Source organism: Prionailurus bengalensis, chromosome C1, assembly GCF_016509475.1.
Source record: "Prionailurus bengalensis isolate Pbe53 chromosome C1, Fcat_Pben_1.1_paternal_pri, whole genome shotgun sequence".
Lineage (NCBI taxonomy): Eukaryota > Metazoa > Chordata > Mammalia > Carnivora > Felidae > Prionailurus > Prionailurus bengalensis.
In genome coordinates, this window is record NC_057345.1 from 67,675,837 (window position 1) to 67,747,925 (window position 72,089).

The window sequence follows — 72,089 nt, forward strand, 5'->3', positions numbered from 1 at the left end:
ATCAATGGATGAACGGATAAAGAATATGTGGTATATATATACAATGGAGTATTACTCGGCTTTCAAAAAGAATGAAATTTTGCCATTTGCAACTACGTGGATGGAACTGGAGGGTATTATGCTATGTGAAATTAGTCAGAGACAGACAAATATCATATGACTTCACTCATATGAGGACTTTAAGAGATAAAACAGATGAATATAAGGGAAGGGAAACAAAAATAATATAAAAACAGGGAGGGGGACAAAACAGAAGAGACTCATAAATATGGAGAACAAACTGAGGGTTACTGGAGTGTTTGTGGGAGGGGGCGTGGGCTAAATGGGTAAGGGCCACTAAGGAATCTGCTCCTGAAATCATTTTGTACTATATGCTAACTAATTTGGATGTAAATTTTAAAAAATACAAAATAAAATTAAAAGAAAATAATCCATAATGCTGTCCAATCATAAAGATAGATTTTGTTTTTTAAAGATAGGTCAAAAGTAGTTACATTTTGCTTAATTGTTGGCTGGTCTTTTTTAATTACTCATTTTTCTACCCTAACTTTCATGACAGTATATAAATACTAATAACAAAAGAAGCAAAAAACAAATGCCCCATTTAAAAGGAAATGAAAGACATTTCAAACTTTTTATTTAGAGATCAAGTATACTCAGTTTTCAATACGAATTTGCTTTATCATGAAGATAGGCTACATTTCTAGTTTTTCTACCCTTCAAATAACCAGAATCTGGAACACTGCAAGATCAGAAATTTTAATGAGAATGGGAACAGAATGAAGATTAGCAATTGTATGCACTTGAATTGTATTTGTATCTTGGTTGAATATGAGAAAAATAAATGATATTTCTGTAGAACCATACCAGAGAGATGGTGGACTAAAGGAAGAGTCATCTCAAGGTTCTCTTTGATTACCGTCTCAGAGAAAATTCTATGTAGCAGGCAGGCGTTCTTGACTAAAACAAGACTCCAACTGACTTTGCTGTGGATAATGGTGAGAAAGTCCAAAGGGAAGGAATTTAGTGCAAAATAAAGAAACATGTGAAATACATGTTTGGTGTTAGATTATTCCTGAAAATGGATTTTTACATTATAGTAAGATCCCTGTATTATTCTGGCAATTCAGCATGACAGAAAGAAAACAGGCTCTGAAGTGAGAAGACCTGTAATCTATACCCTTCTGGATAATTTATTCTGCAAGTGACTCCACCTCATATATTAACTGAGTTTCAGTACATCACTTATAAAGTATGCCCTACGACTTAGAATCTACTTTCTAAGTTTCTGGAAAGGGATCACAAATTATAAAACAAGCTGAAATATTATTTCCTGTATATGTAATGTCAGTGAGATTCTGTACCTGAAATAAATTTCATATCATAAAAGCACCAATACTTTTTATTTGCTTTTATTGCCTTCTTTTCATACCACTGGTGAGGAGAGATTTCTACCCTATGGCTACAGAGGTGGCCCAAACACATGACACCTGACACTGGACAGATGTTACTGATAGCAGTTTATTATTCACATATACTCACAGTCCAAGAGGACACCGAAAGCTGTGAAGGGCAATGCAGAAGTTGTATCTGGAAACAGGGTGAATAACCAGGGACTTGTTGGAGGCAGGCTCTGGAGGATCAAGAAGGTCAGGTGACACATTGGTTCCTGGGGGAGGATGTGATTTGCCTGTCTGAATAACTCAGTGGTCCCCAATAAGTGATCTTTTTTAGAAAAATTTTCTCCTTTGGATGAAATAGAGGATGCTTCTTTTCATGGTAAATCTTTTGCAACAATAACCAGCGTATTTAATTTTCTAAATACTTCTGAAATCCATTCAAAATTAGGCTCAGCTGTCTTGAAAACTTTTATTATTGATTTAATACGCAAGAATTCCCTCAAAAAGTCTTTTAATGTTAGATCTTGGCAGTTTAAATGGGAAATGTTTTCCCTTCAATGATCCCTACTCCCTATTTCATAGATAACTAAATATCCATTATGATAACTAAATATTCCTCATCGATGGATTTGCCATTAGTTTTTTGTGTTTGTTTGTTTTGCAAAACATTTTAAAACATTTTTAAGGAGATGGGCATTGTTAATCCTCTACTTACTTTTATGCTATTCAGTTATACTTCTGAATCAATTATACCATACTTTTATCTCACTAGAAATGTTTTTCATGGATATACTACCAGTTCAAAACAATGTTTGGCAGAACCGTAGTCATTGCTTCTAATCATGAAACGATTAAATCTAAAGTTTTCAGACTTATGGATCACTCATCATACTTTCTTATTGCTGCTGCTTTTTTTATAGCATTGTCCTAAAACAAATCAATTTGGCACGGCATTCTGTTCATTATTAGAGATGTCACATGTCCACGTTGTCCATTACGTTGAGATTTACAGCAAGAAAGGATTTAAAATGTGGGTTCACAAATCACATCCCTTACAACTGGAGTTCATTTCTAATTTATTTGTTATTACCTAATGTTTGTGAAAATGTGTTTTTCTTCCACTATAAAGCACTATACAGAGTTCTTCACTATACAGCCTTGATTTTACTGTTCTCTTCCTCAATTCCATTTTTTTTTCTAAAAAGTTCCACTGTATTATTTTTCTATATTGATCCTTTATGCTATGAACTCAACTAGCCATTTTATCCATCTCTTAATCAATCATTTCTGAACCTAATGAATTAGTCATTGGAACTTCCCAGACATAGTTAAAAGGAACCCTATGCCCCTTAATTTCCAAAGTATAATTGTGTACTTTTTTTGTTAACATTAGGAAAACATGATATTTGGAAGAGAATAACATTTGTGTTTGCAGTATTTGTCAGTATTTTCCTTCTAAAATTACAGAAAAATATATTCATACAAAAGAAAGCTGTCAAATGCACTAAAATTAATGAAAACAAATATTTTTTCTTTCATGTTTTACAGGTAAACAATGCATATGCATGTGTGATTATACTTAAGCATTAGAGTACCCAGTTTTATTCTTCCCTATTTTTACAGTTGTCTAAAATTCTAGATTAAACCAGATATTTAAATTATATCCCTAATTATTCATGTGTACTCAGAGACACCATTTGAGAGGGAAAAGAAGTGTCAAATTGTACCCCAATATTTACTGTCACTGGGTATGGCATGCTCTATGATGAATGGGAGGCAAATTATGCTTACAGTGCTAATTCTCACAAACCCAGGTATAATAGAGGGTGTCTGGTCAATACATTATCTATAATAAAAGAAGTCAATGAAAAAAAAGTAGCAAATTTTTAAGAATGCAGAGTCTTACAAGTGGAAAGGATGATACAAAATATGGAGGCCTATTGCCACCCAAGAAGAGAAAGATTAAAGTTTCTGTTGAGCCCAAAATGTTGATATTTGAAGAATCATGTTAAGAAAAATAATATAAAACTAGAATTACAAAATTAACCTCAGGTCCTTTGAACCCACTGGTGAGGTTAAGATGAGTAAAGCATAAGCTTCATTAGCTTCACAATGAATCTACCACTGTATGCAAAAATATCACATATAAAATCCCAACATTCATGACTGGATACATTTAATTAAAAGCTGGGACTTATGTTGACTCCAAATCTGCCTTGTTTAGAATGTTTATGCATCATCCTGTGGAAGTACTAAGAACATTTATTGCTTCCTCATGATAATCCTTTAAATGTTTGAATTAAACTGCAAACAAAAGCTTTGTTTTCTTTTTCACTCAGAGCCAAATACTCTGATTCCCTCCATTATTATTTATGTTATATACATTCACAATTTCTCTAAATTCTTCTAATTTGACATCTCGATATATAGGATACACACCATATACAACTCAACAAATGTTAACACAGTAACAGTTCTGCTTTCCACTCCTATGTTATGGGGATTCAGACTTCCACCCTCAACGCCACTACCATGGACAATAATGACATCATCTTAAGGTAATTCTAGAGCAAACTAACATCTGAGAATTTGTCCTAGTGTTAGGAGATTTTATAATGCTTTAGTGTTAAGCTCTTTAACTGTTTAATGCATACACTGATCCTTAAAGAAAAAAACCCATTTCTAGATCCAATCCTGTGGCTGAACAGTGCTACCTTTTTGAAATACTCTTCAGTGCTTCTGTTTAGGCATTTAAAGATCCCTTTAATGCAAATGACTTGAATGCAAATGCCAATTCCTCTTCTTAGAGTAAGTTTAAAGCGATGTTTTCACAGTTTGCAATGAGTGCAGTTTATTAACATAGAATTGTACTGAATTTATAAATGTACTTTAAAAGTAAATACTATTTTTTGTGGTATTCACTTTAGCCTGAGGCATATTTGAGCTATTATAGATGGCATGCCACGATCTTTCAATCATTGGTGGGAATGAACAATGTAATTTAAAAATCATGACTATTTCTCCGTTTAATATATGGAAATGATAGAACAGGACAATCAAAATAAGAATGGAGGTCTATTTTGAAATATGCTTGTCTAGAAATCAACCTAAAGACTGAAAGAATAGACTCTACAACTAAATGGTGAGATCATACTAAAGAAAGTAGGAATACAGAGATATGTGTCAGGGGAGTAATGGATCACAGGTGCTGAGGAAAGGGACCCAGGGTCCTGGAAAAGGGGGACAGGAGGAGGGAGGGGGAGGGAGAGAGACAGAAAGACAGAGAGAGAAAGACAGAGAGAGACAGAAAAAGAAAAGAGCATACAGGGGAAACAAAAGGAGAACATTTCCCCAAAAGCCACTGGCTTGGAAAACGAAAGGGGCTGAATTTCATGAGTTCTTGCAAACCGTGTGGCTTAAAGCCTGGAGTTTTAAAGGTCAGCAAGCTTGGCTGGGATAGATCCTGAAGGACACTGTGCTGCTCCTGAAGAAGAGCCAGGCAGACAACCCAGGGGAAGCATGGTCTAGCATGGGAACAGTGACCTCCGAAACACCTGGAGCAAATGGGAAGAGATTATTTGGTCTTCTGGGAGCACATCCTTGAGAGGCAGCATTCACAGAGACACCTCTCTGGGAACAAAGGAGCTGACTGGTGCCACTTCTATCCCCCACCCTACAGCATAAACACAGAGCCACCTGTAGGAAGGAGCATGGGATTGACACTGGCAGCCTAACTTGCTTACACTAAGCCCTATCCTCCTACACTCTGGCAGCATTGTCCTTCTCAGTCAAGCCTGTCTCAGTCTCCGCATGGTAGGCCCCTCCCTCAGAAGATCAGCACACACTTATGTCACACCATGTCTTGATCAGAGAGTTCTGCAGGGCCTCAGCTCTGGTGCAAGTAGTGTCAGGTCTCATTTTATAAGTAGACCAGAGCACACCTGGTTATAACTCACCACATTCAGGCCAGGGACCAAATATTGCCCACAGCAGACAAGGAGAGCTTCTGCAGACAACTGGTCTAAAAACAGAAGAGCCAAAACACAACAGCAAAGAGCAAGCAGCACACACATGAGACACTCCCTGAAGTTCCAGGCTCTGGGCAATACATGACCTCTTTTTGATAAGGCCATTACTTTCAGGAACAGGAGACATAACTGGCTTTGCTAACACAGAGAAGAAAGCAAGGACAGAGATACATGACAAAACAGTATATTTTAACCCAAATGAAAGAACAAGATAAGGCTATGGCCAGAATCTAAGCAAAACAGATATAAGTAACATGTCTGATGGAGAATTTAAAGCAACAATTATAAAGATACTCACTAGGCTTGAGAAAAGAAGATGTAAGTGAGATCCTTACCACAGGTATAAAAGAATTAAAAAAAAAAATCAATCAGAGATGAAGAATACAATAAGCGAGATTGGAAATAGGCTTGATGCAATGAAAAGCAGGCTGGAAAAGCAGAGGAAATAATTCATGGCCTAGAAGACAAAATAATGGAAAATAATGGAGCTGAAAAAAAAGGAGAAAGAAGAATTATGCAACACGAGAATAGACTTAGGAAACTCAGTGACTCCATCAAAAGAAGTTAACATTTATATTATAGGAGTCTCAGAAGAAGAAGAGAAGAAGGGATAGAAAATTTATTTATTTAAATAGGTAATAGCAGAAAACTTCCCTAATCTGAGGACAGACATCCAGATTCAAGAGGCACAAGGAACTCTCATGAAAATCAGCAAAAGCAGCAGGCAACACCAAGACATATTGTAATTAAATTTGCAAAATATAGGGATAAAGAAAAAAATCTTAAAACCAGCAAGACAAAAGAAGTCCTTAATTTATGAAGGGAAACCCATAAGGTTAGCTGGAGATTTCTCAACAGAACCTTGGCAAACTGGAAGGGAGTGGCATGATATATTCAAAGTGATGAATGGGAAAACTCTGCAGCCAAGATTCCTCTATCAAGCAAGGCTATCATTCAGAAGATAAGGAGAGATAAAGAGTTTCCCAAATGAACAAAAACTAAAAGGAGTTTGTGACCATTAAACCAGCCCTGCAAGAAATATTAAAGGGGATTCTGAGTGCAAAGGAGTAATCAACAGTGACAAAGACAAAAAAGGATCAGAGAAAATCGCCAGAACAATGACAAAACAAGTAATAAAATGGCAATAAATACACATCTGTCAATAATTACTTTGAATGTAAATGGACTAAATGCTCAATCAAAAGATATTGGATATCAGAATGGATAAAAAGGGGCGCCTGGGTGGCGCAGTCGGTTAAGCATCCGACTTCAGCCAGGTCACGATCTCGTGGTCCGTGAGTTCGAGCCCCACGTCAGGCTCTGGGCTGATGGCTCAGAGCCTGGAGCCTGTTTCCGATTCTGTGTCTCCCTCTCTCTCTGCCCCTCCCCCATTCATGCTCTGTCTCTCTCTGTCCCAAAAATAAATAAACGTTGAAAAAAAAAAAAAGAATGGATAAAAAAACAAAAACAAAGTCCATCTATATGTTCCCTTCAAGAGATTCATTTTAGACCTAAAGATACTTGCAGATTGAAAGAGAGGGGGTGGAGAAACACTTTTCATGCAAATGAGTGTCAAAAGAAAGCTAGAATAGCAATACTTATATAGGACAAGCTAGACTTTAAGACTGTAAAAAGAGACAAAGGGCATTATATAATCATAAAGGAGGCAATCCACAAAAACATATAACAATTTTAAATATTTATGCACCCAACAGGAGAGCAACCAAATATACAAAACAATTAGTAACACACATAAAAGAACTAATTGATAATAACACAGTAATAGTGGGGACTGTAACACCCCACTGACATCAATGGAGAGATTATCTAAACAGAAAATAAACAAGAAAATAATGTCTTTAAATGACACACTGGACTGGATGGACTTAACAGATATATTTAGAGCATTCCACCTTAAAACAACAGAATACACATTCTTTTTTAGAGTACATGGAACATTCTTCAGAATAGATCACATGTTAGGTCACAACAGGCCTCAACAAATAACAAAAGGATTGAAATCATACCAAGTACCTTTTCTGACCACAACGCTATGAAACTAGAAGTCAACCACAAGAAAAAAAAATTTGGAAAGACCAAAAATACATGCTCCCAAACAATGAATGGGTCAAGCAGGAAATCAAAAAAGAAATTTTAAAAAAACACATGAAAACAAATGAAAATGAAAACACAAAGGTCCAAAACCAATGGAATGCAGCAAAAGTGGTCCTAAGAGAGAAGTATATGGCAATATGGGCCCACATAAAAGGAAAGAAAAATCTCAAATAAACACCCTAACCTTATACCTAAAGAAGCTAGAAAAAAGACAACAAAAGATGCTTACTGCCAGCAGAAGGAAGGAAATAATAAAGATTACAGCAGAAGTAGATTATATAAAAACTAAAAGTACAATAGAACAGATCAATGAAACCAGGAGCTGGTTCTTTGAAAAAATTAATAAAATTGATAAGCCTCTAGGCAGACTTATCAAAAAGAAAACAGAAAGTACCCAAATAAATAAAATCACAGATGAGAAAAGATAAATAACTACCAATGCTATAGAAATACATTTATAAGAGAATATAATGAAAAATCATATGCCAACAAATTGGACAACTGGGAAAAAATGGATAAATTCCTACAAACATATAACTACCAAAACTGAAACAAGAAGACATAGAAAACTTGAAGAGACTGATAATTAGCAATGAAACTGAATCAGTAATCAAAAAACATCCCACAACAGGAGTCCAGGGCTGGGTGGCTTCACAGGTGAACTCTACCAAACATAGAGTTTGGTAGACCAAACAAAGAGTCAATATTATTCTTCTCAAACAAATCTAAAAGGAAAAAAAGAAAAGGAAGAAAAACTTCCAAATTCATTCTATGATGCCAGAATACCTTGATACCAAACCCAGATGAGACTCCACTGAAAAAGAGAACCACAGGCCAATATTCCTGATGAACATGTATGCAAAAGTTCTCAGTAAAATACTAGCAAACTGAATCCAACAACACATTAAAAAAATTATTCACTACAAGCAAGTGGGAGTTATTCTTGGGTGCAAGAGTGGTTACATAGTTGCAAATCAATCAACATGATATATCACATTAATAAAAGAAAGGATAAGAACCATATGATCCTCTCAATAGATGAAGAAAAAGAACTTGATAAAGGACAACATCCATTCTTGATAAATACTCTCAACATGGTAGGGACAGATAGAACATACCTCAACATCAAAAAGGCCATATATGAAAAAAACACAGCTAATATCATCCTCAATGGGGAAAACAGAGAGCTTTTTCTTTATGGTCAGGAACAAGACAGGGATGTCCATTCTCACTACTGTTATTTAACATAGTACTAGAAGTCCTACTCTCAGGAACCAGAAAACAAAAAGAAATAAAAGGCATCGAAATCATCAAGGAAGAAGTCAAACTTTCACTATTTGCAGATGACATGATACTCTACGTAGAAAACCTGAAAGACTCCACCAAAAACTTGCCAGAACTGATACACAAGTTCAGTAAAATCACAGGATACAAGATCAACATACAGAAGATTTGTTGCATTTCTATGCACAAATAATGAATCAGCAGAAAGAGAAATCAAGGAAGGTATCCCATATACAATTGCATTAAAATCCATAGGTTACCTAGGAATAAACCTAACCAAAGACATAAAGGATCTGTACTCTGAAAACGACAGAACGCTTATGAAAGAAATTGAAGATGACACACAAAGAAATGGAAAAACAGGGGCGAGTGGGTGGCTCAGTCAGTTGAGCATCCAACTCTTGATTTTGGCCCAGATCATGATCTCACAGTAGTGAGACTGAGCCCCCATGTAGGGCTCCACACTAAGCATGGGGACTGTTTAAGATCTTAAGATTCTCTCTCTTCTTCTCCGTCCACCTCTCCCCTGTTCTCTCTCAGGAAACAAAACAAAAGAAATAAATGGAAAAGCATCCCATGTTCATGGATTGGAAGAATAAATATTGGCTTTTTTTTAAGTTTATTTATTTATTTTCAGAGCGAGCACAAGCACAAGGGAAGAAAAGAAGGAGAGACAGAATCAAGCAGGACGTGCACCATTAGCACAGAGCCCTATACAGGGCCCAAACTCACAAACCGTGAGATTAAGACCTGAGTTGAGATCAAGAGTTGGACACTTAACCAACTGAGCCACCCAAGCTCCCCAGAAGAACAAATATTGTTAAAGCATCTATACTACACAAAGCAATCTACACATTTAATACAATCAAAATACCATCATTTTTTTGACAGAGCTAGAAGAAGCAATCCTACAATCTGTATAGAACCTCAAAAGACCCCAAATAGCCAAAAAAATCTTGAAAAAGAAAAGCAAAGCTGAAGGCATTACAATTCCAAAACTTCAGGCTATATTACAAGGCTGTAGTCATCAAGACGGTATAGTACTGGCACAAAAACAGGTACATAGATCAATGGAACAGAACAGAAAATCCAGAAATGGACCCACAACTACATGGTCAACTAATCTTTGACAAAGCAGGAAATGTCCAATGGAAAAAAGACAGTCTCTTCAACAAATGGTTCTGGGAAAACAAGAGAGCAACATGCAAAAGAATGAAATTGGACCACTTTCTTAAATCATACACAAAAATAAATTCAAAATAGATGAAAGACCTAAATGTGAGACAGGAAGCCATCAAAATCCTAGAGGAAAACACAGGCAGCAACTTCTTTGATTTCAGCTGCACCAACTTCTTGATAGATCTATCTCCTGATGCGAGGGAAGCAAAAGCAAAATGAACTATTGGGATTTCATCAAGATAAAAAGCTCTTGCACAGCAAAGGAAACGATAAACAAAACTAAAAGGCTACCTTCAGAATGGGAGAATATATTTGCAAATGACATATATGATAAATAGTATCCAAAATATATAAAGAATTTATCAAGCTCAACGCCCAAAAATAAATAATCCAATTAAAAATGAGATGAATACACATTTTCCCAAAGAAGACATAGAAATGGCTAACAGACACATGAAAAGATGCTCGGCATCATTCATCATCCGGGAAATACAAATCAAAAATACAATGAGATATTGCCTCACACCTGTCAGAATGGCTACAATTAACAACACAGGAAACAACAGATGTTGGCAAGAAGGCAGAGAAAGGGGAACCTCTTACACTATTGGTGAAAACCACCAAGCTGATGCAACCACTCTGGAAAATAGTATGGAGGGTTCTCAAAAAGTTAAAAATAGAACTACCCTATGATCCAGCCATTGCACTAAAGCAGATATTACCTGCTATTTACCCAAAGGATACAAAATTACCAGGTATTTACCCAAAGGACACAAAAATACTGATTTGAAGGGACATATGCACCCCAATGTCTATAGCAGCATTCTCAACAATAGCCAAATTATGGAAAGAGTCCAAATGTCCATTGACTGATGAAGGGATAAAGAAGATGTGGTATACAATAGAATATTACTCGGCCAACAAAAAGAATGAAATCTTGCCATTTTCAATGATGGAGCTAGGGTGTACTATGCTAAGTGAAACAAGTCAGAGAAAGACAAATATATTATTTCACTCATATGTGGAATTTAAGAAACAAAACAAAGGAGCAAAAAGAAAAAAGAGAGAGAGAGAAATTAGGGAACAGACTCTTAAATTATAGAGAACTAAGGGTTACCAGAAGGGGAGGTTGGCAGGGGGATGGGCTAAATGGGTGATGGGTATTAAGGAGGGCACTTGTGATAAGCGCTGAGTCTGTATGTAAGTTATAAATCACTAAATTCTACACCTGAAACTAATATTACAATGTATATTAACTGGAATTTAAATAAAAACTTTAAACACAAAACAAAAGGACTATGTAGCAAAAATCAGGACTCTAATTCTAAAGTTGTTCAACACCTATATTCCCCACCATTTTCTGAACTGGTTATTTGTGAAATTGAATTGAATTGAATCATTTATAGCTTTCATCACTCTCCAAGTTTTGCTACTTTTAAATATTGAGATCATTCGTTCAAGGATGATTGAACACATGTTTAATTGCTTAATTTACTTATATCATCTGAATAAATGTGAATTATAACTCAGTCAATTTAGTCTTTGTGATTGACACCGGTGATAAAATTAGACCTCAAACAAAGCAAGTTAGTTCTTTTTTTATTTGTTAATAAGAGTCATAGCCTCTGTGTGAAAGAACATATCCTTCAACCATGGAGCAAACCAGGAAGTTTGCATCTTTATGAATCCCATTGGTACTGTCAAAAAGGTTTCACCTGAATTAATTCCAATCGTTATCTGCTATTTTGTTACTAGCTGGAAAGTAATCATGTCTGGGACTCTGCTAGGTACTTGGAGACAGTGCTAATAAAATGTGAGACATCAACACTATTATCAAGAAACCCATAGTCTACTTGGAAGGAGGAAAATAAACAAGTAAACACACACACACACACGCGCGCGTGCACACACACACACACACTGGTAAAGATGACAGTTATTTCTAAAACAAGCTCATGAAAAAAAGTGTTTTCTAGTGCCTCCAGTATGAGTGGACCTGGGATTTGTTCATTCCACCTATGATATCTCATTCAAACTTCAGACACCCTGGCAGGAGATACATTAAATGAACATGAAAAACAAGGAAATACACTCTGAAAGAATAAAACAATAGATTTAATAATCTCTAGGACTGGGCTATGTACTCCAGCAGTTCTGTGTGATTTTGAAGTCAAAGTCCGAGTTCTTTCTGCAATATTAAAAGACTATTCTTCATTGACTTACTGTACTACAATCTGGTCCTTTTGCTGTACTACTTTAGTAGATTTTTCAAATTCTCATGTGAAATCAAAAAAGGTTTAAATAGCTTTTTAAAGAAATGTCATAGCAAAGATTTGTTTTATCTGTCTTTTCCCCAACGAATTGACACTTTTGCTGTTATATAAAGAGAGGCATTATGATAAACATAGGCCACATAAAAATTTCTGCAACAGAAAACACTCTTAGCATTTGAACTAAACTTTAAAAAGAAGATAATAAATTGTAATCATAATTTTTGCCAGAAGTGTATTATTCTTTGCATTAAAATGCAATCATCTTCAAATAAATCTATATAAACAATCTTTGAACGAACACAAAGAGTTATTTCTGCCTCTGTAAGGTCTATTAGATAATTTCCGCACCATTTCTGTAGACTGGGAGAGTTAAGGTGACACTAAAATAAGACACAGCAGGTGATGGATATTTGAAATGAGTCTACTCAGCATCACAATCCTATGTAGAACTCCTGATTTGAAAACTCCTGCTGGAAAAGTCAGAGAGCTCCACGTTCCCCGATAAGAGGGGCCATGCCACAACAAATAGCACATGTGATCAGTTACATTTGTTTTTCTGGAGATGTCTGTGGTGACAGGGGAGAAAAATCAACATGTTTAAAACTAGAGGCAATGGGGCAAACATTAAAGACAGATTAGGGGTAGAATGGTGTCTGACAGATGGCAGGGATTCAAAAATATTTGTTAAATGAATGAATGATAGAATGGGATGCAATAAACTACGAACTCGAATTTACACTCTATTGAGCCTTTTCATTTCTTAACGCCTGACCCCAGAACAGAAATTATTTCAAGCCAAGGAAGCAAGGAATAGGAAAAAAAAATCTTTATATTCAATATAATGGACTTGATGCTCTTTCCGATTTTGAAAAAAATAGGCAGGGTTGAGTGGGTGGGTCCTCTGAGAATCGTCAAAGATTTTTCACCCTCTGCCTGTGGCAGACAGACAGCTTTTTCTGTGGAGCACTTGATCAACAACGTGTGTGAGCTGTGAATGCCTGGGTTGCCCTGCTGGGAGCAGGGTACTCTGTCTGTTAAGGATGTACATTGCTGTCTGCAGGCTTTGTCAGCAGGAGCCTGAGAAAAAGCAAAAGAAAATTCAACAGAGGTAATTCACAGGGGGGCGAAATGCACACATCAGTAAAGTGGAGGTGGCAGAGTGTTTCAGCATCCGCTGGGAGCACTATCAGAAAAAGGAAAGTGCTACTTTGGATTGTAAGGAGCAGCGTGGGGTGAACTCCACAAAGAGAAAATAACACAAATTGTCTACCTGTGATAAACTAGTCAAGTTCCTGGAGTACTGGTTTCACAACAGCCTGCTTCTTCCTTCTGGTCAATTGAATGCCTTTTAGGTGGGGGTGATACTGAATACAGGGGTTATATTTAGAGTAATCAAGTGTCTGAAGATAAAACATTTGGAAATGTATAATGTCTAAGTGGTTATGGCCAGGAAACACTCACTTGGGCAAAAGAAGAGAGTGGAAAAGAAATTGCCTCTATATACATAGAAAGCATGTGTTTACTCTCCAGACTTTTAGAACATATGACAAGCCATTTTGGGCAAATAAAAGGAATTTTTTCAGAGTCTTATACAATGTGGCATTATGAAAGGTTGACATTCACCCCAAAGACATTATAATAGACTATAATAAAATGCAACCCTTCGTCCTACTTTTTTACATACTGATATCTGGCAGTGCTTTCCAAATGAACAAGGAATTTGCTATTACTTGAGTAATTACCATGCTTAAAAGACAAGAATAGGAGCAAGTAAGTCGAAGGTGGGGTTTCTGTCTCATCTAATGAGTAGAACCTTGGTGTTATTTAGCCTACGTGGCTTTGGAACAAGCCATAGCAAATATATATATACTGTTCCTTTTTATTTTTAAAAAGCAAGGGCTTCATTATTCATGCATTCATTTAGCATATACTATTGTGGATTTTGGTATTCTATGTTTTGCATGCCTCTAATACAAAATCAAGTAAGAATGTCATTAAAATTTAAAAAAAGTATTATGAAACCTATCAACCACCTGACATTTAATTTAAATCAGACCTGCCATTCATTTTTAATAACATTTATGAATCTCTGAGGTGGAAGAAATCAATACACATTTTTAGAAAAACAAAATCAGCAGGAAGTAGAAGACCCTCAGCAATACTTTGATTTTCTTCTGGAAAAGCAGCAAACAATGTAGTTTTGTTGTTCCTCTTGTCTAAATGCTCCTGAATTCCTTTAGTCATATGGCACTGGGTTGGTAGAGAAACCTATTTACTAAAAAGCTAAAGCCTTCAAAGTGATTGTTTACTCTGATCCTTTCACATCTATTCCTTCCCCTCTTTCTCTTTGTACCTTCGATTACCTGAAAAGACAAACAAAAGTATATGAAAAAAGACTCTTCTATGTTTTTCCAAGACTAACAACAATCACGAAAGTGGAATATCACAGAGTTCAGGGAGCATCTGCAGTAGGGAGAAAGGTAAGTGAAAGAGCCCACTAAAAATATGCAGAAAACAATTGTGAAGGAAGGAAACAGTGAATGGACACTATGGTTTTGATACACATTTTAAGCAAGGCCTGAGAGGGAGATGGATTGGCACTTCTGAGGACAGACAGCATTTTTACCTTAAATGATGTTAAGGCTGGTTTCAATGACTAAGAAGAGCAGAAGGCTGAAGAAAATGTGGAATTTACTTGCCTAAAGTGAAGACACTCTAAATAAAGCTGACAGGAGACGGACTGTTAACATATCAATTATCAGATGGCAAATGTTCTGGAACCTCAGGGAGTTAACAGATCAGAGTTCAGGCGGCCATTATAAGGCAGCGTCTTTCTAATTGCACAGAAGGCTCTTTTAAAGTGAATCCCAACAAATTCCTACCTGTAGTCCACTCCTCTCTGCCTGCCCAACTCTTTAGTCCAGGGCTTCTTGCCTTTAGCACAACTGATACCTCAGGCCACAGAAGTCTTGTTCTGGGAGCTGTTTAGCAGCAGGCCTGGTTTTTAAATGCTCAATGACATCAGTGCCTCCCTGTTGTGAGAATAAAGACACTGCCATACACTTCCTGGAAGAAACAAAACCGCTACCTGTTGAGAATCAAGACTCTAATTTCAATGAACGATGAACCATTTTTGAATTAATGAATTACTTTTTATTTCCTGAACATGTTCACCATGTTTCACTCCTGGTGCTTTGCCCATTCTGTTTTCTGTTCTTTCAATGGTTTCCTACCTTTCTCTAGCACACTTCTTTAAGTTTAAACCAAATGTAACTCCCTGTAAAATTTCTGACATCCCAAAATAGCTAGTCGCTTCCTTTTCCAAAATCTTAAAGCACTTTATATGCACCTATATCACATTCTATAATTATTTATGTGTACATACGTTTTCTCCACTGCAATCCAAAGCATTTAAGGGCAGGGGTTTATCTCTTTTCCCATCCACATTACCCATTTTAATGCACTATACCACAGTAACCACAAAAAAAAAAAATCAGCAAGCATTAGCGTCTATTAAGGGACTGTTCTAAGCACACAGCATACACTTACTCATATTACCTCCACAATACGATTCTGAGGTATGCATCATTACTATTGCCATTTTATAGATAAAGGAGCTGAGGCCCAGAGAGGCTAAGTAGTTTGTCCAAGGTTACAAAAGTAGAACATGGTTGATTTTAACCCAGCCAATCTGACTTCGTACTACGCTTTGCCTTACTGTTATGCAATACCAGCCCCCCCCAAGTAAAGGTATTAATATGTATAAAATTAACACCGTTAAAACATCAATTTACATAGTGGAAAGATGAATTGGTATCATGATTTCTGATAAAATGGAAATGTGCAGACCATAGAGATACAACTTAATACAATTCTGTAGACCTAATGGATAAAGAAAATACAATGTCAGAGATAACATGAATGAAATCCACTATTTGGCATTTGATAGAATATTGGGTTTAGAGTTGACAAGGACAATAAAGAGATAAAGACTGGTCACTAAATTTGAAGATAACTGCAAAATTAAAAAAAATTACCTGGATTTATATAAAAGTCTCCTTTTATCTAAAACACACAAAGCAAAGCAAATAACTTTATTCCATCAGTTGACATCAGTTCTCATGCAAGCATTGGTAGTCTAAGTGTGAGGCAAAATTATGGCTTCCTCGTCTCTATTAAGCCTCTACGATGTTTTATTTTTACAATAAAATATATGGGCACCTACATATACTTCCTAAATTACTCATTTTCTTTAGCTGACTGTCCTACAGTTCAGCAACTGGAATGAATAAAATAAATTTGAAAGTAGATTGCTTTTTTCAACAAGGAGAAATCACATAACATTTAATAGATGCTTTTAGAAATTTATTAAGATTCCTATATTCTTCAAAGATCACCTCTGCAGATAATTTTACGAAGAAGCACAAAGCTCTCAGGACATGCCCATATCTGTTTAAGTATAACCTTGAAATTCTCAGCAGCTCTCACATAGTCATCGATGGCTGAAACTATCAAACGGTATCTATCCCTTAGGTACCTTTGTTTGCCAATAACATGATGTATGAGAATCAATGGAATCATGTTACAAATGTGAAGTATATCCAGAAATTCCTTGCAGATATGGAAATATTTCAGGCTTAAAATTAAATTTTTCTACAACCAGTTGAGTATAGGCTATTCTTTATGGTCTAATGAGGCTGAGCAAATTGAAGCAGGGATGGAAACATAATCTCACATACGCTATCCATTGTCACCCTCTTGCTAATGGGTAGGATCCAGTCATTCAGCCATTGCTAGCCTTAACAGTATCCTGTTTCATCCTTTGTTAAAACACTATGTACAAATAAATTATTTCAAAATAACTGAACACCACTGTATTCTATAAGCCACCACTGTATTCTATAAGCCACCACTGGCTTCCGGAGCAGATAACCCATCCTGTCCTAAATCAAGTGCCCCTAGGTGTATTTTTATCCCACATTCTAGTCCAAGCACTTGTTCCCACTTAGGCAGCCTTCCATGTGGCCCCTGGTGTCCCAGGCTCTTTTGTATCATGGTTCTCCTCTCCTCCATCACCAAACTCCTCTGTACAGTTGGGAAAAGAAAATGTGAGTCACTTTAGTGAGGCTTCTTTTTTTGTTTTGTTTTGTTTTTTAATGTTTTTATTTTATTTTTGAGAAACAGTGCAAGCAGGGGAGGGGTAGAGAGAGAGGGAGACAGAGGCTCCAGAGCAGGCTCTGTGCTGACAGCAGCAACCCCGATGCAGGACTCAAACTCACGAACTCTCGAACTCAAGAACCCTCAAACTCACGAACCATGAGATCATAACCTAAACTGAAGTCCAACACTCAACTGACTGAGCCACCCAGGCACCCCACTTTAGGGAGGTTTCTAAGGTCCAGGCTTCTAATCTGCACACATCACAAGGAACACATTCCACAGGTCAGAACTCGATCCTATGACAAATGCAAACTGCAAGAAGGACTTGAAAAGGTTGCATAGTGATGAGACTGGACGACAAAGGAAACAGAGTTTGGTAAGCAAATAATAACATTCTCAGCCACAGCTTTCCAAACAACAGGTTTATTAAACACTTTTGATACACTTATCATATATGCATTCTTATTTCTCTCCATATATGATCCAAACTAAAATGTCTCTTCAGATTTCTCATTTTGGCCACCAAACTTTCTCATTCACTTATCAATCATATTAGCCTAGGTGTGCTGTTTCTGTATTTCATTATTGTTTTCGTGTGTCTTAGTCTGTTGATCTTTGCTCCTGTTTTCACGTGTCCTACAATGTCTTCTCTTTTACGACCATCCCTGTTGGTAGTACTGTCCATAACTTTATTAGTCAAATAATAGTATCTCTTCTCACACTTGAAACTTAGAAAGAGATTTGTTGGCTCTCAGAACCCAAAAAGGATTAGATGCCAAAACTTTGGGAAGGGCAGAGATACAGCTGGGCCTCAGGAAGAAATGGCTCCAAATCCACCAGAACTGTCTCTAATTCTCATCTTTGCTTCTTGCTACAGAACAGCTGCCCAAATAGGTCGGGAAGCATTGTTTTTACATCTTAGAAATCCATCACAGGAGAGTAACCCTTTCTCAGTTTCAATTAAAAAATTCCACTTGGTTTAGTCATACACCCAACTCAAGATGAATCAAGGGTTTCTTGGGGAAGGTCACACAGGATAACGACTGCTTCCCTGGGAGTGAAATATTTGTAGAAATATGAGGAACAGTTCCCAGAAGAGGTGGGGCAGGAGCAGAAAGGTGAATTTGGGGAGGTGAGGAGTGAACTCCTGGTGCTAGGAAGCAAAATAATACATTTGCTTCTGCAGGCACTCCGATTTTTTCTCTGCATTTTTCAGTCCAGTTATGACCGTGAAAATTTGCAAACCTCGCCACAAATCTTTTGTTTGTTTTTAGACTAAAGAGGTGACTTTATTTTTCCCTTTACTTTTTCCTTCTTTTCTATCATAATTTATTTCCAATTTTCTTTTTATTTTCAATCCTAAATTATCATTTTAATCTCTCTGAACCTCCGTGCAGCATACAGTACTGTGCTACCCTTAAATACTGTCTACTTTCTTAGCACAATCATCTGAGGCCTGCATTCACTCACTTATTAACCACATATTTCCTAAAAATACAGTTTGGGACATGAAATCCTCAACGATAAGCCTTCAGACTTTTTTTTATTTTTGATGTGAGCCAAATTAAAAATATTTTAGGCATCATAATTTAGTAAGACTCAAGCATGTGCACACATACATGTTTATGTAATGAAAAGTTTTGTGAAAAGGGTTTACCTTTGTGTCATGTGTTCTAATTGTTTTAACATATTTCATTTGTAAAATGCTGGTCACGAATAACTGATTTCACAACCGTTAGCTCTAAGGTAACTCACTCTGGCCATCTGACCTCTTAGAATATACACTGTATAGGGTACACTGGCCAATGCCATCTGTCCTGCTGGCCTCCTGCTAAACATGCATAGCTGAAACCACTCCTCTTGGATGTTTATAAAGTGACTACAGCATCACCAACTCTCGGACAAAGTAGGGTATTCCATCTTTAAGAATTAGAATGTCAAATTTCTGGATTATATTCTACCTACCAGGGGCTAATAATGATAGCCAAAGTATTAATAGTTCTGCAATGAAAAATTCTCTAAGCCTGCATATCCTTGTTTGTAAAATAGGAGTAAAAACTATACAGAAGTTAACCATCTAAAAATCCTAAATACTAGATCTTAAACAGCATGGAAGAAAGAAAACAGCATGGAAAGAACAAAGTACCATAAAGTAGCATGTAGGCACTACCCTCTTCTACTCTGAAAAAGGATTACGCTTTCCTGTATGGTTTTCAGATAAACCTGTAGTGTAAGTGATCTTCATAAAGACTTGATGAAATAAATAATTTTTCACTAGGGAAAAGAGACAGAAGGTAATGGACATTCAGGCTGAATGGATATCAAAACAAGTAACATCATTGTAACATGCTATTTCCTATATACACAAATCATTTAAGACGACTTCAGATTGGAAAATAATAGTACAACAACAACAATTACAATCATATGCTGCACACTGACAGAATGCCAGGCACTATACCTGCTTTATTCTAATTCTCATGACCTTATGATATGAATATAGATATTTTTATCTATGCATCATGGTTGAGTTTGATCTTGTCATTCTGCCTAAAGTTTCACTGCTCTAAGTTTTAAAATCAGAATTTAAACCCAGGTCTGTCTCATTCCTTAGTTGGAGCTTTTAGACACAGGCTGTGCTACTCTCTGCTCTTTGCCTTCCCAACTCCCAACTGCTAAGGGACAACCTGTCACCAGGTTATGGTTACTACCATAATCTGATGCATGTGCTCCAACTGTTACATCGAAATTTTATTTTTTTCTGTTCATCATAAACTTCATATATTGAAAAAAAAAGAAATTTTAGCAAAAACAGTTCTTATCACCATGACTCTTCTGTTGTTGCTGTTGCTGTTGTTGCTGTCCCCCTCCCCCTCCTCCTCCTCCTCCTCCTCCTCCTCCTCCTCCTCCTTCTTCTAGAGCTCCCCTATCCAAAATGGCAGGGACATGTGGCTATTTAAACTTAAATTAATTTTAAAATTCAGCTTTTCATTTGCAGTAGCTACATTTTAAGTGCTCAGTAGCTACCTATGGCTTGCGGCTACCATATTGCAGATATACATAACATTGCCATCGTTGTAGACAATTTTATTGGGTAGCATTGTTCTGGACTTTAACTAAACCTCAAAAATCAGATATAGTTTCTACAACACTGACCTAAAGAGCAATTTGAGTCATAGATACTGTGATTATTGTCTGTACTCTTTGAACGTATAAAATGTGGTTTGATGCTACTTTATTCCCACTCTTCTTCTTTCGTTGCCAGTTTTGCAAATTAATGTCCTGGATCCTCAGAAAAACTCAGTTAGGCTCATCAACCCATATTTACGTGTCCAGAATTTATTCCATTAATGAAAGCACCTTACTCGTAAAAACAACAACTACGTTGTAAAATTAAATATTTAATTCTTATTGGCCCATATATGGTTCAGTGCCAACAAGTCCCCAGAAATTAGTTAATGCAAATGTTCTTGGCTGTCTCTACACAACTGTGGTGTGCTTGATTGTTCACCCATCCATGCATTCTTTCCTCGAACTTGCACTGACTACTTGTGACAGATAATATCATAGGCTCATGGAATATATAAAAATATAGTCAGATCATCCTGTGTCTTGTAGGTGCTATAACAAAGTGTCCTCCATGGGGGCAGGATTTTCATTGTTTTTGTCACCCTTCTATCCCTAGCACCATTTTGCACACAATACCATACCTCTAAGACATATGTTTGAATGAGTGAATTTTTTTTTCATTTGAATTCATTTTTTCATGTCTTAGCCATGATACAATATATATAGAAAAATACGGTGAAAGTAGCTGGCCAAAATTCTAATCCCATTCTGTTTGCCTACTCCCCATAGACAAGGTTTTAATGTAATTTAATTTAAAGCAAAATTTTCTTCCATAAAAACCTCAAATAAATCTCAAATGTATTACTTAGATACTGCTTTTCCTAATAGGTTTAAAATGTAAGCTAAATTATAAATTGAAACAGCAGGTCTAAAATTAGATATGAATTCCTTTGTGGTGCTGGTCATCACACTTCACATACCTGATTCCATAGAAGCATTATTGGAATTATGCCGAGGTGAACCCCAGATGTTCAAGGAACGTTCACTTTTCTAGGCAAAATTAAAATAGAAACCCCTCATTCTGGCAGCTGAAATGCTAACAGTTGGCATGAAGCCTCTTAGAGACTAATGAGAAAGACGAGAGTGATAATACTACTTTGAGAGTCTATTTCATTATTCATCCTCTGGTCTCTGTGGAGGCTTTACAAACATTAACTAATGCTCAAAAACATCCCTGGGAAGTAGTTTATCATTGATGTCTTTGTCTTGTAACATGGAAACCAAGGTAAAGGGAAAAATGAAATTATATGGTCAAGTTATTCTAAAACTGCATCAACTGCAAAATGTAGAAACTATATTTTTATGAATTTCAAACTCTTGACACATCCTTACTACAGTAGTAAGTATACTCAGAATACAATAGTAGCCAAACTATTTTTAGGCAAAAACAAAACACTACGTTATTTTAAAGACCCTTTCTGATCTGATGCATCCAGATTTTCTGAAAGGGAGAAAATATATGTATATATTTTAATTACGCTTCCTTTGATTAAAGTCCAGCAATATGAATTAGAAACCCCATCTTCTGTGTAAAACGATAGTGAATTGTTGGCATTGTAAAAAGAGCTCCCAAATTAACTGTAAGACCCTGGTTTGCTCTTTAATTCACTGAGCCACATTTCGCATGTTATCAAATACTATTAAAGCATAATTTTGATGGTATAATATCCTAAAACATTACTGTGCTATAGTTTAGATGGTATTTACCTTCTTTGGAAATGTAAGTTTCATTCTATTTACTGATTTACATACTCCTGAAATGAACATCCTTGTATATAAATCTGTGTCCTAATCTCTGATTATTTGTTATGTAGTAGTTTCCCAGAATAAAATTTAAGGGGCATGATCAAAGGGTAGGAAAATTTTGAACACTCTTGCTACATTGCTAACCTTCTCTTCTAAAAGGTAGTATCAATTTACCCTCCTACTCATACCACGGTAGGGTCTACTCTCAGGCAATTTCCCTAAGCCAGAGCATAAATACTTTTGAAATAAATATATTACAATTTCAAAGATAAACAATTATATATTAATGTATATTGAGTTTAAATATTTTTACTTAGGTTTAATGCCTCCTTTTAACTCAACTTTAGAAAACCACTCTATTGGGCCTAAATCAAACAAAATAATTATATACATTTGGCAAAAGAAAGGGACGATTCTTGACCCACTGTGTTAACTGATGATATACAGATAATTATAATGAATTTATAGTATTTTAAAATTTTGATCCGCAAAATACGTATGTTATCCACTGACATCTCCAATATGTCTTCAAACGTAAAGATGCCATTCCTGGACCTCTTTGAGGATGTATCACGGTAACAGAAGGAACACTCATTGAGAGTCTAATGTACAATTAGACTTAAGAGTCTAATTGTAGGTTTGTGATTCAATATGCTGTCAGATTTTAATCAGATAATTCAAACTCTCTGTACTTCCAAATATTTAGTTGGAAAAATGAATATTAGAATATGTATCTCAGAAGTGTGTTGTCATGAATAAATGGACATGTGAAGAGGTACCCAGCATGTATGGTACATAGTAGCTGCACAAGGGATATTAGACTTTGTCTCTTGACCCACTTTTATTTAACTTCAATAAGACTTTGAGCTCTTTTCCTAGTGAAGGCAATGAACTTTTCATGGTCTCATCCAGTGTCTCTATTCAGTTCATCTGTTTAACACAAAAACATGTTTCTAATACAAACTTTCAAAGTCTAGAGTGCTATCTAGATCCATGAACCTATTTCAGTTACTTCCCTGATATAAGAATTACACTTCTACCTTATCCTCAAAAACACCATACAACACCCAACAAAACTATGAAATTATAATCATTCCAGTGGATTTAAATTATGATTCTTCTTTTAGTCATTTTCTAACCTAGACTCCTACCTTCATCTCTCTAGAACCACAGCACCCTTTTGAGTAAGGGATTCAGTAAAAATATACAAATCTGCTTTACTATATATATATTTTATATATATATATGTACTATATATATATTTACATATATAGTATATATACATATATACTATATATATTATACATATATACACTATGTATATTTTATAAATATTTATATTTTATTATATATATTTTTAATCGACCACGTGACACACATTTAACACTATACAAAAAAAACATCTATCTTTAATTTCTTTCCTTTTATAGATGCTCTGTGGCTTTTTACATCTTGAGATAGAGCTATATATTTTAATAATCTGAAACTACCTGTAAACAAAGGGTATACTACAGGACTGTAAGTTATACCATAAAATCTCTCCTTTCAGAGTAATAGAATTTGTAGCTTGGCACATGGCACTCAGAAAAAGTGCTTCCTTTGTAGCTATTGTAAGGGAGGAAAGAGTTCATATTGACTCTCTGAGGGTCCCTGGCTGAGTATGAAAATTAAGCTTGCAAAGACAGATTAACAGGAGAAAAAAACACACTATTAAATTTTCACATATGCATGGGAACCTTCACAAGAAAATGTAGACCTGAAGAAGTGACCAGAACAGGAAGCTTTTATACCTTTTATACAAACAAACAAACAAATAAAAACAGTACATTTGTGAAGGACTGTCGAGAGAAAGGGGTTTGGCCTAGAGGTAGTAAATGGTGAAGAAGTAACCAGGAAGAGAAAAGTTAGTTTAACAAGGTTTGTTCGTGTAGATTTCCTAACCCTAAATTTCCTGTCTCTAGTGATAAGGATGCCTTCCCTCCTCCTGATACAGGGAGGAAATATGCCGCATGGAATTTTAGGACTTGTTTCAGGGAAGAGTCGGTGGGGGCGAGGGGGTAGTCAGAATGACCTTCTTTCTTTTACCTTTAAAAAAAAATTCCTCTAGCTTAACACATTTAACACACCAACATGCCATATTTCAGGGTAGTGTGTCCTGAACTCCATTACTAGGTACAGTCACGTGACTGAGTAGTCCTGTTCAATAGGATATATGCAGAGTCAAGAGGGAAGCTTCTGTAAGATTGTTTAAAGATTGCACTTGGCGTTGCTCCTTTCTGTCTGCTATCCATTTTCTTTTTCTTTTTCTATCTGTAAAGGGAAGATGATTGTTGGAGCCGAGTAAATCACCTTAAACTAGTTGTGGTAGTCACATATTGAGCATGGGCAAACCAGGAGACAGAAGAACTGCATCTGACACCATGACAGTCCATACCAGCCCTAGACCAATGAACTGTCGGTAATTATCCTAGAGAAATGTGCTTTATTTAAGATACTGTAGTTTGGGGTTATCTGAAACTCACAACTGATTCTAATACTAACAGCAAATATACTTGTTAAACATATTTTAAATTCATTCTATATGTATCAGTTTGTTACCATAAGACACAGTATTTAAACTGGATCTCATAACCATTTGTTAATGGTTAGAAGCCCCAAGGCTTGTCTCAGCAACCGAAAAACATTAGCTCTAAATACTGGGCACACAATACCTTCTTAATCGCATAATAACATTCTGCTCACCAAAAATTCCCTCAAAATCTCATTAACAGTTATTCCTCACACATTTTTCCAATATATATGGAATTCTTTGTGTTTATAACCCAATGGGAGATATTGAGTGGAGGAATTTGGCTCAGTATTTATGGCCCATCTTATAGTCTTCAGAGAGCTTTGCAATCATTATTTAATTAACACACACAATAACCATATAAAGTAAGTTAGTATTATTATCCCACAACTGAATAAAATGAGAGGTCCAGTGCCTTGCCTGAAGCCACACAGTAAATGGAAATAAAAGAAATAGAGATTAGGATTTAAAGGTTTCTGACCCTCTCTCTCTGTTTTGCAGTTTGCTTTGTCCTGTTAAAAAGAAAACTGCCTTCCACTCTGGTTGAAGTTTAATTTTTGTGGAGGTTGAAATTATTCCTGAATATGAACTTTTTAATATATTTTAGGCTTTTGAATTATCAATGTGGCTCTCCCTCTGTTTTATGGAACCCATATTGTATTCATATGTAGTTTAAACCTTCCAATATTAACTGATACACATAATCCAAAATGAATAATTCATTCATTCAACAGAAGTATTATAGATAATTAATAATACCATAAAATAGCTTGTGTTAAGGCTAAAAAGAGTCAATAAGCCAGGGTCCCTACCCTCAACAATTTCTGTCATTAATTCACACTTTATGTTAAGATTCATAAAATAATAGAATATGTATTTTATACAAATACATGTATATGTATACATTTAATGTCATCTTACAAATCCCGTATACATTTAATATCATTTTCAAAAATAATAAATTTATACAACCACAGAAAATTCAGATAACCTTTAAAACCTTATCCAACTTAATCAATATGCTCTGTTTATTCTCCTGTATATACAAAGGGACTTTCAAGTCTGAGTTCACATCTTTAAGAGACCAATTTCAAATTTCAAGGACATTTGATTCATCCATAACTACATGAGCTATACTGAGAAAAGCACATAATATTCCTTTACCAAGTGCAGACCTAAGATTTTAGGCATGACACTTTAAGGGTTAAATGTTTGATTTAAGCAAGAGATTACTTAAACACAGCAAATATCTTTAACTCAAAGAGTGTTTTATATGACTATATGTGAACCCTAAACTTGTGTTACTTGAAATTTGATATTTTCTTTGTGTGGGAAGAATTAATTCACTTTGGCTCTAAGCTATAAAGGAGTGAATGTCACAGGAGGAACAGCTTGAATTCTCACAATCCCTAAGAGGAGTTATGGTAGCAGATATTGGATAAGATACATTTCTAAAGGGCCAATACCATTTAGCAAGAGAAAGTGGTATAGCCTAACGAATTTTGAGGCCCCTTATGCAATTAATGGTTTCAAGTGTTGTTTTCTGTAGTCTTTCTTACTGGTTATATTAGCTTTGTTAAAATTAGTTACTTGTTTTGTGTTTAAATAGATTATTTTTTAACACTATAGCTTCTATATTTCAAGACAAGCACAAAATTTTACCATTTTAGAGAATCATTAGAGAATGATAGTGGCAATTTATTTCATGGAATGAAAACCTCATGAATATCTGGAAACATCTAATAATATGAGAGTCAGGTTGCATTCTAAAGTCTTTGTGTTGGAAGCCAAGAAACTCAAAGAAAGCAGTATTTCAGTTCTTTCTTTTAGCCCACAAAGACATGCCTTGTCTTTTATCATGAGTACAATAGGCGTTTTGTATTTAATTTTTTTAATGATGAATATACCTAAACTATTTCTCTAGTGTGTGTATGTATGTATGTGTATGTGTGTGTGTGTGTATATATATATATATATATATATATATACACACACACACACATATATTGCTAGGCAATTTTCCCAGGCATTTAAAATGTATTTTTCTTACATTAAAATACTTGTTATTTTACCCCTCTGAGGTCAGTAAGTACCACAGTCTCATTCTGGTATTACTGATAAGAAGATGGAGACAGACAGGGCTCAGATGACATATCCATTGCAGCACAGAAAACTAATGACAGCTCTGGGATCAGAACTCAGAAGCTCCTGGCTCACTGACTTTCATTTTGCATATTTGTTTAAAGTAAAAATATCACTAATGATCTGAGTATAACACTCAACAGTGCCTCTCATCATGATATCTAAATTTTCTCTCATATTAAAAAAAAAAGAACAGTAACTGAAAAACACTGGTATTTCTTATTTTCACCAAGTTCCTAAAAATGAGAACTAATTTGGTGTACTTGTGAATCCTAAGTGGAAAAGTTTCCAAGCAGTAAGTGCCTCAAAGAGCTAACTCAGATGTTATATGCCATATTGCTGTGAAAGTTTCAAGGGAGCCTGAGACTTGGATTGGACTTGGGAAAAACTCTCGGTCCATCTGGTTATAGACTTTTTATGGGGAGTTTTTCTTTATGTTTTCTTCCATGGAGATGTGTGCACTAGAAAGAGAAAAGAAGGTAGAAGAGAGGGAGGGAGGGAGGGAGGGAGGGAGGGAGGGAGGGAGGGAGGGAGGGAGGAAGGAAGGAAGGAAGGAAGGAAACTAACAAAGAAATCAGGGTTCAGCACTTTTAAGTAGAAGAGTAATAAATAGTGCGTTTTTAGAAACAACAACAACCTGGGTGCCTAGAATAAGTTAACTAAACTATGTAAAGAAAGACATTTATTCTTTTTATGACTATAATGCTCTTCCCTTTAATTAAATATATGTTGATTCAGGGCACCTGGGTGGCTCAGTAAGTTAAGCATCTGACTCCAGATTTTGGCTCAGGTCATGATCTCATGGTTCCTGAGTTCAAGCCCAATGAGATCTAGCTCCAAGTCAGTTTCATTCTGCACTGTCAGCACAGACCCTGCTTGGGATTTTTCCCTTCTCCCTCTCTCTCTTCCCTCCCCCCTTCTCTCTCTCTCTGTCTCTTTCTCAAAAGAAATAAATATTAAAAAAATATGTATGTTGATTCATAATACAGCAAAATGTAGCGGTTAGCTCGTGAACCATTCCAATGTTCTCAAATTTCAGTTCTTGAAACTGAATGTTTGTCTATAGCTGAATGAAATAGGATAGAAATAATTCTCCCAATCAGAGAAAATTGTAGATGAGGTTACAGGGATAATTGCAGCCCAATAATTTAAAGGAATGTATCCCCATTTCTATACACACACAATAAAGGTATTATACTGAGTATCTTCCCTTCTTTAAATTACAGCCTACTGTAGAAGGGTAGACTTTTCTTTACTTATAGTGTGCCTTCACAATAGGGACAATTTAAATCAAGTCCTATGTACCAAAGAATGGTGGTTGGAAGTGGGGATAGGACAAGATTGGTGTGGTGAAATGTGGGGCAGCCAGGGAAAAGAAGTAACTACAATAGTAATAATACTCTTCGTCTCGATTATGCCCTCACCCACAATTTTAGTTTTATAAAGCAAAAAAGGATCAGAATGGAAAAAGAGCCTAAAGAGAAAAAAACTGAAGAACGTGGGTGAAAAAGGACATCAAGGGTAAGGCTACAGCTTGATTTGCAAATTCTCACATGTAGCTATTCCCTTACCAACTCTCACCAATCAGTCTGCTACATTAAGTACTATAAGTGCACTGGAGGGTCCTTAAGCAGAATTTGCAATAGAGCAGAATTCAGCATGTGAGCCAAAGTCAAAGAATTTGAGTTTGCAAAAGTAAATCATTATAATTCACCCTGTATAAGTCTCTAGAATATGGTTATAGCAAAGTTGTGTGTGTATGTGTGTGTGTGCGTGTGCGTGCGTGTGTGGGTGTAATATACTGTTCCCTAAATTGCCAATTTACTCCCGAGAAGAAAGGAAAATATCTAGGATATAGAAATGTAAATTGTGCATTTTTGACTTTAGTTCCACCATAAATTTCACCTTACTTAAGTGACATAAATTTCAATCTTACTAAAAATTTAGTGCAGAAATATTCATTTCTGCAATATTTGGAGTGTCGCTCACAGCAACACTCTGAGTGTCTATTGGGGGTGGTTAGTGTTCTACCCTGCCTTAAGAGTGCTTCTCTAGAGTGTTTTTTTTTGTTTGTATTTTGGGGTTTTTTTGCAATCAACATAGAAGGAAAGTTCAAAAGAAGTATTATTCATCAGATGTCCATTCTATGCATGGTGTTAGACCCATTATGTAAAATATTCATAATGTTATTTAAGATATTCAGAATTTAAAAAGTAGGTCCAAATTAAAATGTACATTTTGAGTATGTGCCTCATATAGATCCCATCTTTTTCCAGTTGAAAGGGTGGAATTGTACTATAATTTTTATTATATAATGTCAAACGCCAAGCCAATTATTATTTATTTTGTGGCCCCCAAAAGTGAGAGATACACATATTTTATTTTAAACTTTTTTTTGACATTACCATTTTTACTGATCTTTTTTTCCATTTTTCATATCAGGCAATTAAATGCATGTTCTGTCTTCTGGCAAGGTGAATAAAAATTAAATATTCATTTAAATAATCTGCATGCTTATGTTCAACAATCCACATCTAAAATATTATTAATGTGTTAAATTATTAAACATAAATCACAAGACTAAAACTTCCAGCTTGTAAAAGTCACCAAGGTAAGTCATGGCAATCTCAGTGTCATTTAGTTTTCTATTATATAAATTGAATTTTTAAAAAGGCATGTAGAGTTCATTTACATAAAAATAGCAATACAAGAGTAATTATTTCATTATGCAAATATAAAACAACATACTCTATTAATTTATCACAATAAAAAAGAATTTTGTGATAATACTACTAAGTCTTTAAATGTCAGTTTTCTCTTAATAAGTCTTATTTTTCTTGAAGTGTAAATACCCAGACCTTAAACATTTTGCTGTTGTTGTAAAAATAGTTTGTGCACACACATATGCTTATTTACAAAGGGTAAAAACAAATGTTTTGAAAATAATAAGAACAAAGGAAGCCACACGAGGAATCTGATCATGAGTATTCCATTTTTAAAAAAAATTTAAATAACCTGACGGTATATTAATCTAGACTTTCTAAATACTGATTTTCACTTATTTTATCTAAGCCCTGGAGATATTCATCAAAAACATGTTTCCAATGATTATAACATTTACGAGGAATTAAAAGATTCATTGAATGATAAAAACGTACCCTAAGACTTCATTTGTGAATCTGTTCACTCATAGCCAAAGCTATGCCCTGGCAAGCAAGCATGATCTTTTCTGTGATGTCTAGCACAAACTATGGCACTTTAATAAATGATCACATTTGAAAATGTAAATGCACTTCTCTCAAGGAAAGATCAAACAGAACTCTTGTTTAATTCATGTTATGAATATACTTTTCAGTTCAAATACTCTTTCAAGATGTTTTCCTGGTGAAATTCATATATCACATATACATAAACATACAAGGAGTGAGTGTGAAAAACTACATTGGAGAAGTTTTACACTTTGCAAGTCCCTTAATGAGAGCCTGAGAACACATCAGGAAGACTCATAAGCCTGTGTGAAGTGAGACTCATTTTAATGAAAACCTCTCACACACACCTCATTTGTAGAATTATACCGAGCAGCTTAAATTCCTCATCTGTCACTTAGAGTTTAAGCTTATTGAAATGCGTTCTGGACCGCAAAATGCCCCTCATCCTTTCTCCCAGCTTCACCACTACTGAGTTTTTGTTCTCAAGGGCATTGATTGGTTCTGACAAGAAAGTAAAGCCCGACAAACAGTCAGCTACATGAGGACTGATTGTCAGGGCCATTAAATGTCTCCTATCTGAACGGATTTGTGAAATGATAGTTGTTGTGAAGGAGAATTCCTTCAGGCACGTACATTTCTTCAAAGTTAAAATTTATCCCCTTATTTAGATGACCAATAGCCCCTCTCTGACTTGAATTTTGTTGATTAATTGGTCTGGAAAAAACCGGTAGTAAAGCATACGTATTTTTCTAAGCGTAAATTCACCATAACAAACCACTCAAAGTCAGTATAAAATACAATAAGCCATAAAGTGTGCTTGGGCTGAGTAAAAGGACGACAAAACTTTTGTAGATCAAATGTGAAAAATACAATTACTTATTTATAGCTTGTCGGGCATATTCCCACAACACGTTTTGTTTCTGTTTTCCACAACTTCAGAAACCTTTGAAACACTACCACCAAACCTACAATTTTCTTGCATCTTACTTGTGCACGAGACTGAAAACAAATTTTGTTTTTTGCTTTAAGGTATAAAGAATTTCCTGAGAAATTCCAGAAATATTAAATAAGTCTGGATTATCAGTTGAATCCTTGTTGATTTATTAGAAGACACCAGAATTCACTATTTGTATAAATAGATTACTTATTTTATAAACTCATATATCTTATTAAAAATCACCAGAACTTTCATTGTCAAATACAATATTTTAGTCTCAAATAAGTACAAGCTTAATATAAATTAACATCCATAATATGTTTTGATTCTTTTTGCTGTAGTTATATGACTTGGCTAAAAGTATATTTTGCATAATTTATTCTATGTTTTTGGCAGTTACCAAAGGGCACTCCTTGATAGTTGTTTCCACCTCTTCCCTACACTCAATACTTAATGCAGACTACTGTACCCATTTGGACCCTCAAAATGTTCTTGACCATATTTATGCTGTAGTTTATTTCCTTTCTACAACACTCCCGAAATAAAAACTGAATTATCTGATATTAGCACATCTGAACCACTGAAAAACCTGCTTTCTTCATGTAAGTAAAATTAACAGGTTCCCTTAGTACAATTGAAAGGTACTTGAAAACATCTCAAGAAATAACCACAGAATCCTATTTCTCATATAATCTCTCTTAGAAAGTTTTACTCGCCAATCATATTAGGCATTCTGAAGACCACCTAATATTATTAGGTGGAGTACCACCATTTTTTTTTCAGCATTTATGTACTTTTAACGACAGAGACAGAGTGTGAGCAGTGGAGGGGGGGTAGAGAGTGGGGGAGGCACAGAATCCAAAGCAGGCTCCAGGGTCTGAGCTGTCAGCACAGAGCCCAATGCAGGGCTCAAACCCACAAGCTATGAGATCATGACCTGAGCTGAAGTCAGATGCTGAACCAACTGAGCCACCCAGGCACCCCCACCATATTTTTTAAACACTTTCACCATGTATTGATGTGTGCAAATTTCCTTAAGACTTGTTAGACCAGTTTAAGATTATTTAGTGTACAATTAATGGATTATTTTACTTTGGTGTATTGAGAATGCCAAATACAAAAGTAAAAGAAATGGTTCCTGCATTTCAAATCACTTAACTAGTCTAAGTAATTCTAGAATTTCAAAATTTACCTATGGGGAAAAATCGCTTTCAAGGATTCATAAAATAAAACACTAAGTAGAGGATTTCTGATTTTAAGAATATGACCATAAAAGATTGATAGAAATTGTAAACCTAGAATAACGTTTGTATGGTTGTGATACGGTGATTTACAATAAGAAATATATTTTAATTTTCGTAGCAGGTCCTGGAACAGAGCTCCTAAAACCTTTGGAATTTCCTAAGTGATAAGAGCAATAAAGGTATCTTTTGTTATTCATACCAAGCCCCTTTCAACCACACCTGAGTTTATATTAATGAGGTAACTTGGAAAAACCCCTAAGGATGAAGGCTGGTTGTCAGGTGATTAGAGAGCTGGGACTGTCACTCTAACCCCCCTCTACCTCCAGGGAGGGGATAGGAACTGGTGATTGACTTCATCACCAATGACTAATGAGTTACTCAATATTGGTTTTTTAATAAAGCCTCCATAAGAACCCCAGGACAGGGCTTACAGAGCCTCCAGGTTGGTGAATATGCAGAAGTACTAAGAGAGTGACACACTCTGGAGGGCACACACCTTGCCCTCAGCATCTCTTCCATCTGGCTGTTCCTGATGGAATTATCTTTTTTTTTAATTTTTTAATGTTTTTATTTTATTTTTGAGACAGAGAGAGACAGAGCATGAGCAGCGGAGAGAGGGAGACACAGAATGCAAAGCTGGCTCCAGGCTCTGAGCTGTCAGCACAGAGCCCAACACGGGGCTCGAACACAACGGGCTGTGAAATCATGACCTGAGCCAAAGTCAGACACCCAACCAACTGAGCCACGCAGGCACCCCTGGAATTATCTTTTTATAATCATCTCCTAATCTAGTAAGCAAACTATTTTCCTGAGTTCTATGAGCAGTAAGCAAACCATTTTCCTGAGTTCTATGAGCAGCTCTAGGAAAAAATTGAAGAGAGTGTCTCAGGAACCTCTGATTTATAGTCAATGGGTCAGAAGCACAGGTAATAACCTGGACTTGCAATTGGCATCTGAGGTGGTGGGTGAAGGTAGTTTTGTGTGACAGAGCCCTTAACACGTGGCATGGATGCTAACTCTGGTTAGATAGTGTCAGAACTGAGTTGAGTTTTAGGATACCCAACTGGTGTGGAAGAATTTCGGGGTGTAGGAAAACTTCCCATATGACCTTGTCCCAGACGTGTCAGAGTGTACTATTGAGATTACAGGAGACACTCATGAGAATTATGGAAATTGTAGACCTGGCATAAAATTGGTTTGGCTTATATATCCTATTTAAATATCCCACTATATACTTGGTGGTTGCTATGAATCATATATCATTAATCACTCATGCAAAACTTAGCTGTTATATATTCTGATATATTTTGGATATTAAAAATTCATGATGGCCAAAACACTATATTAAGATAAACACAACCAAATATTTTGTTTGTGCCAATAAATTATATAACTTTTACGGATTTTTAAGAAGAAATTATCTGCATATATAACTTTCAAATAAAAAAATTGAAAAATTATAAAATTATTATAGTTGAAGAAAATAATGTAAAATAATTATTTTGTAATATCTATGTATACAAATGGGTATCAAACCTGAGGCATCCATCTTGTTAGTTTCCATTTACATGTTAAAAGTGAGCTGACCATTAGCATATTGGCTTAGTAGCTGTTCTGATTGATTCATTCATTCCTTTATATATTAAATAAATCTAATTAGGGATTAGAGACACAGAAGTCACACTTTCCACCTGTTATTTACTACTGTAGCACCCTTGTTTTTCAGAATGTCTCTCATTTATTGTTGAAAGCCCCCAGGAGATGGCTCACAAACAACTTCTCACAACCAATGGCTACGTTTTCCCATTCTTATACTATCCCCATACTCCAAGGGCTGATCAATGCACTGAAATAGCAAAGATGAAGAACAAAAACAACTTGGTTCTCTAGGTCACTAACGTGTGATAACAAGATGTTCTCCTCCTTTTAAAATATACCCAGAATTCGCTCATTCCTCCCCACCTCTGCTGCTGTAACCACAGTGAGGATGGTCACCAATCCTCGCCCCAGAGTTTCTACCAAAGCTCCCCCACTGGCCCTCCTGTTTTCTTTCACCTTCCTCTCCCCTTCATTTCCAGCACTGCTATCAGAGAGGATACCGTCCCTCAGCTCAGTACCCTGCAAGAAACTTACATTCAGAAAAGAAAACCTAATGCCATTACGGCCGAAGCCCTGTCTCTCCTCTGACTTCATCTCCACTGTCCTCACCCCTGCTCACCCTGCTGCAGCCATACCAGCCTCCTTGAGGTTCCTTCAAAACCTCCAAAATGCTTTAGCCCTCAGGCATTTGCATGGCCATTCGATCTTCCGGCAATCCTCTTCATCCACACACTTTCTTGGATAATTATTGTTCCTCTTTCAGGTCTTTGCTCATATAATATCTTACTTACAAACAAAATACTTAAAATTCCACTTGTGCTTACTCTTTTTTCTCCCATACATCACCCTCTAATGTATATAATCTGTATTCATTTATTTGGTCTCTGATTAAGTGCTTCTCTAAGTCCCTAAACTTGAGTAAGTTTCCTAAACTGCATGTGCCCATTTCACTTTGTAGTTGCTTTGCCACATTATTAGGTAACATTATAATTGTTTGAAGGAATTTAGCTTATCTAATAAAATTATCACTGCAAGGGCAGGATGATGATTTTTTGTAAACCGATGCAAATAATCAAGACTTACCAAATTGGTAATAGTCACAGTACCTGAAGATAAATTTATTCTTTCACTGTTCAATGAATTTATTGCTATATGATTAAGTGTTATGTCAGATTTAGCATTATGTCAGACTTAGTATTAAAAATCAAGGGTTAAGGATGGAAAGCACCTTTCAGTAAATAGGCACATGGAGATAAAGATTTTGACTATATATTTCTCCTTTGTGCCTAGAATGGTTATTTGATTGTGAGTTTTCTTTTCCCTCCTGGTACCAAATATATGGTATCTTTTTGAATGCTACTTCTCCAACTCCAATGCTCTGATACAACCTAAGTATTGTATCATTCAATTCAATTCTAATACTAAATAGTTGGAGTTAGTGTCAGACTCCACAGGTTTAGAGCTTGTTCCCCAAGACCATCTTCACTTTAGATGTCAATCACAAGTATCAGGTCACCTGTACTTTTGACTGGCCAGCTATAAAACAAGGTTCCCACAACCCCCTTAGAGAACTTGCTAGAAGGATTCTCAGAACTCAGGGAGACACTTTAACAATTGATCATAAAGGATCAAATAAATAGCCAATTGAAAATTTAGACAGGGCAAAGTCCAGGAGGATCCCCAGAGCAGGATCTTCGGTTTCCATAAGGTTCAGATGTGCCATTTTCCCAGCATATGGATGTTAGCCAATTTGGAAGCACCCCAAGCCCCATCATTTAAAGATTTTTATGGAGGTTGCATTGCATAGGCATAATTGATTATGTCTTTGGCCATTGGTAATTACCTCAAATTCTAGTCCCTCTCCTCTCCCAAAGTGTTGGTGGATGGGGCTGAAAGTTACAAAATTCTAATCAAGACACATTCTAGTGACCATCCCTCATCCTGAAAATACCTAGGGACCTACCTAAGAGTCACCTCATTAGAACAAAAGACAATCTTATCACTCTTACATCTCAGGAAATTACAAGGGCTTTAAAGCTATGTGCCAGTAATTGAGGACAAAGACCAAATGTCTTTCTTTTTATGGTAGTGTGTGTGTGTGTTAGAACACAATGAATTGCTTTTAATTCAGTATGCATCCACATTTTCAACATTTAGTAGTTCTTATTAGAAAAATGAAAAAAAATAGCAATTTTCCAGGAAGTCAAGCCTTCCAATTTTGGGTATCTGACATGCATACTTAGTTCTTTCTTAATCCCTACTGAGAATCATGAGAACAGTAGCACCAAAGCAAAACATGCTCAGAATTCAAGGGATTTTTGTTTTTTGTTTTTTGTTTTTGCTGTTGTTGTTGTTTGTTTTTATTCCAGTTGTCAGTTTCCAAACTAGACCCAAATGGATTCCAAGGTTGTCCAAATGAGAGCCCTGTTGTTTACAACCGAAGAACAACTTAAAACTTCTTTAATTTTTTTAAAAGAAAACAATTATAGGAAAAGAAAATTCAGAGGGATTGTTTGTCCTTACAAGTATCTTCATGAGGCCTTTCTCCATATTTACTTACTAGGACTTTAGGAGGTTGGTGACTATTTTAACATATCAAAAGGTGAGCCAGAAAAAAAAAGGTATCAGCAAATGATGACAGCAGAGTATAGTAGAGCTAAGGATCTAATATTCATTTCTCAGCCTGGTAGAGAGTAAGTAAATGTTCTAAAACTAAATGAGGGTGGTCAGAGACTCTTTGTAACTTCATCTGATGGCCTCTGGTGAAAGTGATGAAGCGTCAAAGAAAATGTTACTGACGATGTTGCAGAAAGGCACCTGAGGAGCAGGAAAGAAAAAGCAGCACTCCTGTATAACGGGAGGAGAGAGAAGATATGGGAAAAGCCCTGAATTCCTCACCAAAAAACAATTTTAGAAGAGAGGGGGTAAAATGTATGCTTCAATCAAGAGTGGTACTGGAGGTGGGTAGGGAAAGGACAATGGTTTGTAAGGTAAGCATAGTTTAAAACTTAAAAAAAGATAAAGAAAACAAAGAAAGAAACCAGAGATTCAAGAAACCACCCCCATATACACAACAGCAGCCTCCCAGGTTGAGACCTGAAACATTCACATCTAACATGCAACCCCAAGCTGAAGGGCTGTTGCAAGAAAGGAGACAGGCAGGGGGAGGTGATGGAAGAGAAAGCGGAGACCCCAGGCCATACCATCAGCATAATAATTGTATGGTGCATCTTTTCATAGTGGAGTTAAATCTGCCCCACAGGTTACGATGGAAATTAATTTAAATCTATTTTCTTGAGTCTAGAAGTTCAAAGTGGACAGTAGTCACACTTGACAGGTTTTGCTACAGCACAATTTATACTTTTCAAATAGACAAAGTATTAGTATATTTAGAGTACCTTAAGATAAATTGTGTTTAATGGGAGTTTCCTTTCCAGTACTTTAAGATCTACAAGACGTATCTAGATTTACTCAAGTGGAAAATGGGAGACTGATTAAACCAAATAGAGGGGGAGGGGTGGGCCTGTGCTTTTTACTTTTGACTAATTGCTGTAACACTGTTCTTCATGTGGCTGAGAGTTTTATTTTTTCTTTCAACATTATTAGGTGCTGAAGCTGTTTAGAACAACTTTGGTGCTATATGAATTCTGCCATTTTGCTAGCCCTGATATGGCTCTCAAGTTTCTACACGATTAGAATTACCAACTCCATGCATATTAATTATTGTTACACATCTTAAAGGGGAAGTGGAGTTGCTTCTAGTTATTTAGGTCCACATTCTATTTAAGGCTATATATTAGGTTTTCATAAATTCTTCTTGGAGTTTATAGGAATGCTAACAATACTGACTCCATCTTTGGCCCTCCATCTTGTTCATGACTATGCAGTGATTTCCCTTGAGGGCCACATGTTCCAGGCCTCTTGGTGGTTAATGTGTGCCATGACCAGAATGCAGAAAGGCTTGTTCTGATCTTCCCTAAAGTTGTTTAGATAATTAGTAGACATAACTGAGTTTCTTCCCCTCCCTCCGCTCTGGTGCACAGATGGCACCATGAGGTCTGGTAAATGTTAAACCCCTTAACCTCACCACTGTGACCTCTGCACATCCTGCACCATCCTGCACATCCCCTTGTTTTGTAAAATCTGTGGATTAAGGTCTGCACATGGGGAAGAGTACCTGTGCAGCATCTAGATCATCATCTACCAGATTCCTCTGTCAGTTAGCTCGAATAAAACTCTTTGTAAATGGTGTGGAGTAGCCTCCTTCATTTTTCCATCTTAAAGTGGCTTCTCAGTTTGGAGCATACTTTATTGCCCCTCCTTCTAACAGAGGCCCACTTGGATTGTCTGTCCATTGTGTAAGTGTAATGTCCCTCATTGTCTACACCCTAGCCTACCCATCCCACTCTTTTTTTTTTTTTTTTTTTTTTTTGGTGTTCTTTGCGTTCTTCCAACACAAGGGACTTTTACTCCCAAAACCACAGTGGCTGCCATCTTGAGTCACTGTCTTCAGAGGCTGGTCATTTACTTGTCAGGCATTCTTATAGGAAAAGATAGGATTCAGTAGACAGAGAGGAAAAGGTTAGGAAAACACACATTTTGGAACAATGCTGGGAGTATTTGACTACAGCAAACCCCCTCGGGCATAAGCTTCCTTTTAAGAATGTAACAGACACATCTACTCCCCCTCAGGTTTCCCTGAGATTTAACAAAAGATCTGACTACAAATAAGTAGTAGACCATAAAATGTATGTCCCACGTGGAATGATGTGGCCATAGACCATCCCTCATACAGTGAGAAGGAGGAATAGACAACCCAGCACGTAGAGTATCAAGCCAGTAAGAGTAGGACCTGAGAAGTAACAGGGGAAAGGCTAGGAGAGGGGGACCAGAACCTTATAAAACAAGGACCCTTGCCTACAGTTGTGGGTATTCACTTTCAAATGCCCCCTCTCTCAAGAGAGCTTTTCTACTATTCTTTTCTGGTCTTATACTCTAATAAACTTTTGCCTACTGCTCATTTTGTGTCCACCTCTTCATTCTTCAAAGCAGTGAGACAGTGAACACTGAGTTTTGAGGGAAAGATTCCTGCAATAGCATGAACCTAAATAATGAGTTTGTGACCACCAAAAGCTTGTAAGATTAAACATGTCACAGACAGATGACACGAGTCACAAAAGGAACAAAATTGATGTGTGCTACTAGCAGTTGGTAAGAGGTTTATTTATGAATTTTTTGTTTGTTTTTGTTTTCCTAAAGGAGAAGGGCATAGGAGTCAAATAGTGCATAAATATTAACTCTGGAATAAGGTAAACCTTGTATCAAATCATGTATTTTTCCACTGTGTCACTTGCAATCCCAATATGTAAAATATGATCTTCAGTCTCCTTACCTACAAGTTAAAATCTAGCTTGCATAAGTTTTACAGCAGTCTATTGTTTAAAAAGTCGACTGCAAAATGATATTATATTAGGTTAGAGTCATGACAGTAAATGAGGCTGGAAAATTCAACTGATGGCAAAGGTTGGGAAGGTAACAGGTGAAGATGAATGCTTTTAGTTTCCTCCTTATAGGTTATATATATAATGGGCTATAGGTAGGTGAATACAGTGGCTGATTGCTAGAAGCTCCTAATGGAAACTTTAAGGGCATCCTTGTTCATTATAAACAAGAGGCAACTGTGGGAAAATGGGAGATTCTTTTTTTTTAATTTTTTAAATTTCTTACTTATTTGAAAGGAGAGAGAGAATCTCAAGCAGGCTCAACACTCAACACAAAGCCTGACACAGGCCTGTTCCCACAACCCTGGGACCATGACCTGAGCTGATATCAAAAGTCGGATGCCTCAAGTGAGGCACCCAGATGCCTGCGTATTCTTAAATAAATATTTAGAATATCTATTTTTACTTGACAAAATAGACATATCTTAGAACTATACCTTAACAATTATGATCAGGTTCTATGATTTAAGTCTCCATAGGACTTCTTGCTATACATGGCATGGCAAAATGCTTTTCCAGAATTAAAGCAAGTATAGACCAGATAAAAGGAATTTCCTTCTTTTAATAACGATTATTCCCCTCTATTGCCTATAATAACTCATTATTTTGCTATTTTATAGAGCCTAACAGTGAAAGTCACATCAGACTTATATCCTTCTTCCAGGTTCCAGCTGTGTGACACAAAGTGTGAAGTTCAATTGAAAAAAAAAAAAGAAAAAAAATCTATATATGCATCATTTGCCAAGGTTCCAGATTATAGCTCAATAATTGACTGTCAAGAAAATGTCAAACAATAAATAGATAGCTTCTTCAGAGGTGAAAATTGTCAAGGGTCCTTTTATTCTCCCTCACCCCCCTTTAACATAATGGGCCTTGCATAGATTTCTCTTTCCCTGCAATAGAAGAGATTCTGTACTTTCTCCAGGAAGCTTCAGAGAATGATTATTTTTCCATGAAATGAGTCATTAAAAGGCACATAGCCATACTTAACTACATAAGTGTCAGTATTAGAGTGAATATGATGAGGCATTTTATCCAGTTTTTTCTGAAGATTATTTGCAGATGTAGAAAAGAACATTAATACTGTTAAGTATGTTGTATAGATGAAGAAAATGTAGTTCTTGCTAGTTAAACAGAGAACTTTCATTTTATTAAATTTACTGCGCTTAAAATTCCTTCTATATCACATTTTAAATCCCCACTGAAAATTCTGTATGGTCAATATTAAATGTTCACACATTCAAGTGAATACTAACATTATTTTCTCTCATTACAATTAAACTCTTTTTCCAAAAGAAATTATATAAACTCATGTTCTTCAATAAAAATTATTGTAGTGGGAGTGTGACTGTGATAAGTAATATCCTGTATACCTTAAATTGCTTGTGATGCCACATTTTCCAGATTCCCTACACATTAAAATAAGTATATTTTCCTATGTATACATTGATTTTTGGCCCAAGATAACAATCATTTAGTTCACTTACATTTCTTTCGTATCCTGTGACCTTGATTTTAGCATGGATCTCTCACTCAAAGCTTTCCACTCCATTTAGCCACATTCTAAATTTAAACCATGAGTTTTTAAGAGTTAAACAACAGTTTCTACATGGAAAGAGTAAAATAAGAACAGGTGCTCTAGGTTAGATATTTCTTTTTTTTCCTGTCTTTTTTGTTTTTAATTGAAGTGCAAATATACTAAAGGAAAAGCCCCATGAATCCTCATGGAATGAACAAACTCAGGAAACTACCAGCAAGGTCAAGAAATAACACATAATTTGTACCCAAGAAGATCCCCTGTGATCCTTCCCAACCACTGTCCCAGTCCTCTTCACAAAAGGTAACCAATAGCATTTTGTAATGCCATAAATAGTTTTGAACTTCATATAAATGAAATTGTATGGCACACATGACACTTAGAAGACAATTTTTCTACGGTGGTTTTAGATTTATAGTAAAGGTGAGAGGAAGGTACAGAGATTTCCCATATACCCCTGACTCTATACATGTAAAGCCTCCCTACTCAAATGAACCGGAGCAGTTCATTTCCTATAAATGATGAACCTATCAACAGAGTCCATAGTTTATGTTAGGGTTGACTCTTGGTGTTGTACATTCTGTAGGTATTAACAAATGTATAATGACAAATATCTACCATTATAGTATCATACAGAATATTTTCTCTGCCCCCCAAATCCTCTGTGCAACACCTAACCCCACCCGGCCCTCTCCCAACTTCTGGCAATCACTGATCTTTTTTCTGTCTCCTCAATTCTGCCTTTTCCAGAATATCATATTATTGGAACCATAGAGTATGTAGCCTTCTCAGAGTTGCTTTTTCACTTAATAATAAGCACTTAAGTTTCCCCATGTTTTTCCATAGCTTGATAAATCATTTGAGTACTGAATAATTTTGCATTGTCTGGTTGTACCACAGTTTATTTTTTGTTCACCTACTCAGGGACATCTTGGTTGCTTCCAAGTATAAGCCATTATGAATAAAGTTTCCATAAAAATCCAGGTATATATTTTTGTGTTGACATAAGTTTTCAACTCCTTTGGATAAACATCAGGAATGGGATTGCTGGATTATATGGAAATAGTATGTTTAGTTTTGTAGGCAATCTGCCAAACTGTCTTCCAAAGTATCTGTACAATTTTGCATTTCCTCCAGCAATGTAGGATAGTTCCTGTTGTTCCACATTTTCATCTGCATTTGATGTTGTCAGTGTTTCAGATTTTGGCCATTCTAATTGCGCATAATGGTATGCCAATGCTGTTTTAATTTGCATTTCCCTGATGATGTATGATGTTGAACACCTTTTCACATGCTTATTTGCCATCGGCGTATCTTCCTTGGTGAAGCTGCTGTTAAGGTCATTGGACCATTTCTTAATTGGATTGTTTCCTTATTATTAAGATCTTTGCATCTTTTGGCTAACAGTCCTTTATTAGATGTGTTATTTGCAAATATTTTCTCCCAGTTGGTGGCTGGTCTTCTCATTCTCTTGATGTTGTCTTTTCCAGAGTAGAGTTTTTAATTTTAATGAATTCTAGCTCAACAATTTTTCTTTTACAGATTGTGCCTTTAGTTTTGTATCTAAAAAGTCATTGCCATAGTTAAGGTCATCTAGGTTGTCTCTCAGAAGTTTTAAAGTTTTACATTTTACATTTAGATCAATGATTTCTGATTTCATTTTTGTGAATGGCATAAGGCCCATGTCTAGTTTTTGTTTGTTTTGGTTTGGTGTGGTTTTTGTTTGCTTGTTTGTTGCATGCAGATATCCAGTTGTTCCAGATTCATTTGTTAAGAAGCTTCTTTGCTCCATTGTTTTGCTTTTCTCCTTGGTCAAAGATCTGTTGACTATATATATGTGAATCTATTTCTGAGCTCTCTATTCAATTACACTGATCTGTCTGTCATATCGCAAATACCACACTGTTTTGAGTACCTTAGTTTTATAATAAGTCTTGAAGATGAATGTTATCAATCCTCCAATTTTGTTCTCCCTTCATGTTGTGTTTGCTATTCTGCATCTTTTCCTTCTCCATATAAACTTTAGAAACCGTTTGCCAATAGCCACAAAATAACTTGCTGGGATTTTGATTCGGATTTCATTGAATCAATAAATCAATTTGGGAAGAAATGACATCTTGACAACAGTCTTTCTATCCATGAACATGAACATGGAAGATGACTCATTTAGTTCTTTAATTTCATTAATCAGAGTTTTGTAGTTGTCTTCATATAGGTCCTATACAGATTTTGCTAGATTTATACCTATTTCATTTTGGAAGGGTGCCAATGTAAATATTATTGCAATTTTAATTTCAAATGTCACTGTCTATTGTGGGATATGATAAAGTAATTGACTTTTGTCAATTAACCTTATATCCAGCAACCTTATAATAATCGCTTATTAGTTCCAGAAGATTTGTTGAAAATTCAGATTTATATATAGATGATTATTTCATGTGCAAAAAAAAAAAAGATTTATTTTCTCCCAATCTGTCTACATTTTTCCTTTTCCTATCTTACTACATTAGCTAGAACTTCCAGCACACTGTTGAAAAGAGGTGGTGAGAGAACATCCTTGCCTTGTTCCTGATCTTAGTGGGAAAGCATCAAGTTTCTCACTATTAAGTAGAATGTTATATATAGGTCCTTTTAGATATTCCTGATCAAGTAGAGAAAGTTCCCTGCTATTCCTACTTTACTGAGGGTTTTTATTATGAGTGGATAAAGGATGTTGCCAAGTGCTTTTTCTTCACCTACTAATATGATCACATGGCTTTTCTTTTTTAGCCTACTGATATGACAAATATCAGTAACTGAGTTTCACATGTTAAATCAGCCTTGCATATCTGAGACAAATCTCACTTGGTTGTGGTGTAAAATTCTCTTTATACATTGTTAGATTTGATTTGCTGATATTTTGTTGATGATTTTTATATAATTATTCATGAGAGACATTGGTTTAGTGTCTTTCTTTGGAATGTCTTTTCCTGGTTTTGGTATTAGGGTAATGCTGGCCTCATGGAATGAGTTAGGAATATTTCCTCTGCTTCCTATCCTACAAAGATAGGAAATAATTCCTTCTCCACAAAAGACTGTAGAGAATTGGTGTAATTTCTTCTTTAAATGTTTGGTAGAACTCACCAGTCAACACATCTGGGTCTTTTTTTTCCCTGTCTTCAAAGATTATCCAGTATGGTTTTATGCCTTTAATAGATACAGGAATATTCAGATTATTTCTTATGGAATGAGTTTTGGCAGATTGCGTATTTTAGGAATTGGTCCATTTCATCCAGGTTATCTAATTTGTCAGAATGGGTTTATTCATAGTATTTATTATCATTTTAATTTTCATGAGATCTAAAGTGATATCCCCTCTTACATTTCTGATATTAGTGATTTGAATCCTCTCTCTTTTCTTCCTAGTTAGTCTGGGCTAGAGGCTTATCGACTCTTTTGATCTTTTCAAAGAACCAGCTTTTGGTTTTACTGATTTTTTTTCTATAGATTTCCTATTTTCAATTTTATTGCTTTCTGCTCTGTTTCTCATTGTTTATTTTCTTCTGCTTATTTTTGGTATGCCCTGCTTTCCTTTTTCTAATTTCATGAGGTGAACTCTTAGATTATTAATTTTAGCTATTTCTTCTAATATATACATTCGATGCCATACATTTCCTTTTAAGCACTGCTTTTGCTATATCCCACAAATTTTGTTAAGTTGCATTTTCATTTTAATTCAAGATATACAGTTTTTACAATTTCTCTACACATAGCAGCTAGAGTGATCCTTGTAGAATATGAAAATTTAACCCTATAATTGTCTTCCTTTAACCTATTTAATGGCTTCTCAATGCTCCAAAGATAAATTCAAAATCATTATCATGGCCTGTAAGACCTATGATCTGATTTCTTCCAAACACTCTTCACTGAAGTTCTTAATGCAAAATATACTTATGGTCATTATAGTACATGAGATAAATCCTACTAAAGATTTTCATTTTTCCTTGATTTATTTAACACATAGTAAATACTGAATTTTAACCATATTCTAGGTAGTTTCACATATATTTTCTCATTTAACCCCTCAAAATAATTGGAAATATGTTCTCTTCTTTCATTTTTACATATAGGAAAGGTGAAACTCAGAAACTAAAAAATTCACTCAGTTAAAAGACTTTTTGAAATGATGAAGGCAGAAATAAAATTTGCAAATTGTTGTCAAAAACTTGTTCTCCCTTTTTCCCAAAAATCTCTGTAGATGTAATGTAATGACAAATGATGATGCAACCACATTGAAAAGTATCAGAATTTCTCATAATTCTGCAATTCCCCTTAAGATTACTCTCCCTACAATTAATTATATCTTCCTTAAACATTTCTAACAAAGATTACACAACTAAAAAAAATCCACATTTGTTATTAAAATTTGGCTGTGCCAGTGTGCACATGTGTTAAAGCATAAGTCCATACATTTAGATAATCAATCACAGCCAGGTTTCTTTATCTCTAGTAGGCTTCATTATTCCCATTGTTGCACAATAAAATAATTTTAGCTGAGCATATAACTGCCCATTTGGGAATATATTTTCTGGCGTCCCTTGTAGCTTGTGTGGTCATGTCACTAAATTCCTATTCATGGTATGTAAGCAGAAGTAATATGGGCAACTTCAATATGACTTGCTTAAAAGTAAATTGCCCCGGATTTATTTTCCCTTCTTCTCATGAATCAGCATAAGGATACTGCAGCAACCTAGATTTAACTATGTAGACAATATCAACACCGTAGGGAATCATACGATATATAGAATTAGCCTAAGCCACTAAATAACAGTGGTTAGTAGCATTCTCTCTGAAAGCCTGGATAGACTAGACACAATTTAGAAAGGAGATAAGCTTCTATTTCATTTATTTTGTTAAAGTAGCTTAGCCTTTACCTTCAAACATTTCTCAAAAGTCAAATTCAGGGCTATCTCATTATGTTTCAAGGAATCTCTATCGTATCTAATGCATTTGTTCACAAATTGTTCTGTTTAAATCTTACTTACCTAACCACACACTTAAAAATCTGGGTTTTGCATAGTGATAATATGTCTGTTGACTTATTTCTTTTCATATTTATGATTTTAATGTAGAAAGGAGTTTTTCACCTTGTTAAATTGTCTAAGGACTCAGGGTCCGAATAAATTGTCAAACATTAAACTGCTGGTTAGCAATGTCTAGAGCCTTGATGACACTTTGGCCCTTCTTCTCTTTCTCTGTCTGTTTCCCAAAAGACAGACCGGTTGTCTCATTTTTTAATTTCTTTGATTTATGGTGATTAATTCATCATTTAAAAGTGAATGCCTAAGTAGCAAAATTCAGTGACAGGTTTCAGATCTGCCTTTCCAGTAAAATTCTTAGTATGTAGGACTTCTTTTATAATAGAGTGTCTATGATATTTTCAATCCTCTAAGCTTATGCCCATAGAATATACTGACTTTTCAAACCATTTCTTAATAAATTAAATATCTGATGTACACATCAAAACATAATTACTACTATCAACACTAGTTCAACAGAAATATAGTAACAGGTTCTATGTGATTTTAAGCTTTCCAGTAACTACATCAAAAAGTAAAAAGTAAAATGTGAAAAATTTATAAGATAACTTACTTAACCCAGTGTATCAAAAAGTTATCATTTAGGCAGGTATTCAACATGAAAAAATATTAAGGAAACATTTTTGGTCCTTTTTTCCCCTTATAATGTCAATATCTGATTATTTAAACAGGTTCTATATTTTTTTAAGTATATGAGTAGAGGATAGAAGTTTCAATTTTGTTTTCTATGTTTTTACTTTATATACTATAATGCAGTGGAGTATCATATATATGTATGATATGTATGTATATAATACATATATGTATATATATCATATGTATGTATATCATACATATATATCATGTATATATATGAGAATTCCAGAAGAGGAATAGTAAGATAAAATTATATTCAATAGAACTTTTGCTCCAAGCAAGATGGAATAATAAGGGTCAGATTTACCCTTCTGTCTAAACCAACTAAAAAAAATAAGCAGAATATGTTAAGAAGAAGAAGAAAAAGAAACCAGCAATGAAGATACCATCTATCAGAGAGGTTACAAATGTATACTATAAACCCTAATACAACCACTAAATTATCACAACAAAGAGTTATAGTTTATGAGCCTACAAAAAAGATAAAAGGGAATGAGAAAAATACCCAATTAATCTAAAAGAAGGCATATTAAGGGGAATATGAAACAAATAATTGAGATAATTAGAAAACAAAGACAATATGGTAGACTTAAAATCAAACATTCCAACAATTACATTAAAGGTCAATAATCTAAATACCTTCAATGAAAAGACAGATTTTAAGCTTCAAATAAAAAAGAACTTTTTAAAACTCATTTTATTTTTTTAACATTTATTTTTGAGAGAGAGACAGAGACAGAGTATAAGCAGGGGAAAGGCAGAGAAAGAGGGAGACACGGAATCAGAAACAGTCTCCAGGCTCTGAGCTGTCAGCACAGAGCCCGACACAGGGCCCAAAACCACAAACCGTGAAATGATGACCCAAGCTTAAGTAGGACGCTCAACCGATTGAGCCACCCAGGTGCCCTAAAACACATTTTAAGTATAATAAACTATACTTCTAAGGCAAACACTTGGGCTTCACTTTATGAGAAATAATAATATTATGACACTTAGAAAGCATTTGTCTTATGCCAAATACAGTACATATTAAAGTTGGTAATAACCTTATTAGGTAAATACAGTTAAAATGATATGTATGTATGTATGTATGTATGTATGTATCTATCTATCTATCTATCTATCTATCTATCTATCTATCTATCTATTATTTTTCCCAGATGGAAAGACTGAGGAATAGAGAAAAATGCATTAGCCTGGACTGGAAGCTGAAAATTCACCAAATTCTTAGGCCTGTAAAATTAGCCTTCTACTGTCAACTGGTGGGGCTGAAAAAAATTTTAGGGACAGAGGTGATGCAGGGTGATGTAAAAGTTATTTGTAAAGGGAGTGTGGCACTGGTAGATAAAAGAAGATATTTTATCTGTTGCTGTAAGTTGGAATAATTGAAGATTAGGACAAAAGTTTGAATAGAAATTTTAGGAAACCTCCTATGTGGAGTTCTGAGTCATTGAACTTCACCCCAGGAAATTGTAGGCATCTGTAATATTTAGCAAGGGTTCTAGCAGCAAAGTGCTATTCATTTGAATGCACATTTGAATGGACACTGATGTAGCCATCTGAGACACCTGTTATTTTGTGTTAAACTGATACATTTTGAAAATATATTATGTGGATCACTGTGCTGTCTAAATCATTGCTACATGAAGAGGGTGCACAAACTAGTATCTGTCATCAAATTTTTTTTAAACAATAAACAACAATGAAAGCCCCAAATCTGAAATTTATTTTTACAGTGTTTTACAAAGCATTGGTCTTACAAAAGATTGAAAAACATAAATAAATAAAAAAAATTAAAGCAAAAAAACAAAGACCTGATTCTTCCCAAGACAGACTTTAAGAGGTCCCCGTCTGAAACCTTCCTTTGACTGTCAGATTTTTCCATTTCAGGTTTCATGAATTCTTTTGTGGTAGTGCAGGACCACCCTAGTAGGCATTTTTTTAATTAAAAAATTTTCTTTAGTATTTATTTCTAAGAGAGAAATAGAGACAGAGCATAGGAGGGGGAGGGGAGGAGAGAGAGGGAGACACAGAACCTGAAGAAGGTTCCAGGCTCTGAGCTGTCAGCACAGAGCTCAACGTGGGGTTTGAACTCACAAACCATGAGATCATGACCTGAGACACAGTCAGGTGCCCAACGGACTGAGCCACCCAGGCGCCCATAGGCATTTCTGTTGTCAAACAATGAAAAGATTTTCTACATAGACATTACAGTCAAATGTCTAAGTTCTTTTCCCATTGGTGGTTAAGAATAAGGGCTTTGGAATCAACTAGTACTAAATTTAAATCTCATGTTCACCACCTAGGAGACATGAGAATTTATACATGTCATTGGATTATAATGTGCCCTGGTTCGAGTACTATTCATCATAAGACTGTAAAGGTTATTTATTAAAGTGAAGACAAATATATATATATATACACACACACACACACACATATATATACACATATATATGTAAATATATATATAGTACCATTATATATATGATGGTACTGAAAACTCTTGAAAGTTAAAATAATTAAACTCTACATTGATGTACAAATGTAACCTATGTGGTTACGTTGTTTTGATAGATGTCTCCAGTGCCCTCTAGGAAATCTTTGTCATCTTCTCTTTTAGGAAATTCTTTACTCTCTCTGTTGATTTGATTTGATCTCTAGGTGATACTAAAAAACAAAACAAAACAAAACAAAAAAAACAGAAACAAAAAAAAAAACCTACTTCTTCAGGGTTTAATTTTTTCTAGAGGGTTCTCACCATAGAAAAAATGAAACTCAAAGCTGCAATCTTCTTTTAATTATATCAAGTTGCTTTCTCTTCCCCATGGCATATAGATATTACAGGTGGAAAGAAAGGCATAATAGATAAGACAGGTTCAAGTAAAGGTCCATATTACACTTATAAGGACTGTTTTTCACAACACCATGCTTCTAAAACTTGACCTCACCGTGTTGTCCTCAATTTTACTTATGAGCATCTTTTTGAGGATGGAGGACATTAAGTTAAGGCTTAAGGGACCAGTTGAGACTTTGATGAGCTACTTGTGTTAGTTTCCTATTGCTGAAATAGCAAATTGCCCCAAGCCTGGTGTCTTAAAACAACACAAATGTACTATCTCACAGTTCTGGAAGTCAGAGTCCAGAGGTCTATTATGGGCTAAAATCAACTTGTCAGCAAGCTGAATTCTTTCTGAAGGCTTTAGAAGAGAGTCCATTTCCAGCTTCAGGAGTCACCTGAAATGCTTGACTCATGACCCCTTCACCCATCTTCAAAGCTTACCATTCCAATGTCTGCTTCTGTTTCCATGTCCCCCCCTCTCTCTGACCTTCCCACCTTCCTCTTATAAGGATACTTGTGTCTTAAATTAGACCCACCAAGATAACAATCTTCTATCAAATAATCCTTAACCAAAACACATCTGCAAAATCCCTTTTGCCATGTAGGGTAACACATCCACAGTTTCTGAGGTATAGAATGTGTTTGTCTTTGGGGGCCTTTATTCTCTCTACTACACTATGGTTTTTTTAACAGCCATCAAGGGGTCCACGGACATAATTAGGGCTACAGTTAAGCTGCACATTGGGAAAAAAATGAGTTTGCCACGTCCCAGGAAAGAAGGATAGTGCTGCATGTATAAAAATTCTGAGCTCTGAAAGAGCAAAGGGCTGAGAACATCCCTGAAACCAAACAAAGTCTAGCATGATTAAAGCATGTATGAGAACTCAAATTCAAATTACTACTTATTTCAGACCTTGAATAAGTTTCTTAACTTCTCTGAGTGCAGCTCTTCCTTACACCTGGGATATTAATATTTCATAGAGTTTTGGGAATGATTAAAAATACATATAAAGTGAAAGACTAGGAGTAATCACTAAGTATCTGTGATTGGAAAGTCAGTGGAGAGTGGTCTCAGACGCATCCTCAGCCTAGGGTCTTTTTGTATTTGTTAGTGATTGTGTATAGGAACCCAAAACATTCAGCCAGCAAGAGAAAACCTGTGCTATTACTCCTAGCCCCATGTGCTTTATCTTTTCTTCCTGGTGTTCAACACCTTTGCCAATCAAGTAATTCAAATCTCATATTTATAAGCCCTTGGAGGTAATCAAGTACAGCCTGTGTGCATTGAATAGGTTTCACATTTTACGTACATACTTAACACTAGTTGCTATAACTAGGCATATATATTTACATTAAAAATGGATTCTTTTACATGAGCACATTTTATCTCCATTTATCAAGTACAAGTGGCAAATCAGAATAACAACTTCTATTAGTGACTCAAAGGTGTGAGATAAGGAATATTTATATGAGTATGTGTGACACAAAACTGTATTCACATATCTCTAAAATCCAACCTCATTTATTTTCCACTGAGATAGATAGATAGATAGATAGAGCTGCAGAGTTTTATGCAAGATTCCATTTACAAACTCTATGTTTTATTGTCAGGAAGCCTGACATGGAAATATCATTTTCAAGGAAATATCATTTTCAAATGATGAACAGGTTAGACAACAGTGAGTACTTTTTAATTTTTTTTTTTCATTTCCCATCACTTGAGTTGGCTAAGCACAACTACTTTTTGTTTTCACGTTTTGGGTTTTGTTTTCTGCCACTTGTTTCACTGGGGATCTGATTCCAGTTTTTATTTCTTCTTTTCTACCTGGTGGTACAATAAATAGTATCTCCAATGATTTACAACATGAGAATGATGAGTGATCTAGTGAATGCCCACCACATATTAGAGGCTTCAACTTGGTTTTAAGAATGAATATGTGGATGGGGCGCCTGGGTGGCGCAGTCAGTTGGGCGTCCGACTTCAGCCAGGTCACGATCTTGCGGTCCGTGAGTTCAAGCCCCGCGTCGGGCTCTGGGCTGATGGCTCAGAGCCTGGAGCCTGTTTCCGATTGATTCTGTGTCTCCCTCTCTCTCTGCCCCTCCCCCGTTCATGCTCTGTCTCTCTCTGTCCCAAAAATAAAATAAACGTTGAAAAAAAAAATTTAAAAAAAATTATGAATATGTGGATATGTTGAGGTAAGGAAGGAAAATGCCATTTTATTCCTTTTTTTTTTAAAGTTTTACTTATATATTTTGAGAGAGACAGCGTTGAGTGGGAAAAGGGCAGAGAGAGAGGGAGAGAGAGAGAGAGAGAGAGAGAGATTCCCAAGCAGCTTCTGCACTGCCAGCACAGAGCCCAACACGGGCTTGAACCCACAAAGCTGAGGGAATATGACCTGAGCTGAAACCAAGAGTCAGATGCTTAACCGACTGAGCCACCCAGGCACCTCCATTTTATTCCTTTTTTAGAAGTCATCTTCCCCATCACTTTTATTAGTTTCCAGAAAATGTTCCATATGGGAATTAGAAGTTTTTCACATCTTTGTGTTGCCAGTAGGCTGAAAAATAGAGAAATATAATTTGGAGCTATTACAGTACAATGGAAAAGAGTATTATTTCTGTTAACAAAACTTCTGGGGCTGTTTCACATGCTAGGTATATGACAATATAGTAAGAATTTCTCTGCCCCTTGATTTCAGATGTGGTCATGTAATTTGCTATTACCAATGACCTATGATCAAAAGCGAGGAGTCACGAGTACATAGTCTTAGGAGACAATGGGTACTTCATAAAATTATTTTTTCTCTGGTACAGTGACTAACAACATTCAAAATGTTATAGAAGGGGCACCTGGGGGGCTCAGGCAGTTGAGCGCCTGACTCTTGATTTCAGCTCAAGTCATGAAAGCCCCACGTCATCAGGCTTTGCTTTGGGAATGAAGCCTACTTAGGATTCTCTCTCTCTCCCTCTATCTTTTTTCTCCACTCACACTCTCACTCTCTCTCTCTCAAAAAAAAAAGAAAAGAAAAAAATGTTGTAGGTATCATTAAACTATGCTTCAAAGTGACTTTATGAGCAGAAACCACTTACATAAGATGGATGTGTAGCAATACTAGGAAACAATCCTTTGTTATTTCTATCAAGATTGAGAGTAATTTGTTACTGCAACAAAACCTAGCTCAGTGAAACTGATACACATCTAAGTCCTCTGTAATTTTCCAGCTATTATCTTTTAAATATTGTCAATTTTAACTTAATATAAAATATTAATGCTGTTAAATAATTATTTTAAGTTCTAGGAACTGAGTCCATGCCAGGCAGTATCTTGAGTGTGTTTTATATACATTGATTAATTTATCTATGAAAAATATGATAGGTAGGTATTATTAGCTCCATGATATAGATGAGAAAACTGGAGTTCAAGAGAGTTTATGCAACTTGCATATGTTTTATTAGTCAGTAGCAAAACCAAGTTTGAATCCAGATGTGGCTAATTCAAAATCTGTACTTTTAATCATCTTTGTGTTTTATACTCGTTCTGAACTTACATTTTAAGATCTGTAAAATTAAACAAAGTGATTTTCTCATAGAGATTCTGTGAAGACTAGCTAGAAAACCATGTTGGCAAAGAATTATGATATAGAATTAACAGAATAGATTATAATTTCTCCTTTTATGTTCTCATAAACCAATGATTAAGTTTGATGCCAAAAATAATGTGAAAAAGAATAAGCTATAACAAGTATTTTATTGGAGCATCAGTTTTTATAATGTTTATTTTATTTTTGAGAGAGAGAGACAGAGAGAGAGAGAGAGCGAGCATGAGCAGGGGAGAGACAGAGAGAGATGGGGAGAGAGGATCCCAAGCAGGCTCCACACCGAGAGCAGCCAGCCTGATGCGAGCCTCAAACTCACAAAAAGTGAGGTCATGACCTGAGCTGAAGTCGGATGCCCAACCAACTGAGCCACCCAGGTCCCCTGGAGAATCTTTTTTTTTTTAATTTTTTAAATTAATTTTTAAATTAATTTTAATTTAATTTTTGAAGGAGAGAGAGACAGAGTGTGAGTGGGGGAGGGGCAGAGAGAGAGGGAGACACAATCCGAAGCAGGCTAAGCTGTCAGCACAGAGCCTGACATGGGGCTCAAACTCACAAATCGCAGGATCATGACCTGAGCCGAAGTTGGACGCTCAACTCAGGTGCCCCCCTGGAGAATCATTTTTGACAAAACATCTTGGTTATTTCTCCAATTTTAATAGTATAAGCCCTTCTTTTGCATATGGGAGAAATCTGAATGACTACCATTGTTTTTCAAGTTCTACATGATGAGGCAAATTTTCATGTAATATTAACTAATATATCTTTTTCTCGTACTTATAAAAAATAATATAAACATCTATCTAACACATATCCACTCTCCCCATTTTGAAAGGGGAAGAAGACTAAACATTATACTCTTTACATTTAATAATTCATCCCAGGAAAACCTGGAAGGGGGAAGGAGAAGGAAACTGAACAATACCCAAAGGTCTGCTCTTCATTCTTTTATGGTTTAGCAATCTATAATTTCAAACAGTCCTCACTCAAACCCATCACAAAAATCCTAAGAACCAATTCAAAATTCTTACACTGAACTCTGTAACAAAATGACTTAGGAACTTTGGAAAAGAAAGATAAAAAATATTTGGAATGAACTCAGAAAAGTTATGTCTATCTAAACAGTTAAGGAAAATAAAATTTTACTTTTAAAAATAGGAGAGCCGGAATGGTTACACAAACTGATACATACATACCATGGAATGTTATTCAGCAGTAAAAATGAATGAACTTTTGATAACAGGCAAGAACTTGGATGGAACTGCAGGAATCATGCTAACGAAACAAAAGCCAGTCTCAAAAGGTTTCATACTATGTATTCCATTTGTATAATTTTAAAAGATGAAAACATTTTAGGAATGGAGAACTGATTAGTAATTGCCAGGGGTTAAGAGTGGGAAGGTAGGGGCGGGAAAAGATTATATAATTTATATGATTACGATTTAAACGTGCAGCACAAGGGATACTCATGATAGAGCTGTCCCATACCTTAACTATGATGGTGGATACACAGACTCATGTTATAAAATTGAATAGAACAAAATAGACACACAAATTTGAGTACAAATCAAGTACTAGGGAAATCTGAATAAAATGGGTAGATTACATCAATGTCAAATCCTTGGCTGTGATATTTCATTATATTTTGTGAGATATCACTAGCAGAAACTGCATAAAGGGTACATGAGATCTCTCTGCATTATTTTTGCAAATAACTTTAATTAAAAGAAAATATTTTAAAATAATTACCTAAAATTATCTTAATAAAAATTTCAATAAGAAAAGTAAGGCATCTGAATTTCTAATGAACGGTGATGTAAATGCATTTGAATGACATTTGCTATTCAGATAGCATATTCAACTTAATGTCCACCATCCCTTTAATTATTAGGTTGAAATAATGTTAAAGTATTATGTATGTTGCAGATTGAATTGTATTGTATTCTCCTCCAAAAACATGTTGAAGTCTTAACCCCTGGCATCTGTGACTGTGACCTTATTCGGAAATAGGGTCTTTGGCAGATGTAATAAAGTTAGGATGAGGTCATACTGAATTAGTGTGGGCCCTAATCTAGTGATTGGTGTCTTTATAAGAAGAGGGGATATTTCTACACAGTGACAAAGACACACACAGTAATATTATTATGTAACCATAGAGCAGATTGATGTGTCTGTTATCCAAGAATTGCCAAGGAGGGCGCCTGGGTGGCTCAGTCAGTAAAGCATCCGATTTCAGCAGGTCATGATCGTGAGCTCAAGTCCCACATCAGGCTCTGTGCTGCAGCTCAGAGCCTGGAAACTGCTTCAGAGTCTGTGTTTCCCTCTCTCTCTCTCTCTCTCTCTCTGCCCCTCCTCTGCTTGTGCCCTCTCTCTCTCTCTCTCTCTCTCAAAAATAAACAAATATTTTTTTAAAAATTAAAAGAAGAAAAAAGAATTGCCAAGGGATTGCAGCAACAACCAGAAGCTGGGATAGGCAAGGAAAGATCTCCCTGTATTCCAACCCAAACCTTCAGAAAGAGCATAGCCCTGCCAATAATTTGACTTTGTACTTCTAGCCTGCAGAACCGTGAGAGAATAAATTTTTGTTCCTTTAAACCACCATGTTTATGGTATTTTGTTATGGCAGCCCTAGGAAATTAATAACAATGGTATTTTCTTGAATGCAGTGTGCCCCAAATATTTTATGCCAGTGTAGGAAAGCAAATTAAACCACAATGAGTAATTACGTTTTTAATTTCTCAGTTATTTTCCATTTATAATATGAAAGTCTTGCTATTTCTCACATATGATCCAGGAAACTATTCTTAGCAATGACAAACACTAATAGGGACGGCATTTTTTCCCCTTTTAATCAGTGTGTCTTTTATTTTTTGTTATTCTTATATGTACGTGTCACTAGGCCCTACATGTATCAAAGGGTAATTTGCATCACCTATTACGTGCAGATCATATTTTCAGCCCAATTTGTAGACACAGATATTTGTTTAAAGTTTAAAAATGCTTTATTCACATTTTCTCTAAAAGCATCAAAATTGTGAACTATAAATTCAAGAAAATTATGCTTTGAAAATATTTTATGCTAGGTTCAGCCTAGGTAGCTGTTGAAACCATCTAATATCAAAGCATTTCCAAAAATGCTCCCTCTAAAATGTTAAAATTTAAAAATCAGCTTCGTGTATGAAAGGAAAATATTTTCAAAAACCCATCTACATGAAGGGAAAGCCTCACATAGATTAAATGTAAATGCATACTTAGTAAACAGGGTTATGAGAAACTCTCCTTGGGTATACATTTTACCACATTTCCCTTCTGCCATTTCTGACTATGCCACTACCATCCATACATCACCATGACAATTATGCATTACAGTATACACTAAATTGAAGTGTTCAAACTTTCAATTCACTATTGCACATATCAGTAATAACTTGAGAATAATTATGGCTTTTAACAAATGATCCTCAACTGTTTCACAATTATAATGACTATGAAGGCATTGAGAACTATGCTTTAAAGTGCTGGATAGATACTTTTGCTTTATACACCCAATACACGTTAGAATAGCAATGCGAGCAAAAATTTTATCCAGGATTAGTGTAACAGTCTGCCTTTTCGGATTTTAAACAAGGTTCCCGGAGCATCTCTGTCTGTCTCTCTGTCACACATGGAGTCATATCAACAAGGGCTCAAGTTTTGCCTCCATCATTTATTAACTAAGCATTTCTGGCAATTTACTTAATGTCTCTGTATCTCTACTCCCTCCTTTAAGAAACTGTATAATAACAGAATCTCACTTATAGTATTGTTGTTATAATCAAGTAAAGTAAAACACAGGTAAACCCTGTATTACAGTACCTGAAAAAAAAAAGTAAGCAGAGACAAACAATTAGTGTCCAATAAATGGTAATAAAAGGAAATTCGGAAAATTCCCTCTGGCTTCTACACACTCATGCTTCTTCACTCACAATTCACATGTAACCAACTACTTTCTACAAACACTTGTCCTCAAGATAATGTTTACATAAAAGCAAATTTTGAGCTCTAAAACTGAATTTATAAATTCATAGCAGAGATAATAGCTTTAGTAAACAGGATTTCCATCATAAGAGCTGGATTTCTTGGTGACAGAGAAAGCTGTTTTGTTTTCTTCAAAAGGCTAAGAGCAGTGGTACAAAGAGGAGACACAAAAATCTTTACGCTGGGGTAAGGGACTTAAAGAAAGGGAGAGAAGGCTAAAAGAGGGTTAAAACATGGTGGGTGAGTCAGCTGCTGCTCTCATCTTTCTCTATGGATGAGTCTGAAGGATGAAAGACCTCCATAGAAGTCTAGAAAATTATCAAAATAAAGACTATTGCTGTCTCAACCTCCAGGAGTGTAAGCCCCATAGAAAAAGGGTCCATGCCCTGAATGCTGCTGGAATAGTACAGTATTAATGAAAGAAGGAATGGTCTAGACCAGCGGTTGGCAAACTCTTTCTATAATGGGACAGATAGTAATTATTTTAGAATTAATGGGCCACATAATCTCTACCACAACTTTTTATAACTGTCCCCTTTTAGTGAGGAAACAATCATGGAAAATAGATAAAAGAAAAAAGAAAACTTTTTTACAGAAACTGAAATTCAAGTTGCATATAATTTCAATATATCACAAAATAGTATTCTTCATGGTTTTCAACCATTTAAAACTGTGGAAATGATTCTTAGTTCACAGACCATACAAAAACATGAGTCAGAGTGGCTGACGAGAGTAGACTGTGGTACCCTGATTAGACACTGACAGGATCTAACATTCTTCCACTAGGTTTCCAAGAAGAGCATAGAAGAGCATAAAAGTGTTCTCTTCCCTTAGAAAAAGTAGATGAGAGTGAACAAAAACTTTAGTTGGAAAAGTGAGGATACAGAATATGTGGACTGAAAAAACAGGCTAAGATGGGACTGAGAAGCTAAAAGGCACTGAAAATGATGACAGAACAGACCCGAATTTCTTTCTCACCCTTGCTCCTGAGGCCATGTTGTTGCCTAAGATTCTCTTGAAACAAGAACCTAAGGGAAAAGACTTGAGGGTTACCATCTGACAGGACAGGGTGAAATTAAGAAGCCATGAGGAAGTGTAATCAGTGCCAGGAAGCTTTAGAAAACCTGAGTCAGTGCCCAAATTTTCTTACTCTTTCTGCTCTAGTAAGGGCTTAATCCTTGAAAGTCAACTTACTACCCATTGTTTTCTCAAAGCATAATAATACTTATCCATAGCCAGAGATTTCATCTAACTGCATGATTTAACACTTTCCTATATGAATAACCCATCTAGGAGTCCCAATCCCACCAAATAAAAGTAGAGTGTTGGGCACATGGCTGTAGCATGAAAGAAATTCTCATTCATGTCTATGGTGTAACTATAAAGGAGTTTGAATTCTCCTACTAAGTCATAACAGGGAAGGAATATGCTCCTCTATAATAATCTTTATTTAATGAAGCACAGGAAACCTTAACTGGTCCATAAAACTTTCCAATGTCTTCTCATCAAGAAGTTTCAGTCAAGAAGATTTAGATTAAAAAGTCATCACAAAAACAATTTAAAAATTGTACCACTGCTCTTCCCTGGATCTCTAAGCTACCATTCTTCCTGACATTTCCATATTAACTTGGAATTCATTCCAGGTTTTTAAATTTTACTAATCTCCTACATTTAATTTAGCCACCTAATCTTATTAATTCTACATCTTTAATATCTCCCAATTTATTCCCATCTCCACAACAACATTTTAGGTTTTTATTTTTCTCTTCTTTTTGCAGTGGATTTTTAAGTGGTGTCTTTGACTTCAGTGTTATCAGTCCTATTCTTTTTTCCCCCAATTATATTCTATATACTCATATCAAGGATCTTTAAAATATAAATCTGATCATATCAGATGCCTAACAACTCCTCATAGCCTCAGAGACTATGGATAATGTATAAATTCCTTAGCAATAATATTCAAGACCTTTTTCTCTATTTACTTCTCTAGGCTCCTTTCCCACATTTCTTGGTCTAATCATGCTATTATTTAGCCATCTTGATTTATGTACTTTTCCAATAATGGTCACTGTGCCCTTAATTTTATAACTATTTTTTTCCAAATCATGTTCTGACCAAAAAACATATCCTGATATAGCATTAGCTATTTCTTCAAAAAATGTTTCCAACATCAAATAATGTGAAATATGGTACTATAATAAAATCTAGTTAAATGTTTTACAGTACTGGAAAATTACCCAGGATCTGAAATATACTTCATATTGTTATTCTCAGAACAAAATGAAATACTATTTAATATAGAGACTTTTTTTTAAATCATAGAACCCATGTATTCACAGTGTATGTACTGACTTAATTCTACTTCATCCATTTCACTTATCATTTTTTTTTATTTCAAATTCCCCTTTTTAATTTTTCTCAATATACTGTGATCAAATATTTCCATCTCCAATACTTATGTCATACAGTCTTGACTTGGTTATCTCTATGCAGAAAAACTTATGTGTAAGAGTATAGCACAATTGTCCTGGTTTAAGCTCAAGACAGTCTTTCTGAGTCACCATTATTTATTTATACTGCCACTTTTCATAGTGCATCAGTAATACAACTTGACCAGAATCAAAGTGGTTCAAAGTTCTGATTTCAATCTTTCTCATCCAATGGTTTCCTGACCATTAATTCTTCTATTGATTCCAGTGAGAAGAAGTAATCACATATACTTTGAGATAAAATAGTCACACAAGATCATGAAAATTAGAATTCATTCTTCTCCTTCTCCTTTTTTCCCCCCTTTTCTGAAGAAATCCAGGTGACAAAGAGAAACTCCTAGTTGGGGAGAAGTGGAATTGTTTGGTGTCACTCTGAATTATGTTGTAGAGGATTTAAGCAAGTCAGAGGGATAATTAACTGAATAGAAAAACTTAAAGAGTTTTTCCACTTCAATCATTGTATTAGTTTTCAGTAAGTATGGGCTCGGTTTAGAAATATTGAATGTTCATGGGAAAATTCCAGGCAATCTGTGCTAAATATTGAATACAAATAATTCACTTCGAGAGAACAGGTGGGTCATCAGATTACAATTATTTTCCCTTCGCCCATGTGGCTTACTTATTTTCGTTTGCAATCATCCATATTTTTACATGCCGTGGGCAAAGCTTTATTGAATTGACTAGAAGAATTTAAGGATTTTTCATTTAGTTTGCTGCATTGTTAATACTAGCTTGTCAATGACTTGAGATTACCTTTTTTCCTCTTTAAAAATGTTTAGCAAGGAAAATGAAATAAATGGTTGTTTTATTTAGGAATATCTCATGCTTTTTTAGCAGTTTTATTCTTCAAGATACATACTATGTTGCCAAGCTACAGCTCTAGACAAATGAGAAAATGATTTTCCTGACTTTTGTTCATTTAAATACTCAATCATGACATTGTGTTAATGTTATTTTCAAATAGAATGTCCTTGCTTTTCACATGAAAAATGAGGTAAAGGGAATGATGTGATTGTTCAAACCTTTGAATCGATGCATATTCATCAGAATGGATGATATGGAACTCAAACTGGCTGCATTTATTTAAATATTCTCATATGATTTCCATGAGTAATCATTAAAGTTAATGCAGAAATGTGCTGTTATGTCAAGACTTTTTTGCATATATGTCCATCTCAGAGTCTTTTATTACCTGTACCCTATAGCAATTGTTAAGTCAGAATGTAAGTCAAAGCCTTGAAAAATCCAAGACATTGTAACATGAAAATTAAAAAAAAAAATCTATGATCTTGAGTTTGCTTGATATATGTGTACAACACGTTCCAAAAAAGTTATTCACGGATGCATAATTACTTTCTGAATAGTTCATCATATACTAATATTGACATGGAAAACAATGATTATAAATTGCAGAGATAGCAAAAGAACAGAACTTTAAAATAAGAAAAGGAAATCTTAAACTCTATTGTGTAACAACAGTACCAATTCACAGTTGATGCAAAGAAGTTCAGTCCCATTTGATCTGTAAGGTTTGTATTTGAGCAGTTTAAAGTCTGTTAAATTGAAGAGAGCCTAATCATTAGGGGTCCACTAACAGGGAGGGGCGCTTGGGTGGCTCAGTCGGTTAAGCGTCTGACTCGGTTTCAGCTCAGGTCAAGATCTCATGGCTTCATGAGTTCAGGTTTCATGAGTTTGAGCCCCACACTGAGATCTGTGCTTACAGTGCAGAGCCGCTTGGGATTCTTTCTTTCCCTCTCTCTCTGCCCCTTCCTGACTCACACTCTCTCTGTCTCTCTCAAAAATAAATAAACTTAAAAAAATTATTAAAAAAACAAACAAAAAGAGTCTACTAACAGGGCATACTATATAGAAAATAATATCTGAATCACAAAATTAACTGAATTGGAGGCACAAAATATTTTTGCTTAATTATTTCTACAGTATTGTGTATATGTTTCCCATCTTGGAGCTACACTGACATATCAGAAGTGGAAGAAAACTGGTTATACTAAACTAGCTCTTCTGTGATTAGAAATCTTTACTGACAAATCTGTAACGAATTCTTTTTTTTTTTCAAAAAGAAAGTAGATTATTATTACAATTTTCTAAAATAGAAACTTTGTGTTATAGACACAACAAATGCCATTGATTCAGAAATTTGTGTGAATATCTGCACATTAAGTTATTATATTTGTGAATCAAGTCCTTCATTCTCATAGAATTATCTTGGTTAAGCCAAAGTAACAAGTATTAGAAGACCTAAAGCTTTATTCAGAGATTAAACTGAAAGTATCAAGAAAGCAACGAAAGCAATGAGAGTTTGGTTGGCTGGTTGGCTGGTTGGTTGGTTTTGTTATAAATGAAACTGAGTGTAGGACTTCAGAGAAAGTTAATTTGAAATTTTGGCCTGTATAATGACTTTTGGAAGTACACTGGGATATTTTAGATTTCTTACTTAGAGTCATTTTAGAAGGTATATCAGAAATCATTTAGACTTGCTACCTTAGCCAACTAATCATCCTTTTTTTTTTATATCATTTAATGATAAACATACGAACATTTGTTTGAGGCAAACATACCATATTTGTTTAAGACATTTCTAACAAATTAGATAAGGAAATAAGTTTTACTGGCTACCTTATAATAATAAGTAAATGAAAATATAAGATGAGTGTACTTAAAGTTTTTATTAAAAGTAATTTTAACTACACAGACAAAATGCAAATACAGAATCATTTTTTACTTCTATATTTCAGTTAAATTTTGATGTAATAAAATATAATATTTTTCTAATTTCAATGAGCAAAAGATATCACAGGCCTTAACAGAAGAATCTCTTATGAAAATAATAATATGCAATTATATGTTAAACTAAACTCTGGATATAATACATACAAACTGAATTATTTTTTAAAAATAATTAGTAAAAGGGTTATTTTAAAGGTTTTATGCATTATGCCATACTCCATGAAATGCATTAAGAGAGAAGGTGGTATTTTAAAATGGTCTTTAAATAATCTTTCTCATAAGAATGTTACCAGATGTACTAGAAGAGAAGAAATAGAGTATGAAAAACATGTGGTAATGTATAGGAATTTAAATTAGAAAGAACCAGTATTTTACATATATATATATATATATATATATATATATATATATATATATATATATAATATTACCTACATATGCATACAGTGGTCATTTTTATCTAAATATATATACATGATAATATGTAAAGTAACTATATTGGATATTAGAATAAAAGGCATATTACAGGTGTCTGTTATGATAGGAAATAAGTGAACACAAGAATGTCAATTTCTCATAAGAGACGTGCATACTGACACATTTCAGTTGCTATTTTTCCTTCTAGAATTTTTTTTCATTTATTTACTTTCAATTGAATAACAGAGTATTTCTTCTATGATGAAACATTTAAACTCTGTGGGGTTTGGATAGTCTATAGGATAAAAAACACAGCATTCAGCAAGTAACCCCACACCACTCTTTTAAACTGTAGTTTAGCAGCTCTACTGTCTCTCTGAAACTTACATGGTTTGAGATGAAGCTAACAATCAAAAAGAAAAATGCTTTTTGTTCAACTTTCTTTTCTTCTGTTCAGAACTTAGTTCTGAACAGAATGGATACCAATAAACAATAAATAAATAAATAGATAAATAAATAAATAAATAAATAAATAAATAAATAATACAACTGCTTTTGAAATTCCTTTTTTCACTGAAGCCTGCTACTGTCTATGCCACATCTGTTTCAAAGAGTCAGTTACAGCACTGGAGCAGCTCTGGTTTAATGGGCTGTTATACAGCTGTCTATAGTGGGCTTTTCTTGTTCATTTTATAAATACTGATAGAAGCTGTAGGGAAGAGACTGAAAACAGTGACTTAGAGTTGCAATTACAATGCCATGTACATGTTTTAACTATACATGTGTAAATATTTTTCGAAATATTTTATACGCATTTTTATTTGATTTTATCTACATATGCAACCACTATTCAACTTTTCTGTGGATTATTTTATCCTTAAAGATTATTCATAATATTAAATATAATATTAGAATGTATATATTAGATATAAAGGGTCAACTGATTCTAAAAATTAATTGGCTCTTACACTTACTGGCAATTATGGAATAGTACATAAAGAAGATCTTTATTCACATTATGTTTAAAAAGATCAGACATAAAAGAAGTCTACAGAGAAGACTACATTATTCCAATTATTTGATTTTGAATTTCTTTATTCAGGACTTTTCTCATTAAAGCTTTGCAAACTGCTAACAAAATTGCTATTAACACTGAATAATCTTAAGTTTTTCATTATCACTCAATTATTAAGATTAATTCTCAAATCAATACAATGTTATTCTTTTTCCTGGACTTTAAGAAATAAACTTTTTCATCATATTTTAGGTAGGCAATACAAAAATAATTTTAAAAATAGTTTTATTTGCCATGCCAATAATAAATAAATAATATCTGACTTTGTAGTCAGAAAAAAAAGTCATTTGAGTAATACACAAATAAGTATATGTTTGGGTCCAAGATGGCAACATACGAAAACCCTGAACTCACTTCACACTGACACATGAAATCTACAGCAAGATGTGAATTTCCACTCAAAACAAACTGACAACTAAATGAAGAGCTCCCTCCACAACAAGAGATAAAAGAACCACATCAAGATGGGTAGGAGAGGCAGAGATGTAGTCTCAGCAAAAACCCCCACATTTGGCAATACATAATGAGGAGAGATCTCACTGGTGCAGAGCTTCTCCCAAAGGAGTGAGGGCTTTGTAACCCACATTGAGCACCCCAACCCTTGAGACCTGCACAAGGAGATAAAGACACCAAAGATACCTGGCTCTGGAAACCAATGGGGCTTACATCCAGGCTTATACCCTGAGAGCTGTGAGAATCTGGGATACTCCTTCTGAATGGGCTCATGCACATATTCATTTATCCCAAGACACAAGGCAAAGGCCGCAGTTTGATATGTGACTGGAAAATATGGGACGGTGATTCATTTGCTATTCTTAAAGCATCTTACATCCAGGCTTATACCCTGAGAGCTGTGAGAATCTGGGATACTCCTTCTGAATGGGCTCATGCACATATTCATTTATCCCAAGACACAAGGCAAAGGCCGCAGTTTGATATGTGACTGGAAAATATGGGACGGTGATTCATTTGCTATTCTTAAAGCATCTTCTGAAGGCCAGAGACCAGCTGGGACTGTCTTCAGGAACAAAGCACAGGTGACCACCATTTTTGCACACTCCCTCTACCTTTCTAGTACAATTGGGCACACATGAATGGAACTTTGCTAACACCACAGCTATGCCTTATCCCCAAAATTCTTGCTGCATTAAGAAAGCCACAGACATGCCCTGCTCCCAGCACTCTTCTCTTACACAGCTGAGGACATGGCCCATCCTAAACACTCTTTCAGCCTTATTAAAGGTGGCCTGCCAACAGGCAAGCAAAGTTCACACAGGGGCCACCTCCTGATCACCTATCTCTGGTGGCCAGGGCAGTTTACAATCCTGGGCCCCATGGGACTTTAACTATAGAAAGGCACTACTGGGTAGAATATCACATCCAGGACACTGCACAGAGAGTACAATGTAAAACATCCTCTGCACAAGGAAAAGGCCTATTTATTTGTCCTAGAGCTTCACTCTGAGGGAAAGACTTCAGGTTTGCTACATATATACAGGCTACAAAGGTGCTCTCTGGGAACACAGGCAGGGAGACACCACCTTCCTGCCCTTTCTTGATCTCACTAGTACCTCCGAGAAAGAAGCTTATATGCTCATCTGAAGCCCCAATGTTTACAACTGCCACCCAGGGGACACCTCCAGATCTCTTAGTCTGGAGGTCAGTAAGGTCTAGATTGACATCCCATAGGAATATATATATATACACACACACACATATTTACATAAGTTGAAAGCTATAGCCTAAGGACCTAGACTCCAGTCAACCTGAAATCAAGTGCTGACTGAGATCCCTCCCTTTGGAACACTGACAGTTCTTGGCACACACTCAACAATTGGGACCTATCAAGAATAAATCAGCCTACTTAAAAAATAATCACAAAGTTCTGAAAGGCAAATAAGAGCTAGGACAAGTTTGAACAATAAGGCCTATCTCCTAAAAAGGCCACTCCTTCACGTCCGAGAGAGGTAGTTTGCATAATTCATAGAAACAGCACAGAGAGTCAAGCAAAATGAGGACACAGAGGAATATGTTCCAAACAAAGGAACAAGACAAAACTTCAGAAAAAGACCTCAGTTAAACAGACATAAGTAATCTGTCTGATAAAGAGTTCAAAGCAATGGTCATAAAGATGCTCACTGAATAGGGGATAAGAATGGATGAACAGGGTGAGAACTTCAGAGGTAGAAAATATAAGAAAGTACCAAACAGAAGTCACAGAGCTGAAGAATGTAATAACTTAAATTGAAAAATACACTATAAGGGTTCAACAGCAGACTAAATGAAGCAGAAAAATGGATTGATCTGGAAAACAAGGCAGTGGAACTCACCCAAACAGAGCATCAAATAAAAAATAATTTTAAAAAATTGAAGATAGTTTACAAGACCTATGGGACAATATCAAGTGTACTAACATTCTGTATTATATGGGTCCCAGAAAGAGAAGAGAGATGGGGGCAAGAATTTTATTTGAAGAAATAATAGCTAAAACTTCCCTAACCTGAGGAAGGAAACAGATATCCAGGTCTGGAAAGCAAAGAATTTCAAAAAAGATGAACCCAAAGAAATCCACAATAAGACACATTATAATTAAAATGTCAAAAGGTAAAAGGTAAAGAGAGACTCTTAAGAGCAGCAAGAAAAAACTTACTACATATAAGGGAAACCCCATTAGTCTGTCAGCTGATTTTTCACCAAAACTTCGCAGGCCAGAAGGCAGTAGCATGGTATAAAGTGCAAAAATGAAGAAAACTTCCAACCATGAATTCTATCCCCAGAAAAGTTATTATTCAAAGTAGAAGAATAGAAGAAGAGATAAAGAGTTTTCCAGATGTGCAAAAGCAAAAGGAGTTCATCACCACTAAACTAGTCTTACAAAAAATGTTAAAAGGACTTCTATGAATAGAAAAGAAAAGGCACTAACTGCAAAACATATAAAAGTAAAAATCTCACTGTTAAGAGTAAATATATAGTAAAAGTTAATCACTTACAAAGATACTCTGATGATTAAAAGACAAAAGGCATAAAATTAACTTTAATTACAGTAACACATTAAGGGGTACACAAAATAATAACAATATAAAACATGACATTAAACATAAAATGCTGGATGGTGGGGGGGTAAAAATGTGGAGGTTTTAGAATATGCTCAAATTTAAACTATCAACACATATGCGCATATATGTGTTTACATATGTATACACACACACATACACAAACACACATGTACTGTTATATGGAAGCCTCATGGTAACCACAAAATGAAAATCTATAGTAGATACACAAAAGACAGTGAGAAAGTCATCTAAATATAACACACACAATCTTCTTAGACTGAATCATGAAGAAACAGAACATCTAAATAGACTGATTACTAGCAAGGAGATTGAACCAGTAATCAAAAACCTACCAATAAACAAAAGTCTAGGACCAGATGGCTTCACTGGTGAATCTACCAAACATTCAAAGAAGATTTAATGTCCATCCTTCTCCAACACTCCTAAAAATTGAAGAGGAGGGAACATTCCCAAACTCATTTTTTAAAAGTAATCTCTGCATCCAATGCTGGGCATGAATGTATAACCCCAAGATCAAGACTCATGTGCTTTCCTGACTGAGCCAGCCAGGTGCCCCTTGTTGCATTTTTTTTTTATTTGTTTGCTTGTTTTTTTTCAAATTCATTTTACTAGGCTAGTATTACCCTGATACCAAAAGCAGAAAAGATAAGTAAGTAAGTAAGTAAGAAAGAAAGAAAGAAAGAAAGAAAGAAAGAAAGAAAGAAAGAAAGAAGAGAAAGAGAAAGAAAGAAAAGAAAAGAAAATTACAGGCCAATATCCCTCCTCATGAACATAGATGCAAAAAATCCTCAACAAAACGTTAGTAAACCGAATTCAACAATACGTTAAAAGAATCATACCCCACATTATTTCAGGGAAGCAAGGATGATTCAACATCTGCAAACTAATCAATGTGATACACCATATTAAAAAAATGAAGTAAAAAGATCACATGATCATTCTCAATAGATGCAGAAAAAAAAGGAATAAAATTCAATATTCATTTCTGATAAAAACTCTCAACAAGGTAAAGGTAGAGAATGCATATCTCAACATAATAAAAATCATATATGACAAACCCACAGCAAGTATCACACTCAACTGAAAGGCTATACATTTTTCTCCTAAGATTGGGAACTAGACAGAGATGCCCATTCTCTCCACCTTTATTCAACACAGTATTAGAAATCATAGCTGTGGCATTTAGGCAGAAAATAAAAGGTATCCAAATTGGAAAGAAAGAAGTAAAGCTATCATTATTCACAGTGGACATATTATGTATAGAAAACTTTAAAATCTATGCCAAAAACTGTTGAAATAAATGAATTCAGTAAAGTTGCAGGGTAACAAATCAATATACAAAAATCTATTACATTTCTGTATACTAATAACAATGTAATACAATGTCTATACAATAATTATCAAAAAAAAAACAAATTAAGAAAACAATCCAATTTATAAATGCTTCAAAAAAATCAACCAGTAAAACAGGTAGGAATAAACGTAACCAATGAGGTAAAAGAATTGTGTACTAAAAACTATAAGACACTGATGAAAAAAAACTGAAGAAGACTTAAATAAATGGGAATGATAAATATTCCGTCCTCATGATTGAAACATAACATTGTTAAAATGCTCACACCATCTACAGTCCAATGACATTTTTCTTTTTTTTTTCTTTTTCTTTTTTACTGTTCTGCACCTCCCCGCTCCAATGACAGTTTTCAATGTAATAGAACAAATTCTAAAATTTCTTTAAAACCAGACAAGACCCCAAATACCCAAAGCAATCTTGAGAAAGAGGACTAAAACTGGAGGTATCATGCTCCCTGATTTCAAACTATAGTAGAAAGCTACATAATCAAAATCGATGGTATTGGCCTAAAAACAGATACATGAACCGAACAGAAGCCCAGGAATAATACCACATATATATGTCAATTAATTTATGAAAAAGAAGCCAAGAATATAAAATGAAGCATGGATGGTCTCTTCAATAAAGGGTACTGGGAAACCTGGACAACCATAGCCAAAAGAATGTAACTAGGCCACTATTTTACACCAAATGTAAAAATTAACTCAAAGTGGATTAAAGACTTAAATGGAACCAGAAAAACACCTAGAAGAAAACCTAGCCAGTGAGCACCTTGATATTGGTCTTGGCATTGAATTTTTGAATGTGACTCAAAAAGTGAAGCAATAAGAGCAAAAATAAAAATTAGTAAAAACTTCCACAAAGCAAACTATTGACAAAATGAAAGGGCACCCTACTGAAAAGGAGAAAATGTTTGCAAATCATATATCTGATAAAGGGTTAATCTCCAAAATATATAAAGAACTCAACTCAATACAAACAAAACAATTAAACACAAACAATCCAATTAAAAATGGACAATGTAAATAGTTATTTTTTCAAAGAAGACATATGGATGGCCAAAAGGCATATTAAATGATGTTCATTATCATCCTAATTACCAGGGAAATGCAAATCAAAAACCATAATGAGTATCACTTCACACCTATTATAATAGCCATTATCAAAAAGACAAGAAATGACAAGTGTTGGAGAGGATATGGAGACAAAGCAACCCTTATACACTATTGGTGGGAATGAAATTGATGCACACACTATGGAAAACAATATAGAATTTCCCCCAAAATTAACAATGGTCTATTATGTCATCCAGCAATTTTGCTTCTGGGTATTTCTCTGACAAAAATGAAAACAGAATGAAAAGAAAATATGCACCCCTACATTCACTGCAGCATTACTTACAATAGCCAACATATGGAAACAACCTTCTAAGTATCCATCATTGGATAGATACTTAGACATTACACATGTAATGGCTTCTTTATCAGTATGTGTGTGTATATATACATATTGTGAGAAGGAGAGTTGGAGGGTGGGCAAAATATGAACAGGGTCAACTTCATGGTGACATACAGCAACTAGACAATGGTAATCTATTGGTAGTGCATACAAATATTGAATTATTATGGTATGCCTCTAAAACTAATAAAATGTCATATACCAATTTTACCTCAACTAAAAAGGCCTAAAAACTCAAAATAAAAAATAAAAATTAATAAATTAATGTGGTGACCTTGAAAATAGGTGAAATACATATTTTCTATGGATTTTTAAAAAGAGGTTCCAACACACTAAACTATTCCAGAATACATAACAACTGGGAGAATTTGTTTCATATGTCATATTTTACTTTTTCAAAACATTGAGCAGTAAAAGTCAAAAGATACCTTTATATTAAAAGCCACTAGAGAGGCACCTGGGTGGCTCAATCGGTTAAGTGGCCGACTCGTGGTTTCAGCTCAGCTCATGATCTCACAGTTCGTGACTTTGAGCCCTGCGTCCAGCTCTGCAGCTGGCAGCGCTGAGCCTGCTTGGGGTTCTTTCTCTCCCTCCCTCTCTCTCTCTCTGCCCCTGTCCCACTTGTGCTGTCTCTGTCTCTCTCAAAATAAATAAGTAAACTTAAAAGAAAATTTAAAGCCATTATAAATAAAAAGAAGTTCATTTGTTGTTTAGGACTAAACCACTTCTAATTACTTGTCAAATTTAATCTACACATTAAATGCAGTAACTTTTGATGCTACTTTGCCACCTATGGACATTCAATAATCATTTTGCTAACTAAACAAATGAACTACATGGAAAGGTCGTAACATAAGAATCACTATCACAAAAGCCTCTGGATGCAAAAACGCATATAAATTATTGTTCCAAAGTATTTATTTTGATATTAAAATAAATTAAAAGATTACTTACATGTGGAGAAATAATGTTGAAAAATGGAAATTCCTTGAAGAATAATTTCCATTGAAAGAAGAGACGTCATTGTGCTGAAAATTAAGATAGAGATTTAGTCCCAGAATTCACAGCATCATTCATATAGATTTTAATGGCTTGATTTCATCAGAGAAAGGAAAAAAAAAATACCTCATTTATGATATGAGAAAACAGAAGATGGGAGGGACACACAATTTGCACTCACTGCTACCACGTAGAGAACCAACATTACCTATATATTTATCACGTTAAAAATAACTGCATTATTTTTTTCTCCTTCACTCTGATAGAACCGTGATATACATATATGCAATCTACACAGAAGTATACCGCCCCCCCCTTTTTTTCCTGCTTAGGGAAGGCAGAAGTTGTATCTTAAACCCCAGAGTGACAGCAATGCTTCTCCACAGCACTTCTCTATTAAAGCTTCTCATATGTGAACAGAATGCTGTGCATGTTGAAGTATCTGTTGCCCATGTTCACAGCCAAAATTCCCATATTTGTGATTTGAATGCAGGAATACCCATAGCCACTCTCAAAAGAATTTATTTAAATCATGTCCTGATATCATTAGCACTGACAGGGTTTGGGGTAACACTCAGGGAGATAAGCAGTTGTGATATATTTCTTCAAAGAATGTGTTCTGTCAGTGAACTTGTCCAAAAGCGTTAGGGCATATAAACATTCCTCAAGTGGGTTTACTTATCAGGTATAAAATGACCGGGTGAGGAGAATACAGGGTTTTGACAGTTTGTGGTTTGAAATTAAGCATGACCCTTTGTACTTTTAAACGTGATTTGTCTATTTTTTTTTAATCTATCTTGATTCAAAAGGGAAGCAGTCAATGCTAAGTATGGCCAAGTGAGGGCAATTATGAATATATTTATAAAAATCAATTTAAAATAAAGATCCCAGCACTGCAAAAACACCTTGAAATAAGTCATGAATAAATAGGCTTTTCTCTCATGATTTTTAAAGCACCGCTATAGGGAAAGTCTGAAGATAAATCAGGTGACAAGAAGTTTGAAACAGCTTGCTAATTTATTTTCTGAGCCATATTCCTAGGCTAAGTGAATATGCATTTCATTATTACAACAAATATGCTGATCATAAAACTACCTATTTTCCTTTAACTAAAGGATCAATAATTTTAGGTTTTGAAAATAAATTCTTACACTATTTAAAAACACTTTCTATGGAACAGAATCATCTTTGATAACACATTAAATCATGACTAAACCTTTTTTTTTAAATGTTTATTTATTTTTGAGAGAG